Source organism: Triticum aestivum, chromosome 5A, assembly GCF_018294505.1.
Source record: "Triticum aestivum cultivar Chinese Spring chromosome 5A, IWGSC CS RefSeq v2.1, whole genome shotgun sequence".
In the NCBI taxonomy this organism is placed as follows: domain Eukaryota; kingdom Viridiplantae; phylum Streptophyta; class Magnoliopsida; order Poales; family Poaceae; genus Triticum; species Triticum aestivum.
Window position 1 is genome coordinate 660,568,893 of NC_057806.1, and position 72,089 is coordinate 660,640,981.

A 72,089-nucleotide genomic window follows, 5' to 3' on the forward strand; every position below is an offset into this window, starting at 1 on the left:
TTTAGGGACTCAAGATTCATTTATGGCTCTCATGAGCCTTATTTATGTGCAGAAACAAACATTCTCGGGAATGACCTGAAACTCCACGGAACTTACTTTTGGAAATAAGAAAAATACTGGCGAAAGAATCAAGGCCAGGGGCCCCACACCCTGTCCACAAGGGTGGGGGGGGGGGGCGCCTCCCCCCTGGGCGCGCCCCCTGCCTCGTGGGCCCCCTGGTGCTCCACCGACCTCAACTTCAACTCCATATATTCGTGTTCGGGGAGAAAACAAATCAGAGAGAAGGATTCATCGCGTTTTACGATACGGAGCCGCCGCCAAGCCCTAAACTCTCTTGGGAGGGCTGATCTGGGGTCCGTTCGGGGCTCCGGAGAGGGGAATCCGTCGCCATCGTCATCATCAACCATCCTCCATCACCAATTTCATAATGCTCACCGCTGTGCGTGAGTAATTCCATCGTAGGCTTGCTGGACGGTGATGGGTTGGATGAGATCTATCATGTAATCGAGTTAGTTTTGTTAGGGTTTGATCCCTAGTATCCACTATGTTTTGAGATTGATGTTGCTATGACTTTGCTATGCTTAATGCTTGTCACTAGGGCCCGAGTGCCATGATTTCAGATCTGAACCTATTATGTTTTCATGAATATATGTGAGTTCTTGATCCTATCTTGCAAGTCTATAGTCACCTACTATGTGTTATGATCCGGCAACCCCGAAGTGACAATAATTGAGACCACTCCCGATGATGACCGTAGTTTGAGCAGTTCATGTATTCACTATGTGCTAATGCTTTGTTCTGGTACTCTATTAAAAGGAGGCATTAATATCCCTTAGTTTTCATTAGGACCCCGCTACCACGGGAGGGTAGGACAAAAGATGTCATGCAAGTTCTTTTCCATGAGCACGTATGACTATATTCGGAATACATGCCTACATTAAATTGATGAATTGGAGCTAGTTCTGTGTCACCCTAGGTTATGACTGTTACATGATGAACCGCATCCGACATAATTATCCATCACCGACCCAATGCCTACGAGCTTTTCCTATATTGTTCTTTGCTTATTATTTTTCCGTTGCTATTGTTACAATCACTACAAAACCCAAAAATATTAGTTTTGCTACCGTTACCTTTGCTATCGTTACCACTACTATCATATTACTTTGCTACTAAATAGTTTGCTGCAGATATTAAGTTATCCAGGTGTGGTTGAATTGACAACTCAGCTGCTAATACTTGAGAATATTCTTTGGCTCCCCTTGTGTCGAATCAATAAATTTGGGTTGAATACTCTACCCTCGAAAGCTGTTGCGATCCCCTACACTTGTGGGTTATCAAGACTAATTTCTGGCGCTATTGCTGGGGAGCATAGCTCTATTCTTTGAGTCACTTGGGATTTATATCTGCTGGTCACTATGAGGAACTTGAAAGATGAGAAAACTAAAATTTATCCCTCAACTACGAGGGGAGGTAAGGAACTGCCATCTAGCTCTGCACTTGATTCTCCTTCTGTTTTGAGTAAATTTGCGACACCTAAACCTGCTACTGTTATTAATTCTGATATGTCGCATGTTATTGATGATGCCACTTCTGCTATGTGTGATACTTATGATGAAACTACTTCTATGCTTGATACTACTGTGCCACTTGGTGAATTTCTTGATGAACAACTTGCTAGGGCTAGAGAGAATGAAATTATTGATAATATTGAAGATAGTGATTATGAAGGCTCTACCCCTAATAAATATGAATTGCCAGTTGTTCCTGAGGGCTATGTTATGGATGAAGAAACTAAAAGAGACTTTCTTGCTTACAATGATAGAAGTGATCTTAAGAAATTAGTAGCTAAGCTTAAACAAAAATCTCTGAATTCTAGAATGAAATATGTGTTGGGGATCGTTGCAGAAATTAAAATTTTCTACGCATCACCAAGATCAATCTATGGAGTCATATAGCAACGAGAGATAGAGAGGAGTGCATCTACATACCCTTGTAGATCGTGAGCGGAAGCGTTCAAGAGAACGGGGTTGATGGAGTCGTACTCGTCGTGATCCAAATCACCGATGATCCTAGCGCCGAACGGATGGCACCTCCGTGTTCAACACACTTACGGAGCGGAGACGTCTCTCGCGCCTTGATCCAGCAAGGAGGAGGGAGAGGTTGAGGAAGAGGGCTCCAACAACAACACGACGGCGTGGTGGTGGTGGAGCAGCAGTACTCCGGCAGGGCTTCGCCAAGCTCTTAACGGAGGAGGAGAGGTGTTGGGGAGGGGAGGGGCTGCCCCTTGGATGCCGTGTGCAGTCCTCCCCTCTCCCCTCTATTTATAGGGGAAGGGGGAAGGAGGCTGGCCCCCTCTAGATGAGATCTAGAGGGGGGCGGCCAAGGGGAGGGGGCTTGCCCCCCAAGCAAGGGGGCGCCCCTCTAGGGTTCCCCCCAACCCTAGGCGCATGGGCCCAAGGGGGGGATGCGCCCAGCCCTCCAAGGGCTAGTTCCCTTTCCTCTACGGCCCATGAGGCCCTTCGAGAGAGGTGGCCCCTCCCGGTGGACCCTCGGAACCCCTTCGGTGGCCCCGATACAATACCGATATGCCCCCGAACCTTTCCGGTGACCGTATGACAACTTCCCATATATAAATCTTCACCTCCGGACTATTCCGGAACTCCTCGTGACGTCCATGATCTCATCCGGGACTCCAAAAAACATTCGGTAATCACATACAAGTCTTCCTAATAACCCTAACGTCATCGAACGTTAAGTGTGTAGACCCTACGGGTTCGGGAATCACGTAGACATGACCGAGACAGCTCTCCGGCCAATAACCAACAGCAGGATCTGGATACCCATGTTGGCTCCAACATGTTCCACGATGATCTCATCGAATGAACCGTGATGTCGAGGATTCAAGTAATCCCGTATACAATTCCCTTTGTCAATCGGTATGTTACTTGCCCGAGATTCGATCGTCGGTATCCCAATACCTCGTTCAATGTTGTTACCGGCAAGTCACTTTACTCGTACCGTAATGCATGATCCCGTGATCAACCACTTGGTCACATTGAGCTCATTATGATGGTGCATTACCGAGTGGGCCCATACCTCTCGTCATATGGAGTGACAAATCCCAGTCTCGATTCGTGCCAACCCAACAAACACTTTTGGAGATACCTATAGTGCACCTTTATAGCCACCCAGTTACGTTGTGATGTTTGGCACACCCAAAGCACTCCTACGGTATCCGGGAGTTGCACAATCTCATGGTCTAAGGAAATGATACTTGACATTAGAAAAGCTCTAGCAGACGAACTACACGATCTTGTGCTATGCTTAGGGTTGGGTCTTTTCCATCACATCATTCTCCTAATGATGTGATCCCGTTATCAATGACATCCAATGTCCATAGTCAGGAAACCATGACCATCTGTTGATCAACGAGCCAGTCAACTAGAGGCTCACTAGGGACATGTTGTGGTCTATGTATTCACATGTGTATTTCGGATAACACAATTATAGCATGAACAATAGACAATTACCATGAACAAGGAAATATAATAATAACCATTTTATTATTGCCTCTAGGGAATATTTCCAACAATATGATCCCGCTTATGCTACTTCGCCTATCTTTGTTACTGATAAGGATTATGAATTCTCTGTTGATCCGGATATAATTACTTTGGTTGAATCAGATCCTTTCTATGGCTATGAATCTGAAACTGTTGTGGCACATCTTACTAAATTGAATGATATAGCCACCCTATTCACTAATGATGAGAGAACTCGCTACTTTTATATCCTTAAAATATTTCCGTTCTCATTAAAGGGTGATTCTAAGATATGGTTGAAGGAAATATGCCCTAGAGGCAATAATAAAGTTATTATTTATTTCCTTATAACATGATAAATGTTTATTATTCATGCTATAATTGTATTAACCGGAAACATAATACATGTGTGAATACATAGACAAACAGAGTGTCACTAGTATGCCTCTACTTGACTAGCTCGGTAATCAAAGATGGTTATGTTTCCTAACCATGGACAAAGAGTTGTTATTTGATTAACGGGATCACATAATTAGGTGAATGATCTGATTGACATGACCCATTCCATTAGCTTAGCACCCGATCGTTTAGTATGTTGCTATTGCTTTCTTCATGACTTATACATGTTCCTATGACTATGAGATTATGCAACTCCCATTTGCTGGAGGAACACTTTGTGTGCTACCAAACGTCACAACATAATTGGGTGATTATAAAGGTGCTCTACAGGTGTGTCCAAAGGTACATGTTGGGTTGGCGTATTTCGAGATTAGGATTTGTCACTCCGATTGTCGGAGAGGTATCTCTAGGCCCTCTCGGTAATGCACATCACAAAAGCCTTGCAAGCATTGCAACTAATGAGTTAGTTGTGAGATGATGTATTACGGAACGAGTAAAGAGACTTGCCGGTAACGAGATTGAACTAGGTATTGAGATATCGACGATCGAATCTCGGGCAAGTAACATACCGATGACAAAGGGAACAACGTATGTTGTTATGTGGTCTGACCGATAAAGATCTTCGTAGAATATGTAGGAACCAATATGAGCATCCAGGTTCCGCTATTGGTTATTGACCGGAGACGTGTCTCGGTCATGTCTACATTGTTCTCGAACCGTAGGGTCCGCACGCTTAACGTTACGATGACAGTTTCATTATGAGTTTATGTATTTTGATGTACCGAAGGTTGTTTGGAGTCCTGGATGTGACCATGGACATGACGAGGAGTCTCGAAATGGTCGAGACATAAAGATCGATATATTGGAAGCCTATATTCGGATATCGGAATCGTTCCGGGTGAAATCGGGATTTTATCGGAGTACCGGGGGTTACCGGAACCCCCCCCCCCCCGGGGGGTTATTGGGCCTACATGGGCCCTAAGGGAGAAGAGGAAAGGAGGCAAGAGGTTCCCGCGTGCCCCTCCCCTCCCTAGTCCGAATAGGACCAGGAGAGGGGGCGGCGCCCCCCCCTTTCCTTTCCCTCTTCCTCCTCTTTCCCACCTCTCCTTCTCCAACTAGGAAAGAAGGGAGTCCTACTCCCGATGGGAGTAGGACTCCCCCTTGGCGCGCCCTCCTTGGCCGGCCGCCCCCTCCCCTTGGCTCCTTTATATACGGGGGCAGGGGGGCACCCTAGGACACACAAGTTGATCTTCGTGATCGTTCCTTAGCTGTGTGCGGTGCCCCCTCCACCATATTCCACCTCGGTCATATTGGAGCGGTGCTTAGGCGAAGCCCTGCGACGGTTGAACATCAAGATCGTCACCACACCGTCGTGCTGACGGAACTCCTCCCCGAAGCTTTGCTGGATCGGAGCTCGGGGAGCGTCATCGAGCTGAACGTGTGCCAAGAACTCGGAGGTGCCGGAATAACGGTGCTTGGATCGGTTGGACCGGGAAGACGTACGACTACTTCCTCTATGTTGCGTCAACGCTTCCGCTTTGGTCTACGAGGGTACGTAGACAACACTCTCCCCTCTCGTTGCTATGCATCACCATGATCTTGCGTGTGCGTAGGAATTTTTTTGAAATTACTACGTTCCCCAACAGTGGTTCTAAGCCGTAAAGCATCGCACATTGAACTATCGAGTAGTCATCAGCTTTTCTCTGCCAGACGTTCTTAACGTCGTCAGTTGCATCAGCAGCAGGCCTGGCACCCAGCGGTGCTTCCAGGACGTAACTCTTCTATGCAGCAATGAGGATAATCCTCAAGTTACGGACCCAGTCCGTGTAATTGCTACCATCATCTTTCAACTTTGCTTTCTCAAGGAACACATTAAAATTCAATGGAACAACAGCACGGGCCATCTATCTACAATCAACATAAACAAGCAAGATACTATTAGGGACTAAGTTCATGATAAATTTAAGTTCAATTAATCATATTACTTAAGAACTCCCACTTAGATAGACATCCCTCTAATCATCTAAGTGATCACGTGATCCAAATCAACTAAACCATAACCGATCATCACGTGAAATGGAGTAGTTTTCAATGGTGAACATTGCTACGTTGATCATATCTACTATATGATTCATGCTCGACCTTTCGGTCTCAGTGTTCCAAGGCCATATCTGCATATGCTAGGCTCGTCAAGTTTAACCTGAGTATTCTGCGTGTGCAAAAATGGCTTGCACCCGTTGTAGATGGACGTAGAGCTTATCACACCCGATCATCACGTGGTGTATGGGCACGACGAACTTTGGCAATGGTGCCTACTCAGGGAGAACACTTTTTATCTTGAAATTTAGTGAGAGATCATCTTATAATGCTACCGTCAATCAAAGCAAGATAAGATACATAAAAGATAAACATCACATGCAATCAATATAAGTGATATGATATGGCCATCATCATCTTGTGCTTGTGATATCCAACTCCGAAGCACCGTCATGATCACCATCGTCACCGGCGCGACACCTTGATCTCCATTGTAGCATCGTTGTCATCTCGCCAATCTTATGCTTCTACGACTATCGCTACCGCTTAGTGATAAAGTAAAGCATTACAGGGCGATTGCATTGCATAGAATAAAGTGACAACCATATGGCTCCTGCCAGTTGCCGATAACTTGGTTACAAAACATGATCATCTCATACAATAAAATTTAGCATCATGCCTTGACCATATCACATCACAACATGCCCTGCAAAAACAAGTTAGACGTCCTCTACTTTGTTTGTTGCAAGTTTTACGTGGCTGCTACGGGCTTAAGCAAGAACCAATATTACCTACGCATCAAAACCACAACGATAGTTTGTCAAGTTGGTGCTGTTTTAACCTTCGCAAGGACCGGGCGTAGCTACACTCGGTTCAACTAAAGTTGGAGAAACTGACACCCGCCAGCCACTTGTGTGCAAAGCACGGCGGTAGAACCAGTCTCGCGTAAGCGTACGCGTAATGTCGGTCCGGGCCGCTTCATCCAACAATACCGCGAACCAAAGTATGACATGCTGGTAAGCAGTATGACTTATATCGCCCACAACTCACTTGTGTTCTACTCGTGCATATAACATCAAACCATAAAACCTGGCTCGGATGCCACTGTTGGGGAACGTAGTAATTTCAAAAAATTTCCTACGCACACGCAAGATCATGGTGATGCATAGCAACAAGAGGGGAGAGTGTTTTCTACGTACCCTCGTAGACCGAAGAGGAAGCATTGACACAACATAGAGGAAGTAGTCGTACGTCTTCCCGGTCCAACCGATCCAAGCACCGTTACTCCGGCACCTCCGAGTTCTTGGCACACGTTCAGCTCGATGACGCTCCCCGGGCTTCGATCCAGCAAAGCTTCGGGGAGGAGTTCCGTCAGCATGACAGCATGGTGACGATCTTGATGTTCAACCGTCGTAGGGCTTCACCTAAGCACCGCTACAATATGGCTGAGGTGGAATATGGTGGAGGGGGGCACCGCACACGGCTAAGGAACGATCACGAAGATCAACTTGTGTGTCCTAGGGTGCCCCCCTGCCCCTGTTTATAAAGGAGCCAAGGGGAGGGGGCGGCCGGCCAAGGAGGGCGCGCCAAGGGGGAGCTCCCTTCTTTCCTAGTTGGAGAAGGAGAAGTGGGAAAGAGGAGGAAGAGGGAAAGGAAAGGGGGGGTGGCGCCCCCCTCTCCTTGTCCTATTCGGACTAGGGAGGGGAGGGGCGCGCGGCCACCTCTTGCCTCCTTTCCTCTTCTCCCTTAGGGCCCATGTAGGCCCAATAACCCCCCGGGGGGGGGGGGGGTTCCGGTAACCCCCCGGTACCCCAGTAAAATCCCGATTTCACCCAGAACGATTCTGATATCCAAATATAGGCTTTCAATATATTGATCTTTATGTCTCGACCATTTCGAGACTCCTCGTCATGTCCATGATCACATCCGGGACTCCGAACAACCTTCGGTACATCAAAATACATAAACTCATAATGAAACTGTCATCGTAACGTTAAGCGTGCAGACCCTACGGTTCGATAACAATGTAGACATGACCGAGACACGTCTTCGGTAAATAACCAATAGCGGAACCTGGATGCTCATATTGGTTCCTACATATTCTACGAAGATCTTTATCGGTTAGACCGCATAACAACATATGTTGTTCCCTTTGTCATCGGTATGTTACTTGCCCGAGATTTGATCGTCGATATCTCAATACCTAGTTCAATCTCGTTACCGGCAAGTCTCTTTGCTCGTTTCGTAATACATCATCTCGCAACTAACTCATTAGTTGCAATGCTTGCAAGGCTTAGGTGATGTGTATTACCGAGAGGGCCCAGAGATACCTCTCCGACAATCGGAGTGACAAATCCTAATCTCGAAATACGCCAACCCAACATGTACCTTTGGAGACACCTGTAGAGCTCCTTTATAATCACCCAGTTACGTTGTGACATTTGGTAGCACACAAAGTGTTCCTCCGGTAAACGGGAGTTGCATAATCTCATAGTCATACGAACATGTATAAGTCATGAAGAAAGCAATAGCAACATACTAAACGATCGAGTGCTAAGCTAATGGAATGGGTCAAGTCAATCACATCATTCTCCTAGTGATGTGATCCCGTTAATCAAATAACAACTCTTTGTCTATGGTTAGGAAACGTAACCATCTTTGATTAACGAGCTAGTTAATTAGAGGCATACTAGTGACACTCTGTTTATCTACGTATTCACACATGTATTATGTTTCCAGTTGATACAATTCTAGCATGAATAATAAACATTTATCATGAAATAAGGAAATAAATAATAACTTTATTATTGCCTCTAGGGCATATTTCCTTCAGGAGGTACCAAAGTAATCCAGGAGTGGATCACTGGACAGCAGTCAAGAACATCCTGAAATACCTGAAAAGGACTAAGGATATGTTTCTCGTTTATGGAGGTGACAAAGAGCTCATCGTAAATGGTTACGTTGATGCAAGCTTTGACACTGATCCGGATGATTCTAAATCGCAAACCGGATATGTGTTTACATTAAACGGTGGAGCTGTCAGTTGGTGCAGTTCTAAACAAAGCATCATGGCGGGATCTACGTGTGAAGCGGAATATATAGCTGCTTCGGAAGCAGCAAATGAAGGAGTCTGGATGAAGGAGTTTATATCCGATCTAGGTGTCATACCTAGTGCATCGGGTCCAATGAAAATCTTTGTGACAATACTGGTGCAGTTGCCTTGGCAAAGGAATCCAGATTTCACAAGAGAACCAAGCACATCAAGAGACGCTTCAATTCCATTCGGGATCTAGTCCAGGTGGGAGACATAGAGATTTGCAAGATACATACGGATCTGAATGTAGCAGACCCGTTGACTAAGCCTCTTCCACGAGCAAAACATGATCAGCACCAAGGCTCCATGGGTGTTAGAATCATTACTGTGTAATCTAGATTATTGACTCTAGTGCAAGTGGGAGACTGAAGGAAATATGCCCTAGAGGCAATAATAAAGTTATTATTTATTTCCTTATATCATGATAAATGTTTATTATTCATGCTAGAATTGTATTAACCGGAAACATAATACATGTGTGAATACATAGACAAACAGAGTGTCACTAGTATGCCTCTACTTGACTAGCTCGTTAATCAAAGCTGGTTATGTTTCCTAACCATGGACAAAGAGTTGTTATTTGATTAACGGGATCACATCATTAGGTGAATGATATGATTGACATGACCCATTCCATTAGCTTAGCACCCGATCGTTTAGTATGTTGCTATTGCTTTCTTCATGACTTATACATGTTCCTATGACTATGAGATTATGCAACTCCCATTTGCCGGAGGAACACTTTGTGTGCTACCAAACGTCACAACGTAACTGGGTGATTATAAAGGTGCTCTACAGGTGTCTCCCTAGGTACATGTTGGGTTGGCGTATTTCGAGATTAGGATTTGTCACTCCGATTGTCGGAGAGGTATCTCTGGGCCCTCTCGGTAATGCACATCACATAAGCATTGCAAGCATTGCAACTAATGAGTTAGTTGTGAGATGATGTATTACGAAACGAGTAAAGAGACTTGCCGGTAACGAGATTGAACTAGGTATTGAGATACCGATGATCGAATCTCGGGCAAGTAACATACCGATGACAAAGGGAACATCGTATGTTGTTATGCGGTCTGACCGATAAAGATCTTCGTAGAATATGTAGGAACCAATATGAGCATCCAGGTTCCGCTATTGGTTATTGACCGGAGACGTGTCTCGGTCATGTCTACATTGTTGTCGAACCGTAGGGTCCGCACGCTTAACATTACGATGACAGTTTCATTATGAGTTTATGTATTTTGATGTACCGAAGGTTGTTCGGAGTCCCGGATGTGATCATGGACATGACGAGGAGTCTCGAAATGGTCGAGACATAAAGATCGATATATTGGAAGCCTATATTTGGATATCGGAATTGTTCCGGGTGAAATCGGGATTTTACCGGAGTACCGGGGGGTTACCGGAACCCCCCCCCCGGGGGGGGGGGGTTATTGGGCCTACATGGGCACTAAGGGAGAAGAGGAAAGGAGGCAAGAGGTGGCCGCACGCCCCTCCCCTCCCTAGTCCGAATAGGACAAGGAGAGGGGGGCGGCGCCCCCCCCCTTCCTTTCCCTCTTCCTCCTCTTTCCCACTTCTCCTTCTCCAACTAGGAAAGAAGGGGAGTAGGACTCCCCCTTGGCGCGCTCTCCTTGGCCGGCCGCCCCCTCCCCTTAGCTCCTTTATATACGGGGGCAGGGAGGCACCCTAGGACACACAAGTTTATCTTCGTGATCGTTCCTTAGCCGTGTGCGGTGCCCCCCTCCACCATATTCCACCTTGGTCATATTGGAGCGGTGCTTAGGCGAAGCCCTGCGACGGTTGAACATCAAGATCGTCACCACGCCGTCGTGCTGATGGAACTCCTCCCCGAAGCTTTGCTGGATCAGAGCCCGGGGAGCGTCATCGAGCTAAACGTGTGCCAAGAACTCGGAGGTGCCGGAATAACGGTGCTTGGATCGGTTGGACCGGGAAGACATACGACTACTTCCTCTACGTTGCGTCAACGCTTCCTCTTCGGTCTACGAGGGTACGTAGACAACACTCTCCCCTCTCGTTGCTATGAATCACCATGATCTTGCGTGTGCATAGGAATTTTTTTGAAATTACTACGTTCCCCAACAATGGTTTAATTCTCTTGCTCCTGGTTGTGTGCGTAGTCCCCAGGATATGATTTATTACTTCTTTGCTAAATATTTCCCTGCTCATAAGAAACAAGCTGCCTTAAGGGAAATATATAATTTTGTGCAAATTGAAGAAGAGAGTCTCCCACAAGCTTGGGGGAGTCTTCTCCAATTACTTAACGCTTTGCCTGATCATCCTCTCAAGAAAAATGAAATACTTGATATCTTTTATAATGGACTAACCGATGCTTCCAAGGACCACTTGGATAGTTGTGCTGGTTGTGTTTTCAGGGAAAGAACACCAGATGAAGCTGAAATTCTATTGAATAATATGTTGACTAATGAAAATAATTGGACACTTCCTGAGCCAATTCCTGAGCCTATTCCTAAACCCACTCCGAAGAAGAGGGGTGTTCTATTTCTCAGTCCTGAAGATATGCAAGAGGCAAGGAAATCTATGAAAGAAAAAGGTATAAAAGCTGAAGATGTTAAGAATTTACCTCCTATTGAAGAAATACATGGTCTTAATCTACCGCCTGTGGAAGAAATACATTGTCTTAATCCATCACATATTGAAGAAACACACGGTCTTGATAACCCGACATAGGTAGTAAAGGTAAATTCTCTCTATAGATTTGATGAAGGTGATATTCCTCGTTATAAGTCTGCTAGCCAATGCTTAGATGAGTTTGATAATTTTATTGTTAAACAAGAAAACTTCAACGCTTATGTTGGTAGAGAATTAAAGCGCAATGCTAATATGCTTGAACACTTGGGTGGTTATATGTCTAGAGTTAAAGGTGAACTTAAGCTTATTAGTAAACATGCTTCTATGGTTACCACTCAAGTAGAACAAGTACTTAAAGCTCAAAATGATTTGCTCAATGAATTAAATAGTAAGAATAATGATTTTGCTATTAGAGTGGCTACTAGAACTAGTAGAATGACTCAGGAACCTTTGTATCCTGAAGGCCACCCTAAGAGAATTGAGCAGGATTCTCAGAGAAATAATGTTGATGCACCTAGTCCTTCTAAGAAGAAGAAAAAGAAAAATGATAGGACTTTGCATGCTTCTAGTGAACCTATTGTTGACACACCTGAGAATCCAAATGATATTTCTATCTTTGATGCTGAAACACAATCTGGTAATGAACATGAACCTAGTGATAATGTTAATGATGATGTTCATGTTGATGCTCAACCTAGTAATGATAATGATGTATAAATTGAACCTGCTGTTGATCTTGATAACCCACAATCAAAGAATCAACGTTATGATAAGAAAGACTTTGTTGCTAGGAAACACGGTAAAGAAAGAGAACCATGGGTTCAGAAACCCATGCCCTTTCCTCCCAAACCATCCAAAAAAAGGATGATGAGGATTTTGAGAGCTTTGCTGAAATGATTAGACCTATCTTTTTGCGTATGCGTTTGACTGATATGCTAAAAATGAATCCTTATGCTAAGTATATGAAAGAAATTGTTACAAATAAGAGAAATATACTGGAAGCTAAAATTTCCACCATGCTTGCTAATTATACATTTAAAGGTGGAATACCTAAGAAACTAGGAGATCCAGGAATACCAACTATACCATGCTCCATTAAAAGAAACTATGTTAAAACTGCTTTATGTGATCTTGGAGCCGGTGTTAGTGTTATGCCTCTCACTTTATATCGTAGACTTGAATTGAATAAGTTGACACCTACTGAAATATCTTTGCAAATGGCTGATAAATCAACTGCTATACTTGTCGGTATTTGTGAAGATGTGCCTGTTGTGGTTGCAAACGTGACTATTTTAACGGACTTTGTTATTCTTGATATACCCGAGGACGATAGTATGTCTATTATTCTTGAAGACCCTTCTTGAATACTGCAGGGGCTTTTATTGATTGCAACAAAGGCAATGTCACTTTCCATGTTAATGGTAATGAGCATATGGTACATTTTCCGAGGAAACAACCTCAAGTCCACAGTATCAATTCTATTGGAAAAATTCCAACTATCATTATTGGAGGTTTTGAATTTCCTCTTCCTACTGTCAAGAAGAAATATGATATTCTTATTGTTGGGGATGTACATATCCCCGTTGAGGTAACCTAGTGCTATTCGAAAATTCTCCGGTTTCATGCATGTCGGAATGAGTTTGTTAACAAGACCTGATCAACCTTGTTAGTGGATTCCTTTTGATGAGCATGAGATGGATGAAGTTAGAAAGCACAACTTTCTGTACTCTCCTTTTACTTTCTGTTATTTAGAAGAAATAAAGTAAAATTAGTATTTTCTGCCTGTTTTCTGAATTATCCGTGCAATATAAAAATACCCCGAAAATAAAAGTTCTCCGAATGCCCCGAAAATGAAATATGATTTTTTCTAGAATATTTGAGAATATCTGGCACTGAGAACACATCAGGGGGAGCAAGCACCTGGCCACGAGGGTCCAGGGCGCGCCCCCTGCCTCGTGGGCCCATGGTGGCTCCCCTCCACTTATTCCTGCACCCACACACGTCTTCTTCCTCCCAAAAATATCACCAACCAGCTCAAGCACGAGTTCTAGCTCATTTTACTGCAATTTTTGATCTCCTTGCTCAAAGCCTCATTCACAAAACTGCTTTGGGAGATTGTTCCTTGGTATGTGACTCCTCCAATGGTCCAATTAGTTTTTGTTCTAGTGCTTTATTCATTGCTTATTTTTGTTGCTTAGGTGACCCTGCTCTTGAGCTTGCGTGTCAAATTTATTTAGTCCCAAGTAGTTCTAATGCATGATATGGTCTCTAGGCACTTGTGGGAGTAGTTTCTATCAATTTTATTGAGTTTGGTTCACTTTTATTTGAAGTTACTAAAAATTTCAGAATTTTTCAGAAAATGATGAAAAGATTTTTGAGGGGCTCATCGAGCTGAAGCTCGAAGGAAAAGCAAAGTGAAGAAAAGGAGAGGCCCAAATATAATCTGCCTCGTACCGCGGAGGTCCGGCCGTGTGAATGGCCTTGTGATGATTTCTTGAGAGCAGCCGGGATTTATGATGATTTTTATGAATTAGCTGAGAATGCAGGCCTCACCGACTTCCTCCATGACCAACGCGAACAATATCTCTTACTCACCAATACTTTTGTGCAAAACTTCTACTATTATCCTAAGGAATCACCTCCTTCAGTAGAGTTTCATTTATATGATGTGGTTAAGAAGATGTCACTAGATGAATTTTGCAGGGTTTGCAAAATATCTTTCGAGGGTGGCTTAGAGGAACCACAGCGTAAAGATGTGGAAGGGTTTATTGATACTATTACTATAGGGGAAACTAGGAAGGTTACCGATGCAAGAATCACTAGCATACATTTTCCTGTTTTACGCTACTTTGCATTATTTGCTAGTCGTTGCTTAATTGGTCACGGAAACTGTGGAAACCTTAGTGTTCCTGATATTATCATTTTGTTCCATGGTTTATTCCGTGATGACTCTGTTAGTATGGGCGGTATTATTGTCAAACGGTTAAGTCTGAACCGTACGAAGGGCCCCATCTTTGGAGGTATCTATGCTTCACGCCTCACTGCATACTAGAACATACCCATTAGGAATTATGAGAAAGAAGAAAAATTGCTACCTAATGTTTATTTAGATTATAATAGTATGGTAGCGCATGATTTTATTGTTAAGAACAGGGAAGGGGCGCTTAAATACAAATTGTTCTTGGATAAACATCACCCTGAGACTATTACCTTGCCTGCTCCTTCTTTGTTTGATTTATCTGCAGGCCAGTATCTCGTTCCGCTGGCGACCATCCAAGCATACCGGAACCCTACATCAGCCACAGAGCCAGAGCTAGAGCCACAATTTGATCCTCCACGACAGTCTAATTACCAGTGGGATCCGGAGGTGATTGCCAACCAGTGGCAATCGGAGTCCTCATCTTCGCAGTACGACCCCAGCTATAACTTTGGATATCCGCCAGGCCATCCGTGGCAATAAACCAACTTAGGCCAAAAGCCTAAGCTTGGGGGAGTACCTATTTCTCACCGACATTACATTCATGTTCACACACTCATTCTAGTTGTCGGTGCTTATACTCTTTCATTGTACTATCCATGCTAGTTTGTTTGCTTTTTAGCTTTCTTCTTGTGTGTTTGAAAAACCTTAAAAGAAAACCCAAAAAAAAGATTTACCGTTCTTCTTTTGCTTGTTGGGAGCTTTCCCGTGTAAATAGTTTTATTTCTTTTCTTTTCTTTGGGGGTCGATAGGAGGAGACCATAATTAAAATGATGAAGTGGCTCTTATATGCATTATTTGTTGATTTAACCAAGAGCCCATATTGCCTTGTCTTCTCCTGTTTATTGAATGCTTGCAGATTCCAGCTTAGTCCAATGCACGTGCACTATTATCATTTTACACACCATTCGGTCGTGCGAGTGAAAGGCAATAATGATGATATATGATGGACTGATTGAGATAAGAGAAGCTGGTATGAACTCGAACTCTCTTGTTTTTGTAAATATGATTAGTTCATCGTTCCTGATTCAACCTATTATGAATAAACATGTTTGCAATGACAATTAGAGATTATAGTTACTTATGCCATGCTTAATTAGCTAGGAGTTTATAATGGTTTACCTTGCGTGCCAACATGCTATTAAAATGGTTGTGATGTGGTATGATGGGGTGGTATCCTCCTTTGAATGACTCGAGTGACATGACTTGGCACATGTTCACACATGAAGTTGAAACAAATCAACATAGCCTCCATGATATTTAGGTTTATGGTGGATTATATCCTACTCATGCTTGTACTCAATGTTTATTAATTTTAATGCATGTTCATGACTATTGTCGCTCTCTAGTTGGTCGGTCCCCGGTCTTTTGCTAGCCTTCACTTGTACTAAGCGGGAATACTGCTTGTGCATCCAATCCCTTAAACCCCAAAGTTATGCCATATGAGTCCACCATACCTTCCTATATGCGGTATTTACCTGCCGTTCCAAGTAAATTTGTATGTGCCAAACTCTAAACCTTCAAATGAAATTCTGCTTTGTATGCTCGAATAGCTCATGTATCAACTAGGGCTGTCTGTATCTTCCATGTTAGGTGGGTTATTCTCAAGAGGAGTGGACTCCGCTCCTCATTCACGAGAACATGGCTGGTCAGCGGGATGCCCAGTCACATGCTTTATGCAAACTAAATCAAAATAACTGCAAACAAAACTCCCCCAGGGTTGTTGCTAGTTGGAGGCACTCGTTGTTTCGAGCAAGCCATGGATTGATGCTTGTTGGTGGAGGGGGAGTATAAACTTTACCATTCTGTTTGGGAACTGCCTATAATGTGTGTACCATGGAAGATATCGCCATCTCTCGGTTGTTATGTTGACAATGGAAGTATACCGCTTAAAATATTATTTATCTCTATTTCAAAATCGAGCTCTATCACCTCTACAAATCCCTGCTTCCCTCTGTGAATGGCCTATCTATTTACTTTTATGTTGAGTCATCACCGTCTTATTAAAAAGCACCAGCTGGAGAGCACTGTTGTCATTTGCATCCATTACTATTAATTTATATTGGGTATGACTATGACTGGATCTCTTTTACCATGAATTACAATGTTTATTCAGTCCTTGATCTTTAAAGGTGCTCTGCATTTATGTTTTGCGGTCTCAGAAAGGGCTAGCGAGATACCATCTTGTTATATCATATTACGATGGTTTTGAGAAAGTGTTGTCATCCGAGATTTATTATTATTTCTCGCTAGTTAATTATGCCATTGATATGAGTAAACATGACACCTAAGTGTTATTGCGAATATGGTTAGTTCATAATCTTTGCTGAAAACTTGAATGCTGGCTTTACATATTTACAACAACAAGAGCAAACAGAGTTTGTAAAAGTTTTTCTTTATCACTTTCAGTTTATCAACTGAATTGCTTGAGGACAAGCACAAGTTTAAGCTTGGGGAGTTGATACGTCTCCGTCGTATCTACTTTTCCAAACACTTTTGCCCTTGTTTTGGACTCTAATTTGCATGATTTGAATGGAACTAACCCGAACTGACGCAGATTTCAGCAGAATTGCCATGGTGTTATTTATGTGCAGAAACAAACATTCTCGGGAATGACCTGAAACTCCATGGAACTTATTTTTGGAAAATAAGAAAAATACTGGCGAAAGAATTAGGGCCAGGGGGGCCACACCCTGTCCACAAGGGTGGGGGGCGCGCCTCCCCCTGGGACCGCCCCCTGCCTCGTGGGCCCCTTGGTGTTCCACCGACCTCAACTCCAACTCCATATATTCGTGTTCAGGGAGAAAAAAATCAGAGAGAAGGATTCATCGCGTTTTATGCTATGGAGCTGCCGCCAAGCCCTAAACTCTCTCGGGAGGGCTGATCTGGGGTCCGTTCGGGGCTTCGGAGAGGGGAATCCGTCACCATCGTCATCATCAACCATCCTCCATCACCAATTTCATGATGCTCAACGCCGTGCGTGAGTAATTCCATTGTAGGCTTGTTGGACGGTGATGGGTTGGATGAGATCTATCATGTAATCGAGTTAGTTTTTTTAGGGTTTGATCCCTAGTATCCACTATGTTTTCATATTGATGTTGCTATGACTTTGCTATGCTTAATGATTGTCACTAGGGCCCGAGTGCCATGATTTTAGATCTGAACCTATTATGTTTTCATGAATATATGTGAGTTCTTGATCCTATCTTGCAAGTCTATAGTCACCTACTATGTGTTATGATCCGGCAACCCCGAAGTGACAATAATCGGGACCACTCCCGGTGATGACCGTAGTTTGAGGAGTTCATGTATTCACTATGTGCTAATGCTTTGTTCCGGTACTCTATTAAAAGGAGGCCTTAATATCCCTTAGTTTCCATTAGGACCCCGCTGCCACAGAAGGGTAGGACAAAAGATGTCATGCAAGTTCTTTTCCATGAGCACGTATGACTATATTCGGAATACATGCCTACATTACATTGATAAATTGGAGCTAGTTCTGTGTCACCCTAGGTTATGACTGTTACATGATGAACCACATCTGACATAATTATCCATCACCGATCCAATGCCGACGAGCTTTTCCTATATTGTTCTTCGCTTATTTACGTTTCCGTTTCTATTGTTACAATCACTACAAAACCCAAAAATATTAGTTTTGCTACCGTTACCTTTGCTATCGTTACCACTACTATCATATTACTTTGCTACTAAATAGTTTGCTGCAGATATTAAGTTATCCAGGTGTGGTTGAATTGACAACTCAGCTGCTAGTACTTGAGAATATTCTTTGGCTCCCCTTGTGTCGAATCAATAAATTTGGGTTGAATACTCTACCCTCGAAAGTTGTTGCGATCCCCTATGGTGTTTGAGATGGTTTGTAGTCTGAATATCCAGAACGACTCAACACCTTCTCAACATAATAGTACTACAAAAGTGTAATCCCATCCTCATTATCTCTAAGTAGCTTGATGTTCAAGATAACATCAGCCACACCAAGGTCCTTCATCTCAAAGTTCTGAGATAAAAACGACTTAACCTCCTCAATCACTTTGAGGTTGGTTCCAAATATCAGTATGTCATCAACATCCAAGCATGATATAACCCCTTCGCCCCCACCATGGCGATAGTATACACATTTGTCAACTTCATTAACAATGAAGCCAACAAATGTCATAGTTGTATTAAACTTGACATGACATTGCTTAGGTGCTTGTTTCAGGCCATATAAAGATTTCAACAACCTACACACCTATCCTTCCTGACCATCTATCACAAAGCCATCTGGCTGTTGCATATAGATTTCCTCGTCTAACTCTTCGTTCAGGAAAGCCGTCTTAACATCCATCTGGTGGACGAGAAAAGCATGTGAGGCTGCCAATAAGAGTAATACTCGAATGGTGGTCAGTCTGGCCACAGGTGAATAAGTATCGAAAAAATCTTCCTCTTCTTTCTGGTCATAGCTCTTGGCCACAAGCCTAGCCTTGTACTTTTCAATCGTACCATCGGTCTTAAACTTCTTTCTGAACTCACACTTACATCCCAATGGTTTGCCACCATAGGGACGTTCAGTGATCTCCCATGTCCCGTTAGCCATGATGGAATCCATCTCGCTACGGACCGCATCCTTCTAGTTGTCAGCTTCTGGAGAGGCATACGCTTCTGAAATAGAAGTGGGGGTATCATCCACAAGGTACACGAAGAAATAATCACCAAAGGTCTTTGCAGTCCTTTGTCTCTTACCCCTACTAAGGGTTTCCTCATCATCCTCCTCAGGATTTTCACCATGTGTTTGTTCATAATATTCCATGGAATGGCAGGCTCAGGAGTCTCCTCAGATTCCTATCTAGAAGTGCTTTGCATATCTCTCATAGGAAAAATATCCTCGAAGAATGTAGCATCCTTGGACTCCATAATTGTACCAGCCTTCTGGTCAGGTACCTCGGATTTTACTACTAGAAGTCTATAGCCAATGCTATTCTTAGCATAGCCCAAATTAACGCAGTCCACGGTCTTTGGTCCAACCTTACGCTTTTTAGGGATCGGCACATTGACTTTCGCCAAACAGCCCCAAGTACGCAAGTATGAGAGTGTTGTCATTCTCTTTGCCCATTTATCATAGGGAGTGATCTCATTATCCTTTATTAGAACTTTATTCAGGACATCACATGATGTCAATATAGCCTCCCCCACCATGCCTTGGATAAACTCGATGTATTTAACACGGCGTTAACCAAATCAGTTAGAGTATAGTTTTTCCGCTCAGCAACCCCGTTTTACTGGGGTGAATAGGCGTCCTCTCATGAATAATGCCGTGTTCCACACAGAAGGAGTCAAACTCACTAGAGAAGTACTCTCCACCATGTTCTGACCAGGCTTGTTTAATTTTCTTTTGAAGTTGATTCTCAACTTCAGCCTTATAGATTTTAAAGTAGTGTAGAGAGCCTCATCTTTAGTATTTAACAGATACACATAGCAATATCTAGTGGAATCATCTATCAGTGTCATGAAGTATTTCTTTCCACCTTTAGTCAGCATACCATTCATTTCACAAAGATCAAAATGTATGAGTTCTAATGGTGCCAAGTGTCTCTCCTCCGCAGGCTTGCGAGGTTGCTTAGCTTGCACACATGAAAGACACTTAGAACCTTTGGCTAAAGTGAAACTCGGGATTAAATTCAACTTAGCTAGCTGCGTCATAACACCGAAATTAATGTGACAACGACGTGAATGCCAAACTTTAGATTCATTAACACTCGAATGAATATGGTTCACGACTTTATTATACAAATCTGTGAGGGAAAGGCGAAACATCCCTCCGCTCTCATAACCTTTTTCAACAAAGAGTTCATATTTTGGAACAACTAATTTATTAGACTCGAAGACCAACTTAAACCCTTCTCTCCATAGAAGGGAGCCACTAACGAGGTTCTTCTTGATGGCGGGGACATGCTGCACGTTCTTCAGCTGCAAGATCCTTCCTGAAGTAAACTTCAGATCGACAGTGCCAACACCATGAACAGAAACACCCGCGCCATTCCCCATCAATACAGACCCATGGCCTGTGACCTAGTCAGAAGAAAACAATGAAATGTTAGCATACACATGAACACATGCACTTGTGTTCCTGCCCAAGTACCACCTCGAGACGGCGGCGCTTCGTCCCGAAAGTCCTCTCTCTATTTTTTCTAGGTCAAAATGACTTATATACCAGAAGAGGGGCAGCGGAGGTGGGCCGAGGAGGGCACAACCCACCAGGGCGCGCCTGGGCTCCCTGGCGCACCCAGGTGGGTTGTGCTCACATGATGGGCCCCCTCTGGTAGTTATTTGCTCCAATATTCTTCATTTATTCCAAAATAATTCTCCGTAAATTGGAGATGTGCAGAATAAGTAACTCTAACATAGCTTTTTCAGGTCCAGAATTCCAGCTGCCGGTATTCTCCCTTTTTGTGTAAACCTTGCATATTATGAGAGAAGGCATTAGAATTACTCCAAAGAGCATTATTGTACATAAAAGCATTATAAGTAACAGTAGGAAATCATGATGCAAAATGGACATATTAACAACTCTTAAAGACTTCAGACCCATTAGTCTTTGCCTTGTGCTATATAAAGTGATCTCCAAGTGCTTAGCAAACAGACTCAGACCCATTGTGGCAGAGATTATTTCCAGTAACCAAAGTCCCTTTGTCCCTGGGAGATTGATCACGGACAACGCACTAGTGGTGTTTGAGTGCTTCCACTTCATTGAGCAAAATAAAAATCCAGAGAACTTTTGTGCGTATAAGATTGACCTCTCGAAGGCGTACGACCGTGTGGACTGGGGTTTCTTGGTGAATGCGATGAAAGGCCTAGGTTTCGCTCACCGGTGGATCGAATGGATCATGTCGTGTGTGACCACGGTGAGTTATTCTGTCAAATTTAATGGAACCTTGCTGAAGTCGTTCCTCCCCACCCGTGGTCTGCGCCAAGGAGATCGCCTTTCGCCCTTTTTGTTCCTTTTTGTGGCAGATGGATTGTCAGCATTGCTCCAAAGAGAGATCAATAACAATCAGATTGTGCCACTAAAAGTTTGCTGAAATGCCCCTGGAATATCACATTTTCTTTTCGCCGACGACACACTCCTTTTCTTCAAGGCGGAGGTGGACCAAGCTGCTCGGGTTCAGCAAGTTATCAACTCATATGTTCAAGGGACGGGCCAACTTGTTAACTTTGGCAAGTGCTCTCTCATGTTTGGAAAATCATGCCCTACCGATATTCAGGAAGGAATTAAAACGTTGCTGCAGATCACCCAGGTGGAGTTCGAGCCTAAATACCTAGGCTTGCCGACGCCGGAGGCCAGAATGACTCGGGGTAAATTCCAAAGCGTACAAGAGAAAATGGTTAAGAGAATTGTATAATGGGAAGAGGGCTCCCAAGGAGGGGAAGAAGCGAAAATTCGAATCTGAGCCCGAGCTCATCTGCACCTGCGCTCGCGAAAAAAATCAAAATAAATACTAGAAAAATTCAAAAAATTCCAACAAAAAATTGGGTGGTAGATAATTTGATGTCTGAGGTACGCTCCAATTTTCAAAACATTTGGACTTCTGTGCAGCTCTCAGCAAAAAAGACAAATCGGAGGTCTGTAAAAATGTGTACTGTTCATATACTGTTCTGGTCTGATTTATCTTTTTTGCTGAGAGCTGCACATAAATCCAAATGTTTTGAAAATTGGAGCGTACCTCACGCATCAAATTGTCTACCACCCTAATGTTTTTTGGATTTTTTTTGAATTTTTTTGAATTTTTTACGAATTTCTTTTTGACCGGGTGCAGATGCACCCGGGCACCGAAACGCCGCTCTTTCATATTAAGGCGGTTGCGCAAGCTCTTCCCATGTTTTTAATGGGCATCTTTAAGCTTCCCGGCGGCTTTTGTGAGGATTTGAAAAAAAAATGATATGCAACTTCTGATGGGGGCGGGGGGAGGTACAAGGACGATGCCGTACTCACTGGGTATCATGGGATATCATGCTCAGACTTAAATCACATGGTGGCATCGGGTTTAGGAACATGATGCTTTTTAATCAAGCGTTGCTCGCCAAGCTGGCCTGGAGGCTTATTGAGAACCGTAAAGCTTACGTGCGCAAGTGCTCAAGGCGAAATACTAGCCCAACGGGTTTCTGGTCGATATCGTCTTTACTGGCAATGCATCGTCGACATGGCAAGCTATTGAGTATGGGCTAGAGGTGCTCAAAAAGGGGATCATTTGGCGTATTGGTAATGGCTCGCAGGTCCGCATTTGGCGTGACCCTTGGCTCCCTCGCGACCAGCCTCGATGGCCAATCACCCCAAAGTGTCGTTATCGTCTAAAGTGGGTTTATAAACTGCTCGACCTGAATGGTACATGGAACTTTAGTTTGCTCTAGTAGCACTTCTATCAAGCGGATATTGATTGTATCCTTCAGATCAAGGCCTCGAGCAGGTTAGACTCTGACTTCCTTGCTTGACACCCAGACAAACGTGGTTGTTTTTCAGTATGCAACGCCTACTACCTTGGTCTGCAGGAACATATGGCTAAACGGGATACTGGCACCTCGAGCGGCCAGCCAGACAGACGACGGGCGGTCTGGAACCTGATATGGAAAAACGACGCACTGGCCAAAGTCCGTGTCTTTGCTTGGCAAGCTACTCATGAGGCCCTTGCGACACAAGCAATCAAGACGTACATGCGCCTAGAAGAGGACTCCATGTGCTTGTTATGTGGTCAGGAAAAGGAGGACGTGCACCACACCCTTGTCATATGTCCTCATGCAGCGGCGCTCTGGGAGGCTATGCGAGAGCACTGGGCGTTGCCGACCCCTGCTGACCTGCGTAACGCTGAGCCAGAGTGGTTGTTCCGCCTACTTGATAAATTGCCGGACGTGTAGAAGCTTGCTTCACTGATGATCGTGTGGAGGATTGGTATGCATGAAACGAGGTCACACACATTATAAACCCCCGATCCATATTGAGGCCTTGCGCCGTTTCCTCTCGAGTTATATTGCTTCTCTACTTGCAATATGGCAGCATCCCAAAGCGGACTTAACAAAGGGTAAGAAGGTAATCGATTACTTGGGAAGTACGTCAAAGTACACACATGAAACAATAGCAACACCGCAATGGAAGGCCCCTGACGTGAATTTTGCTAAGTTGAATATAGATGGTGCTTTTTTGAAAGAGAATGCTAAAGCCGGGGCTTGGATGATCCTGCGTGATCATAAAGGAGCAGTCATCTTCGCCGCGACTTGTGTGTTCTTTAATTGTGGTGATCCTCTGGAAGCGGAGATGGCGGCCATGGACGAAGGGCTTCGACTAGCGCTTCACTGGTCCAACTTGTCGTTGGTTATGGAGACGGATTGCACTGAGTTGTTGAAGACGGTGCAATCTAAAGATGTTGAGCACTCGAGGTATGCGAACCAGGTCAATGAGATCAGAAGGATTCTGGCTCATGAAAGGAACATTAGTCTAACTAAAATCAGCAGACATGCAAATGTAGCGAGTCACACCCTTGTATTGGGCGCTCGCAACGGCGCACAGCTTGTTGGCTTCGAAACTCCCTTGTGGAAATAGCTAGCATTGTCATGTCTGAATGTACTCACCATGGCTGATGAATGAAAAGTTCCTTTCCAGCAAAAAATAAGGTCAGAAACAAATTAATTTAAGTTGTCTCATCGACATGCGCTAGCAATCTCAACCCATGGGCTCGCCATTGTCGCACATGGAATACATTTACGACTGTTTATCCATTTTGTATCCAACTTGGCTCTAGTTTACTTTCTACACACAATAGTAAAGCTTCTTTTTTTTGCGGGATCACAAAGTAAAGCTTCGATCACACGAAAATCAAAGGGATAAGTATATTTTTCGTCCTCGAACTTTTCCGGGAGTTTAAAAATCGTCCCTCAACTCAAAACCGAATAGTTTTCGTTCCTCAACTATCAAAACCGGATAGTTTTCGTCCCTCATGCCGCTTCGGGCGGTTTTCGTCCCCATGGACAGTAAATCAATGAACAGTAATTTTTTTTAAAAATAGCAAAAATGTCAAAAACATCTGGAAATTTGTGGGATCAAAGTTCCTCGGGTGCACAAGGTGCGTATTTTTTTTCTATTTAAACATTCAAGGAGCTCGCGACAACGGAAGAGCCATAAATATGTACGCCGGTGAACAGTAAATTCGGAAAAAAATAGAAAACAAATTAAAAAAAATATGAAAAATGTTGACATATAAGATGCTCGGGTGCTCAATGTGTCTGCAAAATTTCATTGTGTTTGGACATTGTGGGAGCTCGTGGCAAAAAAAAATTGGCTGGGAAAGAAACTTTGAAAAACTGCACTATTTTGTTTTTTTTTGCTAGAGCTCCTCCTATGTCATTTGAGCACGAAAATATGCACGGACCTTGCACACCCATGCATCTTTGATGCCAAAAAATTTCATATTTTTTGCTATTGTTTAATTTACTGTTCACAGATGTACATATTTACAATTTTTCTTTCTCATGAGCACCTGGAATGTCCAAACAATATGAAAAAATTTACGCACCTTGCGCACCCGAGGAACTTTGATCCCACAATTTTTCAGTTTTTTTTAATTTTTCTGCTATTTTTTCGAATTTACTGTTCATGACGGACGAAAACTGCCCAAAACGGCATGAGGGACGAAAACTATCCGGTTTTGATAGTTGAGGGACGAAAACTATCCGGTTTTGAGTTGAGGAATGATTTTTAAACTCTCAGAAAAGTTCGAGGACGAAAAATATACTTATCCCAAAATCAAATGATGCATGTTCGCCAAACCTGTATGGTCCCTACAAACATGAAGTTTTTGTTACAACTAAACATGCTTCTAAGATTTAGTGCATTGTGCTTCGTATACAGTTGAATAAAGCTTCTTTCCCGCAGGAAAAAAATGCTTCTAACACACTGTAATAACTTATGCTTTCAACAATATGTTAGTGCATTCTGCTTCAACCATTCAAATTTAATTTCTGTGTATAGATTCAAGCAAATTCCATTCACCATGGAATCAAAATCTATAGTCGATATGGAAGCACGGTTTGACGCGTTGAAATGAAACTATTTGGAAATAATTTCCTTCTGAATTGAAGCAAATATCAGTTGCGATGGAAGCAAATTTGAATAGCATCGGAAATAAAATTTGCTTCCCGTGAAAGCAAAACTGCACGCATGAAGTTTTGCTACAGTTATTAGTGACCTTGATGAATGTTTAGGGCCAAAGCGTGTTTAGCACGCACAACACTATATATAATTATTGTGGTAATTGTTACTATCCAATTGTAGTCGTCCTGTTATTATTACTATCCAACTAGTATCATTGTCCTGTAATTATTAATATCCATAATTATAATTTGGCGATTAAAACTCACCTAAACAAATGCTCACTTCCTCCAGCTAGCACCCCTCTGCACACGAATTCGTTGCCTATCACCCGTCGATCCGCCGCCACAGCTATGCATAAGTTGTCGCCGATGTATGATTATTATTTTTAAGAAAATGCAAATCTATTCATTTTCAATCATGAGAGTACAATGGACACCAAAAATAATAAAAAATTTATATCCAGATTCATAGACCACCTAACGACGACTACAAGAAGTACAACGAGCCGAAGGCGCCGCTGTCATCGCCCCTCCCTTGCTGGAGTTGGGCACAACTTGTTGTAATAGATCGTTGAGAAGTCGTCGTGCTAAGGCCACAAAGAACCAATGCACCAGGACAGCAACCGCCATCGATGGAAAAAAGTTTAGATCGGAAAGATCCAACCTGAAGACACAAGAACAAAGACAAACAAATGACCGGATTCGAGTAGATCCACCAAAGACAACCACCGACCGAATCTCGCGAGATTCGCCGGAGACATACCTCCACACGCTCTCCAACAATGCTAACACACCACTAGAATGGGGCTAGGCGGGGAGAACCTTATTTCATCTTCAAGAAGCGGCCGTGGTCTCGTCTTTCTGAACAGGACACAAACACTAACAAAACTTGAAGAAGCACCTAAAAACGAAGCACTCCCTTGCCAAGAGCCGGGATCAATCGCGCACCAGAGAAGACGTGGCAGTTTGGCGATGTTGCCGACGGGAGGCATAAATCCTAGCTGTCTTTCCTTGGAGAAGAGTCGCAAGGACGAGAGACAACAAATTCCTTTGTAGCTTTCTAAATAGGTTTTTTTACAAAAAAAAACCCCTATTTATCACGTGAATTGCCAAGCGCCTCCGTATGTACCAACTAAAATACAGATTCAAACCATCTTAAATACTCCTCCCGTTTCAAAAAGATTGTATTAGATTTGTCTACTTAAAACATGTGTAGATATGGATACAAACGTGTCTAGATACATCCGTATATAGACAAATTTAAGACAATCTTTTTTAGGTAATAAATGTTTTTTTTGTATGGGCTGGAGGGAGTATAATCTGAGCCTTGGGACAGGTTCAAAGGATTAACTCTCCGCTCCGGGACAGGTCCATGATTGGTTTGATCATCGCGGATATCAAGATGGCATCTTGTGCCTTGTCTTCGGTCTCTTTTATGCATGTTCGTCGGCATTGTAATATTTTAGCTCATGTTTTAGCTAAGTCTAGTTTGAACTCTATGAGTCCTTGTGTTTTTCTTTCTGCTCCGGATTGCATCCGGAAGACTCTATGTAATTTGTTTGCTTGATTAATAAAGGCCGACTTTCTCTAAAAAAAAGAGTTGGCGTTGGATCAAATTAACCGATTGATTGATATGGAATCAGACTCGGATCAGCCGCAACGTACCTAGCTACTATATCTACTCCCTCCGTCCGAAAATACTTGTCATCAAAATGGACAAAAAAGGATGTATCTAGAACTAAAATACATCTAGATACATCCCCTTTTATTCATTTTGATGACAAATATTTTCGGACGGAGGGAGTATCTACCAACCTAGCCGCGGCCCCTCAACAAGAAAAACTTTCATCGATTAAATAAATTGTTGGATCTCATCACACCGAGCGATGGCGGCGGGTGCGACGACGATGGACGGCACCACCGACCTCTCCGGCGAGCCGGCGGTGAGGGGCAAGACGGGGGTTGGAGGGCGTGCCCCTTCATCCTGGCCAACGAGTGCTGCGAGCGCCTCGCCTACTACGGCATGAGCTCCAATCTGGTCAACTACATGATCGACCGCCTCCACCAGGGCAACGCCGCCGCCGCCACCAACGTCAACAACTGGTCCGGCACCTGCTACGTGATGCCCCTCCTCGGCGCCTTCATCGCCGACGCCTACCTCGGCCGCTTCCGCACCATCGCCGCCTTCATGTCCCTCTACATCGCCGGCCTCGCCCTCCTCACCCTCACCGCCACCGTGCCCGGCCTCAGGCCGCCCGACTGCGCCGGCTGCAAGCCCGCCGCCGCCCAGACCGCCGTTCTTCACCGCGCTCTACCTCATCGCCGTCGGCACCGGCGGCATCAAGCCCTGCGTCTCCTCCTTCGGCGCCGACCAGTTCGACGACGCCGACCCGCGCGAGATGCGCAGCAAGAGCTCCTTTTTCAACTGGTTCTACATGTCCATCAACGTCGGCGCCCTCGTCGCCTCCTCGATGCTCGTCTGGGTCCAGATGAACGTCGGATGGGGCTGGGGATTCGGCATCCCCGCCGCCGCCATGGCCGTCGCCGTCGTCAGCTTCCTCATGGGCAGCAGGCTCTACAGGTACCAGAAGCCCGGGGGCAGCCCGCTCACCAGGATGCTGCAGGTCGTGGTCGCCGCCTGCAGGAAGTCGCATGTCCCCCTCCCCGCCGACGCCTCCCTGCTGCACGAAGTCGCCTCGCCCGACGGCAAGGCCGCCATCGAGGGCAGCAGGAGGCTGGAGCACACGGATCAGCTGAGGTGCCTGGACAAGGCCGCCGTGCTTGTGACGACGCCCGGGCCCGGCGGCGCTCAAGAGGAAAACCCGTGGAGGCTGTGCACGGTGACGCAGGTGGAGGAGCTCAAGAGCATGGTGCGGCTGCTGCCGGTGTGGGCGAGCGGCATCGTCATGTCGGCGGTGTACAGCCAGATGAGCACCATGTTCGTGCTCCAGGGCAACACCCTGGACCCGCGCATGGGCGCCTCCTTCAAGATCCCCGCCGCCTCGCTCTCCATCTTCGACACCATCGCCGTCATCGTGTGGGCGCTCGCCTACGACCGGCTCATCGTCCCCGCCGCACGCCGGATCACGGGCCACCCGCGCGGGTTCACGCAGCTGCAGCGCATGGGCATCGGCCTGGTGATATCCATCTTCTCCATGGTGGCCGCCGGGGTGCTGGAGGTTGTCAGGCTCCACGTCGCCGCCACACACGGCATGCTGGACTCCAAGGAGTACCTGCCCATGTCCATCTTCTGGCAGGTGCCGCAGTACTTCATCGTGGGCGCGGCGGAGGTGTTCACGTTCGTGGGGCAGATCGAGTTCTTCTACGACCAGTCGCCGGACGCCATGAGGAGCATGGGGTCGGCGCTGTCGCTCACGTCCAACGCGCTGGGCAACTACCTGAGCACGCTGCTGGTGGTGATCGTGACGGCCATCTCCACCAGGAACGGCGGCCTCGGGTGGATCCCGGATGACAACCTCAACCGGGGGCACCTCGACTACTTCTACTGGGTGCTGGCCGTGCTCAGCGCCCTCTAACTTCCTCGTCTACCTCTGGATTGCAAAGTGGTACAAGTACAAGGCCACAGCACCTCCTGCAGCAGCTTCAGTCGTTGCCATCGGCGACGACACCAATTAGAATTTGTACACACTTGTTAATTCCTTCCCCGTATACTTCCTCCGTTCCTAAATATAAGTCTCTGGGGAGATTCTACTATGGACCACATACAAAGCAAAATGAGTGAATCTACACTCTAAATGCATCTATATATACCCGTATGTGCTTCATAGTGAAATCACTACAAATACTTATATTTTGGAACAGAGGGAGTATATTATATGCATGTTTTAGGGGTGAAACAAGTTAAGTTTGAGATGATTTTATCTTGAAATTGTAGCTTTTGCTTTTGAGTGCAAAATTCTAGCTAGTACCAGCAGTTAATTAGTGTTATCTAGGAGGTATCACACCTGGTGTTCTGTTTTTTCACATGACTCGTTTTTCAGACTGTTTCTAATTGGAAGGGGTGTGTGCATTACTTTACTATAATTAGATTCATCACTAAACCATTGTAAACAGCTAAACATCCTGACATATATAGGATGCATGCATATCTTGCTTAATTATACTAGTCGTGATCAGCATGTTTTCTGAATCTGGGGCATTATTAACAGTAGCTTCTCTGTTCAGGTAAAATTAACAGCTAGCAGCAATCATTTTCAAACATATATACAAGACAGTAGGTAAAAAAGCATTTATATGTGCCCACTGGACATTTTATTAACCTATAAATTAAGTAACAAACACATTAGCAATGCACCAAGGATGAACTCTAAAAAAGTTCATGTTGGGTATGACTATGATTGGATCTCTTTTACCATGAATCACAATGTCTAGTCAGTCCTTGATCTTTAAAGGTGCTCTGCATTTATGTTTTGCGGTCTCAGAAAGGGCTAGCGAGATACCATCTTGCTATATCATATTATGATTGTTTTGAGAAAGTCTTGTCATCCGAGATTTATTATTACTAGATGACCCGTTGCGCCAATGGCGCAAAGGGCGACAACAAGCCAAGTATTGTAAGAGTGGTGATAGGAAAATTCACACAGATCGAAATAATAAATACTTACTACTGGTAGATAGATACTTAGTGATAACACATAATGTTTTAAGAAGCTTACGATGGCCCAAAGGTTGAGGGAAATTCAAGTTTTCAAACCATGCACGTTAGAATATTTAGGCACAAAAGATATGAAATTTGTTACATTACGGTTCTAAGAAAAGCATGAAATGAGTAGCAAACTACATACATAGACCCATTGTGATGATGGCTCAAAAGGCGAATGAGTTTACGACAGCTCATTTACAGTACTGATGAACATTAGGTAGAATCATTGTTGCATGTGTCATTGGTATTGAAAATTACTTCATTGTCTAAGCAACTCTTCATGGTTGGCAAAAGTTATATCCATGGACAGCAGTAAAACCACCAGCCAATAGAGGAGCATAATTTTGAAAAACATGGCACATGCCAGAGGCAATGGATGGTGCAATCCAGCTTGGAAAAGGGCCAAAATAATAAACATAGACCCAATAAAATATTTCAAAATTGTCTTAGCAAATGCAATCATCGATTCACAACTTTTGAGTTGGTTTACAAAGAATAATTTGGATAGTAATAAACTGTACAATAAGACAGCAAATACACTTGTCAAAGCTTTATTGCCAAGTCTAATTTACATAATGCTCAACTAATAGATCACTTGTTCTGACACACACGCACATAAGACAGATACATTATCATCTAATCTACCATGACCTTGCTCAGGTTGGGGTTTCATTTGAAGAAGTGATGCATGCAGAACATAAACTGGATCGCCGACATCGACGCCTTTCGAGGTGGGAAGTGGCATCGTGAAGAAATTCCTAATTCCTAAAGAGAAACAACATAGAGCAAATGGCCTGCTGAAGAGTTCAAATAGTTTCCTAAAATATAATTTAGACAACAAAGTAGCAAGAGAAATGTACAATAGTGGAAACCTGATGATGGGCTGAAATACATGCACTTTAACAACTAACCGGTGCAACAAAAACATGCTCAACAGAGTGAGGGACACAGCTGGAAAAAATAATTATGTGTAACATTACTAACTGATCTCACTACCATAGAAGCATAAATAATAAACGACCATATGTTTCAGGATGATTTCGCTCATACAAATTGCATTTCTTATCCCTTTTCCATTTTACCTTAACTCGATTTCCATCCACAGTTACACGACCATGTATCATAAAAATAGATAGTTTTGAGTGTAATTTTCAGCTCTATAGAGAATCCAACTACAAATGCATAGCTTATATAGAGAGCATCACATGTGCAAACTTCAAATCAGCCATAAATGTATTAGAAACTATGCAAAGCAAATGGAAAAAGGTAGTAGAACTTGCTGACATTTAAACTCTAAATGGGTTCTTATAGTATGTATTTATACCATGCAAGTCATGCCAAATAAAATTAATTATGACACTTCAAATATTAAATCTATTAAAACAAATAGTGTTTGACATAAAGACAACTCAAATCAAAAGAAAGCAAGGTAAAACCTTTCAAAGCATCCAGATGGTGTGCACAAGTACATCAATACAAAATGTGATATAACATATTAAGCAATATTAGGTTCATTTATGTTATTCAAAGAAAAATGTCCTAGCCAGAGAGCAGTACCAGCAGAACAAACATTCCAGGTTTTTTTGGAACAAAGCGGTAAAGCGCACATGGCCAGAAGACACAAGAACAACCAGCCAAAAACACAGTACTGCTGTTCATACAGTCGCTATTGCTACAACAAAATGAACAAAATTTCTTACTCCCTCCGTTCACTTTTATAAGTCATTTCAGACAGCTGAAAATGAGCTACTTTGCACCCTGTCTGAAATGTCTTCAAGGCCTTATAAAAGTGAACAGAGGGAGTAATATTCTTTCTCTTGTTGAAAAACAGGATGTTTGCATAATAGAATAAGATGAAACGATGATAAATTAGCTGTAGCCCAACTGAGCATGGAGATTCATCAATTAGGGGATAGTGGGTTTGAGAGATATTGTGTGGTTTCCAGACCTGCAGGCAGCCGACAGCGTCTCCTGTTGTACTCCTCGATGAATCCGGACCTTGGGTAGGTTGTCGATGGACGGCCTCGGCATATGTCTTTGGTGCCCTCGATCTTCAAGAGTCAACTGCATTCACCTGTGTCCACAGAGACATGACACTATCAGAAAAATGCAACAACATGTAGGAACCAAAGGCATGTCAGGGAAAGTTCAGCATGACTTATGATGTATTGTCAGCTAGAATGCTAGTCATACTGTAGTTCCTATTTCTAGTATTATCTAGCAACAAGTATTTTCCTATCATAAGTTAACATCTGCAACGACTAAGTGATTGACTTCTCATCATCTAAACAAGTAAGTGACTTTCTACTAAGCAACAAAACTACAGCATGGTGTTGTACCAACCTGGGTTCTGGTACTGTGGTCGAAATGAATCAGCAAGGCTCTCCCAATCATGAGAAATCGCCCTTTGTCCAACATCATTACATTCATCAGGATCTTGTTTTCTTGAACAAGAAGGGCAGAAAGGCCCAAATGCACATACCAAAATCTGAGGAACTTTACCAAGTTAGGAAAGCAATAGGCATACATGGCAGATAATCTATGGAATACTGAGGCAAGCAATAGGATGAACCTGTCTTTGGTGAAGATAACTTAGCTATATCATTTATGCTGCCAACCTAAACAACATGCTCTGCTCAGTGAGAGATCCATTAATTAAAAAAAGGGAGGAGGAAGCAGAGCACATCACACAAGCTTGCATATATACAGAGAGAGGGATTGGGTGAAGCTCATCTTGGCGTGTTGGCATGAGACGTGTTTATTGTTGCTTCACAAGTGCACCGTCGGCCGCCTCTCCAGGCTGCTACTCCGTGCAAGCTCACCAGTGCCACAACAATAGAAGAGGGCTTTGACCACCTACCCTGAGTGTGCAAGCCTCCATCTTAAGCCATGTATATCTGGTTTCTTTTCACACACATACAGGTAATAGTTTTGAAATGACAGAAATACAGTGAATTGATCGAAACAAACATTAATATGGCTATTGCCTAAATAGCTCGGTGGCAGCATTTGACCAAAGATGAATAGGTGTTAGGAAAAAATTACCTCGCCGTCCATGAGATTGAAGCCGATGGTGTCTACGGCAACCTGGTTTGGTGAGAAGCCACCTGTGGAATCGAACTGTCCAATCCCTTGATTGCCATGACATTAGCACAAAGTATAATAAACTCGAATTAATAACAAGCACACAGACACATACTGATTTAGAAAAACTGTTGATGGAAGTTTAACTGGTTATTACTCCCTCCGTAAACTAATATGAGAGCATTTAGATCACTAAAATAGTGATCTAAACACTCTTATATTAGTTTACAGAGGGAGTACATAGCATATTCAAATAGAATACGCAACATAAAAAGTGGCTTAAGCAAGTACAACATATATTATTCATCATTGATTGCAATTTATTGTTGATAGCTTACCAAGATGGCTACTTGGTAACATATATTATGCATAGCAACATTGATCATGATAGAGGAAGGCAAGGTATGCCACAACGTCTAAGCACTATTAGCCCCTATGGCGGGTGCATGTCGACAGAGCTCGTCTAATAGTAGTTGTTATACTCACCATCCATATCATCAGCAGAATATCCATTTTGTGTTGAACTGGACTCAACATAATATGGATACGTGCCTTACTTTTGTAAGGAGAGACTGACTGCATCAGTAAGTTGCTGCAGTTTTGCTATAGCATCATAAACCTCTGTAAGAGTCTTTTTAAGGTTATAGGTGTTCATTGAAACAGCAGGCTCTAGCGCAGCTCCAGCAACTTGCTGAACTTGGTTAGACATCACACGAACTCCTTCCAAGTAGCCTGACAATTCCTTACTTAATTAAATATCAAACGACTGGCATATAGAAGCGTGCTATATTAAGGGACAACCAATATCGGAAGAATTCACAGAATTATCAAAAGAAACAACCAGGAATATGAAACAACTGGTAGACAGACGCTATATTCAAAAAACTAAGAGCTGTCACATGACCAAGTACATCACGCGTAAGACAACAAAAGAGGTGCAGCCTCACCATAGAACAATCACACAAAGGGCCGGAAGTACACATCTAGAATTTCTCTTTCAGTTAACACGTACAATGTATCAAAGATTTAACTTGACATACCTTATTTTGCTCTCATGTAAATGGAAGGAAGAAACACTCATGTATGTACGGAGATACAACTGAAGTGAAGCTACCAAGGGAATCTTACTTTTAAAGCGAACAGCCCATTTATCAGAATAGAAGTGCATCTATGCAGGATTGACAGGAAAATATAACCATTTTTATGTAAAATATGAGCTTTGATTGTCAGAAAAACAGTGTAATTGGTAATGAACAGTAGGACTGGGACACGGCACGATGTATCGCTTGTTAGTTTGCCATGTATGATTTCACGTTATTTGTCACTGACTGAAACTGATCTTCACTCTTTTACTTTTTTAGACCGATCCTCAGTGACAAAGATATGCATATCACTAAGCAAACTTGACTTCACTCAAGAAACTTACATTTGCATCGACTGAGAAAGTTAGAGAATAGAGAGTACTTCCATGACAAACCTAAGCAAAACACATAGTAGACATCATATAACTATTATCAAGATGAGAGCTTCAACGAAATGCCTTGCCATCCTAGCTGCTTCAGTATAGAGAACTTAAGAAAGAATTGAAGAACCTGGTAGACTACCAATTAAGATATCAACCTGCAGCCTAGCATTACGACCAAAGAGAATGGAGCTGATGATCCTATGAATGGAAACTTACCTGGAATATTTTATTTATCTACGATATTGATTTTGTGTGTTTCAAATAAGGCAAATTTAGAGGAATCAAGAATCTGACTTGTAGAGAATAGACTTGGATACATTCAGAATCATTCAGATGTGGAAAAAAAATGACATTAAAAGCTTCATTTCAAATGTAATACCTGTATACCTGGAGCTACCAAAAAAACCTATTTTTCAGCAAGCCACACCCCTCGCAGGCCACAGCCAAGGTAACCACTGGTTCTGCAAGCCTCCATGGCAATCATCTAATTGTCCGCAGCTGCAATTCCTCCCGGAGCACAAACTAATAAAATTTCTACTCCTGATCTCCATAACTCTAGCAAAAGGTACACTAACCATTGTTCAGGAAAATGAAGAGGGGAGGGATTCATGCTTCTGTGATGTGAATATGAAATGGAACAAATAAAACAGTGAATCACCTCTTTGTGAGCATGAAGTTTCTTGTTGAAAACCATTCACGGCTGATTTTTAAGATTGGAAGCCATGGCACTCCAAATCCTAGCATGTTTCCCCAAAGTAGTTACGCACTTAGTATACATGATAGCAAACGATTCTGAACAATTCCAAAGCAACTGATGCCCGCAGAAGAGCCTGGAATAAGGGTCAGACAAGAAAAATCAGTCAACCGTACAGTTGTATGATAGCAGCATAATTGAAGGCACCTATTTGTATTTATTAATATTAAAAGAAGCAAAAATTTCTCAATTGACTCAATAAAGAACAAGACACCTGAACACAGGACGCATACCAATAAAATCCAGCCACATATATTTGCGCACACTTAGACATTCTCACATGTAAAAAAAATTAGGCAAATTCTACAGCCTATATATCCCAAACATAAATACTTATATAGGATGAAACTGAAACTATTCATGTTTTCTTTGGGCTGAATCAAGCCTATTCATGGGCAAATTACATTATCTTTTCACCAAATATCACAATTTAAATGTCCCTTACATCCTAAAATGAAGCCAAACGATGGGAACTCAACACTATTGAAAATGATGGTAAGATAAAAAAAACATGAGTAGCACAACAGGCACCTGTTCCATAAGGCGAGCAAAGCAAACCCCCAAGAATCTCTCTTCCTCCTGCTTGTCTCCTTTCTCATCCTGCCTGTCTCCTCTCCTCCTACTCCAGCTAGCTGGCCAAGACAACAAATCCAAGCATCAAAGTTGGAAACTAAAAAGAAAGGAGACAGTAGGGAAGATGCCACCATGAGAACCAAATCGAACAAGAATATCTCCTGCTGCTGCTGATCTCCTTCCTCCTCATCCGTGACTCCTCCTACTTATCCTGCTGGCCAAAACAACAAATCCAAGCATTGAAATTAGAAACTAAAAAAAGAGAACCAAAATCAAACAGCCATACACTTTTTTAGCAGGCACCATGCATACTAAACCATGGTGGGAGAGATTGTAGGAGGAGGAGCAGCGAGGGACATCCGAGGGCTGGGGGAGGAGAAAAGGGAGAGGAGGAGGGCTCACCCCAAGGACTTGCAGGCGGCGCCAGAAGCCTGGAGTTCGTGGGGCCTGGGATGACTTCACAAGGCGGCGGATCCGATGGAGCTCAGGGCGGAGGCTGCCATCTACGTATACGCCTCCCTGGACCACCAAGGCCTCTCCTCTTTCCTCTCTCTTTCTCCCTCCTCTCCTTCCTTTTCTCTCTCCCTCTCATCTTCTCTCTCCCGCCGTCACCGCCTTCTCCTTTTGTCTGCAGGTCGTCGCCGTCGCCGTCGCCGGAGAGAAAAGTGAAGGGTAGGAGGCGGCCTAGTGGAGAGCAGGGAGGAGAAAGCGCAGGCGGCGCCACCACGATCCACCCCACGTCTCCCTCTTCTCTCACCCAAGAGGCACACACAAACAGACACAGCAGAGATGGGCCTGCTAGGAAAGGAGGATCCCCACATGTCATCAGCTATAGCACGAAATAGCAATGTCTATAGAAACGGCGGCTGGATCTTTGACAATGCGCCAACGAGGTAGATCGTGCGATGCCCCCAGATGAGCGGGTAGTCTAGCAAGATTTATATGTTCAATTGCTCGCTAGTTGATTATGCTATTAATATGAGTAAACATGAGATCTAAGTGTTATTATGAATATGGTTAGTCATAATCTTTGCTAAAAACTTGAATGCTGGCTTTACATATTTACAACAACAAGAGCAAACAGAGTTTGTAAAAGTTTTTCTTTATCACTTTCAGTTTATCAACTGAATTGCTTGAGAACAAACAAAAGTTTAAGCTTGGGGGAGTTGATACGTCTCTGTCGTATCTACTTTTCCAAACACTTTTGCCCTTGTTTTGGACTCTAATTTGCATGATTTTAATGGAACTAACCCGGACTGACGTTGTTTTCAGCAGAATTGCCATGATGTTATTTATGTGCAGATACAAACATTCTCGGAATGACCTGAAACTCCACAGAACTTATTTTTGGAAAATAAGAAAAATGCTGGCGAAAGAATTAAGGCCAGGGGGCCCACACCTGTCCACAAGGGTAGGGGGCGCTCCCCCCCGGGCACGCCCCCTGCCTCGTGGGCCCCCTGGTGCTCCACCGACCTCAACTCCAACTCCATATATTTGTGTTCGGGGAGAAAAAAATTAGAGAGAAGGATTCATCGCGTTTTACATACGGAACCGCCGCCAAGCCCTAAACTCTCTCGGGAGGGCTGATCTGGAGTCCGTTCGGGGCTCCGAAAAGGGAAATCCGTTGCCGTCGTCATCATCAACCATCCTCCATCACCAATTTCATGATGCTCACCGCCGTGCGTGAGTAATTCCATCATAGGTTTGCTGGACGGTGATGGGTTGGATGAGATCTATCATGTAATCGAGTTAGTTTTGTTAGGGTTTAATCCCTAGTATCCATTATGTTCTGAAATTGATGTTGCTATGACTTTGCTATGCTTAATGCTTGTCACTAGGCCCCGAATGTCATGATTTCAGATCTGAACCTATTATGTTTTCATGAATATATGTGAGTTCTTGATCCTATCTTGCAAGTCTATAGGCACCTACTATGTGTTAGGATCCGGCAACCCCGAAGTGACAATAATCGGGACCACTCCCGGTGATGACCGTAGTTTGAGGAGTTCATGTATTCACTATGTGCTAATGCTTTGTTCCGGTACTCTATTAAAAGAAAGCCTTAATATCACTTAGTTTTCATTAGGACCCCGCTGCCACGGGAGGGTAGGACAAAAGATGTCATGCAAGTTCTTTTTCATAAGCACGTATGACTATATTCGGAATACATGCCTACATTACATTGATGAATTGGAGTTAGTTCTCTGTCACCCTATGTTATGACTGTTACATGATGAACCACATCCAACGTAATTATCCATCACCGATCCAATGCCTACGAGCTTTTCACATATTGTTCTTCGCTTATTTACTTTTCCGCTGTTATTGTTACAATCACTACAAAACTCAAAAATATTAATTTTGCTACCGTTACCTTTGCTACTGTTACCACTACTATCATATTACTTTGCTACTAAACACGTTGCTGCAGATATTAAGTTATCCAGGTGTGGTTGAATTGACAACTCAGCTGCTAATACTTGATAAATATTCTTTGGCTCCCCTTGTGTTGAATCAATAAATTTGGGTTGAATACTCTACACTTGTGGGTTATCACACCTTTCCGCCACGCCGAGCCGGCCACCTCACGCCCATCGCGACGCCTCGTCGCCATGGCACAACGCTCGATCATCAACACCAACGCCCAGCTTTTAGCCCTGCAGAACCTCCCCGGTCCGAGTCGGGTCATAGAACTGGTGGCATTGGGGGATGCATTTATTTATATTGAACATTTATACTTTGACATACTTTATCCGGTTCCTAAGTGTATGTCTTATTCTACCAACAACTTTAATGTACTATCTTTAATATTATATTAGATATAAATAGTTGCATTAAATATGTAATTACCATGTTTTAAGATTACAAATACATTTTCACGGGCTAAATGAAATTGTATAAATTTTATATTCTAATTGAGTTGGAGGTGTTAACTTGTGTTACATTGGATTTTACTCTAAATGGAAGCAAACATTAATATTATAGTACAATTCAATTTAGTCCTTGCAATGTGATGTGGTGCATTCATGTGTTCCATTTGTCTAAGAAATATTTAGGTTGGTTCACTAATTATTAGTAGACTGAAATTAGTTACATCTCAATCAACAACTTGTAGCATCGATTCGATGTTGAGATCCATGCAAAAATTATTTTCTCTATGCTCTAACATTATTACTATTTGCGCCTATATGAATAATCTTTTGTAATGTCATGAACATTTTTTTAGACATGTATGAAAAATGATTGAGAATTGCTCATTCAAACGAGCAAGTCACTATCGTATTTAAGTATCTGCAGAACCTGGTAGAGTTATCAATCTAACAAATAGTTTTTAAAATTTTATGGCACACAATAGTATCAAGATTAAATGTAATGGTGTGTCTTGTTGGTGGAACATAGTAGAATATAACTCCCAACAAAGAAATCTAGCAGAATATAATGGAACATATCTAGATTTTAGTGATGGTGCAGTATAACAACTAGGATGGAATGAGATGGCTCCACCAGAGGGAATATTGAGCCAATATAATACAGGGAATCAACCCATAAAATCAAAGCTGCAAATTTTTCACATAGTGTATACAGCATAGCACTGGAAAAAAAACTAAAATATATTCGTGCGCATAGTTACACTGCTAGACTACCCCATGCCATTGGACTGGATACATCATTGTTGTACTGCATCATCTTAGATTTTACTTTTTTAGGCAAATCTTATATGTTACTTTTGGGAGCTCTTTTATACAGCCTTTAAGTTGTGTATATCGGGACTGTGCTTGAAGGCATTCAGAATGGGCTGGCAAGTGGCAATGACCCGTTAATTCGTATTGGTATTTTTTTTACCAAACTATTCTATATTTAATATTGCTTGTTCATTCTAAAATCAACTTAATAATTGATAATTATATATATAATATAAATATTTATAATGGATAATTTATATATAAATGTAAACTTTGCTACATGGAAACGTACATATATTTGAAGACAAATATTTATCTCATAATTATCTGTATATATAAAAGTAACTAATTATGCATTAGAAAAAGTTCATATATTCAAGAATAGTTTCAAACGCGTTAGACATTATGTTCGTGTAATTTTGGGAATATGTTATGTATTTCCACTAAAAGAATAATAAAAAAAGAATTGAAAGAGAAAAAAATAGAAAAAGGGAAGAAGGAAAAAGATACTCACTCCGATCCATAATAAGTGTCGCAATTTTGAACTATTAAAAGTGGGACACCTATTTTGGATTGGAGGTAGTATTAAAAAAATGAATCCAAATAAAAAAACACAAGTGAAAAAAATTATGCATCGTTCACATTTTGGGCTCTGGCCGTGGAAGATCTTAGCCGAAGTTTCCTTAACTTCCCGCTATGAGTATGTATGAATTCTGGTTACTTTTTTCAGAAGTATCTTGCTATATCAAACGTTGCATCTCCTTCCTGTTGCACATAATGCAAAATTCCTTTCTCTATCGACAAATGGTTAGGCATGGGAGTAGAGAACAAGTGTCTCACTCCAAGAATTTGAATACAATGACAACCACGGCGATCCACTACCATTCCAACACTAGCAAGAATATTAATATTAACAAGGGTGTTATGAACAATGTGGGGAAGGTTGATGAAGTTCAAGCCAAGGGAGTTGGTGATACGTCCATTTTGCATCATGTTTTTATATCGATATTTATTGCATTATGGGCTGTTATTACACGTTATGTCACAATACTTATGCATATTCTCTCTTATTTTACAAGGTTTACATGAAGAGGGAGAATGCCGGCAGCTGGAATTCTGGGCTGTAAAAGGAGCAAATATTAGAGACCTATTCTGCACAGCTCCAAAAGTCCTGAAACTTCACGGAAGTTATTTTTGGAATTAATAAAAAATACTGGCGAAAGAAACTACCGGAAGGGGGCCACACCCTGGCCACGAGGGTGGGAGGTGCGCCCCACCCCCTGGGCGTGCCCCCCTGCCTCGTGGGCCCCCTGGCAGGCCTCCGGTGCCTATCTTCTGCTATATGAAGTCTTTCGTCCGAGAAAAAATCATAAGCAAGCTTTCGGGAAGAAACTCCGCCGCCACGAGGCGGAACCAATCTAGGGCTCCGGCAGAGCTGTTCTGCCGGGGTAACTTCCCTCCGGGAGGGGGAAATCATCGCCATCGTCATCACCAACGATCCTCTCATCGGGAGGGGGCCAATCTCCATCAACATCTTCACCAGCACCATCTCCTCTCAAACCCTAGTTCATCTCTTGTATCCAATCTTTGTATCCAAACCTCAAATTGGTACCTGTAGGTTGCTAGTAGTGTTGATTACTCCTTGTAGTTGATGCTGGTTGGTTTATTTGGTGGAAGATCATATGTTCAGATCCATTATGCATATTAATACCCCTCTGATTATGAACATGAATATGCTTTGTGAGTAGTTACTTTTGTTCCTGAGGACATGGGAGAAGTCTTGCTATAAGTAGTCATGTGAATTTGATATTCGTTCGATATTTTGATGAGATGTATGTTGTCTCTCCTCTAGTGATGTCATGTGAACGTCGACTACATGACACTTCACCATTGTTAGGGCCTAGAGGAAGGCATTGGGAAGTAATAAGTAGATGATGGGTTGCTAGAGTGACAGAAGCTTAAACCCTAGTTTATGCGTTGCTTCGTAATGACTGATTTGGATCCATATGTTTCATGCTATGGTTAGTTTTACCTTAATACTTCTTTTGTAGTTGCGGATGCTTGCAATAGGAGTTAATCATAAGTGGGATACTTGCCCAAGTAAGGACAGCACCCAAGCACCGGTCCACCCACATATCAAATTATCAAAGTACCGAACGTGAATCATATGAGTGTGATGAAAACTAGCTTGACGATAATTCCCATGTGTCCTCGGGAGCGCTTTTCTCTATATAAGAGTTTGTCCAGGCTTGTCCTTTGCTACAAAAAGGATTGGGCCATCTTGCTGCACTTTATTTATGCTTGTTACTTGTTACCCGTTACAAATTGCCTTATCACAAAACTATCTGTTACCTATAATTTCAGTGCTTGCAGAGAATACCTTGCTGAAAACCGTTTGTCATTTCCTTCTGCTCTTCGTTGGGTTCGACACTCTTACTTATTGAAAGGACAACGATAGATCCCCTATACTTGTGGGTCATCGGTTGGCCAACATGGTGATCACTCCGCCACACGCGATGTCTCCTTGTGCGCAATTTGCTTGGTGTGCAAGGTGGAACAGAACAATTGCCCCCTACGTTGGGCGAGTAGGGGACGGGGTTCGCGGCCACCAAATAGCAGGACACTCGATACAACTTGCCCCAAACTTGTAGCCTTGGTAACTCATTTGACCAAATGAATCAGTTGAATGTGGTTGAGGTAGTGATAGACATAGAGGACATGCCCATCGTTGTTGGCAAAGCCAAAGTAGTTGCACCATGCTGTGAGAGTTATTTTGAAGTCTTGGTCCATGAGATGGAAGGTGACCCGTTCATCTTCTCAACCTTGGTTTAACCCAACGTTGTGCCATAGAGTACTAAGAAACTTCCTGATACACAAAGTGTTGCAATCTAGCATTAGCACATAATAAATTGAAATCGTTACTTATGCCCTGAAAGTAAACACATTGTGTTCCCAAGTGTCGGTGAAATTGAACCCCTAAAAGTAAACATGTAGCGTGCGTGCAACCTCTTTAGACGCACTCGTGGCTTCACCACGAGCGATACGGGCGCACCTCGTGCACATCATCCAACTCACCGTACATGTAGTACCATCGGTTGCTTCCGACCTTGGATACTTACACATCATGCCTAACTGATATATGCTTAAGAAGGTGGGTGCTGGCTTCAGGGTAGATAGGAGTCGGCAAGACATGTATATATGTGAAGGAAATATGCCCTAGAGGCAATAATAAAGTTATTATTTATTTCCTTATATCATGATAAATGTTTATTATTCATGCTAGAATTGTATTAACCGGAAACATAATACATGTGTGAATACATAGACAAACTTAGTGTCACTAGTATGCCTCTTCTTGACTAGCTTGTTAATCAAAGATGGTTATGTTTCCTAACCATGAACAAGGTGTTGTTATTTGATTAATGAGGTCACATCATTAGTTGAATGATCTGATTGACATGACCCATTTTCATTAGCTTAGCACCCGATCGTTTAGTATGTTGCTATTGCTTTCTTCATGACTTATACATGTTCCTATGGCTATGAGATTATGCAACTCCCGTTTATCGGAGGAACACTTTGTGTGCTACCAAACGTCACAACGTAACTGGGTGATTATAAAGGAGCTCTACAGGTGTCTCCAATGGTACATGTTGGGTTGGCGTATTTCGAGAATAGGATTTGTCACTCCGATTGTCGGAGAGGTATCTCTGGGCCCTCTCGGTAATGCACATCACATAAGCCTTGCAAGCATTGCAACTAATGAGTTAGTTGCGGGATGATGTATTATGGAACGAGTAAAGAGACTTGCTGGTAACGAGATTGAACTAGGTATTGGATACCGACGATCGAATCTCGGGCAAGCAACATACCGATGACAAAGGGAACAACGTATGTTGTTATGCGGTCTGACCGATAAAGATCTTCGTAGAATATGTAGGAGCCAATATGGGCATCCAGGTCCCCCTATTGGTTATTGACCGGAGACGCGTCTCGGTCATGTCTACATTGTTCTCGAACCCATAGGGTCCGCACGCTTAAGGTCACGATGACAGTTATACTATGAGTTTATGCATTTTGATGTACCGAAGGTTGTTCGGAGTCCTGGATGTGATCACGGACATAACGAGGAGTCTCGAAATGGTCGAGACATAAAGATTGATATATTGGAAGCCTATATTTGGACATCGGAAGTGTTCCGGGTGAAATCGGGATTTTACCGGAGTACTGGGAGGTTACCGGAACCCCCCGGGAGCCATATGGGCCTTAATGGGCTTTAGTGGAAAGGAGAAAGGGGCATCCCAAGGTGGCCGTGCGCCTCCCCCCTCCCCTAGTCCTATTAGGACTAGGAGAGGTGGCCGGCCCCCCTCTCTCTCTTTCCCCCTCGGGGAATCCTTGTCCAACTAGGATTGGGGGGGGGAGTCCTACTCGCGGTAGGAGTAGGATTCCTCCTGCGCCCTCCTCCTGGCCGGCGGCCCCCTCCCCCTTGGCTCCTTTATATACGGAGGCAAGGGGCACCTCTAGAACACACAAGTTGATCCACGTGATCTATTCCTTAGCCGTGTGCGGTGCCCCCAGCCACCATATTCCTGGATAATACTGTAGCGGAGTTTAGGCGAAGCCCTGCTGCTGTAGTACATCAAGATCGTCACCACGCCGTTGTGCTGACGGAACTCTTCCCCGACACTTTGCTGGATCGGAGTCCGGGGATCGTCATCGAGCTGAACGTGTGCTCGAACTCGGAGGTGCCGGAGTAACGGTGCTTGAATCGGTCGGATCGGGAAGACGTACGACTACTTCCTCTATGTTGCGTCAACGCTTCCGCAGTCGGTCTGCGTGGGTAGGTAGACAACACTCTCCCCTCTCGTTGCTATGCATCACATGATCTTGCATGTGCGTAGGAAAATTTTGAAATTACTACGTTCCCCAACAATATGAAGGCGACCAGTGCAAGCACTAAGAAGTTTGCAAGCACTTGGATGTATTGAAGATAACCACAGGCTAATAAAGGGAAGCGGGTCCCTAGTATTTAGGAAACATACAATATGAACTTAGGAAGCATTGTACTATTGGCAAATATGTTGTTTGAATGGATCGCGGAAACAAATTTATGTTAGGTTAGAAGCAAATTAATTTAAGTTGCCTTAGTGACGTTCTCTAGCAACCTCAACCCATGGGCTCGCCATTGTCGCACATGGAATATATTACGATTGTTTATCAATTTTGTTTGCTTTCTACACAGAAAAGTAAAGTTTTTTTTTGCGGGATCACAAAGTAAATCTTCAATCACATGAAAATCAAATGATGCATGTTCTCTAGACCTGTATGGTCCCTACGAACATGAAGTGTTGGTTACAACTAAACATGCTTATAAGATTTAGTGCATTGTGCTTCGTATACAGTTGAATAAAGCTTCTTTCCCGCAGAAAAAAAATGCTTCTAACACACTGTAATAACTTATGCTTTCAACAATATGTTAGTGCATTCTGCTCCAACCATTCAAATTTAATTTCTGTGTATACATTCAAGCAAATTCCATTCACCATGGAATCAAAATCTACAATCGATATGGAAGCACGGTTTGACGCGTTGAAACAAAACTATTTGGAAATAATTTCCTTCTGAATTGAAGCAAATCTCAGTTGCGATGGAAGCAAATTTGAATAGCATCTATTTATATTGTTGAAATATAAATAGTTGCATAACATAAAAATATACCAATACGAATTAACGGGTCATTGCCACTTGCCAGCCCATTCTGAATGTCTTCAAGCACAGCCCCCATATACACAACTTAAAGGCTGTATAAAAGAGCTCCCAAAAGTAACATATAAGATTTGCCTAAAAAAGTAAAATCTAAGATGATGTAGTACAACAATGATGTATCCAGTCCAATGGCATGGGGTAGTCTAGCAGTGTAACTATGCGCATGAATATATTTTAGTTTTTTTTCAATGCTATGCTATATACACTATGTGAAAAATTTGCAGATTTAATTTTATTGGTCGATTCCCTGTATTATATTGGCTCAATATTCCCTATGGTGGAGCCATCTCATTCCATCCTAGTTGTTATACTGCACCATCACTAACATATAGATATGTTCCATTATATTCTACTAGATTTCTTTGTTGGGAGTTATATTCTACTATGTTCCACCAACAAAACACACCATTACATTTAATCTTGATACTATTGTGTGCCATAAAATTTTAAAAACTATTTGTTAGATTGATAACTCTACCAGGTTCTGTAGATACTTAAATACGACAGTGACTTGCTCGTTTGAATGAGCAATTCTCAATCATTTTTCATACATGTCTAAAAAAATGTTCATGACATTACAAAAGATTATTCATATAGGCGCAAACAGTAATAATGTTAGAGCATAGAGAAAACAATTTTTGCATGGATCTCAACATCGAATCGATGCTACAAGTTGTTGATTGAGATTTAACTAATTTCAGTCTACTAATAATTAGTCAACCAACCTAAATATTTCTTAGACAAATGAAACACATGAATGCACCACATCACATTGCAAGGACTAAATTGAATTGTACTATAATATTAATTTTTGCTTCCATTTAGAGTAAAATCCAATGTAACACAAGTTTACACCTCCAACCCAATTAGAATATAAAATTTATACAATTTCATTTAGCCCGTGAAAATGTATTTGTAATCTTAAAACATGGTAAGATTACATATTTAATGCAACTATTTATATCTAAGATAATATTAAAGATAGTACATTAAAGGTTGTGGTAGAATAAGACATACACTTAGGAACCGGATAAAGTATGTCAAAGTATAAATGTTCAATATAAATAAATGCATCCCCCAGCGTCACCAGTTCTATGACTCGACTCAGACCGGGGAGGTTCTGCAGGGCTAAAAGCTGGGCGTTGGTGTTGATGATCGAGCGTTGTGCCATGGCGACGAGGCATCACGATGGGCGTGAGGTGGCCGGCTCGGCGTGGCGGAAAGGTGTGATAACCCACAAATGTAGGGGATCGCAACAACTTTTGAGGGTAGAGTATTCAACCCAAATTTATTGATTCGACACAAGGGGAGCCAAAGGATATTCTCAAGTATTAGCAGTTGTGTTGGGAATATAACTATTCGTGTAAGCCGCCCAGGAGGGGCCGGGTTACACAAAGGTGATTCATCATATGAAGCCCAAGATCAAACATGAAGATGACGGTTCAATAAAGGGTCTAAGGCCCACAGGCGACTTACGTCCCATAGAGATAAACCGCCGTGATGGCAAGACTTGTATTATAAGGCAGGATTAACTAGTCACCGAGCCGGACATTGTTTATGAGCCGGCCGAGACTCTGTAGGTCGCAGGGCGTCAACCCGTGTATATAAGGGGACGACCCGCTGGCGGCTTAGGGCAAGAAACAACTCATCGAGAGCCAAGCATAGCATATCTCGCCCCCTGGTCATCGAAACCCTAGCAATACCAACCCAACTAGACGTAGCCTTTCACCTTCATCGTAAGGGGCCGACTAGTATAAAAACCTTCTCATGTCCCTTGTCCCGATCAACCCCTTTAAGCTTCCTAGTTGTGATGGCCCTATGACTAAGTCCTTTCACGAGGACATCTGTCGTGACAATTCCACGACAGTTGGCGCCCACCGTGGGGCCAGTGCACAGTGGATTTGAGTTCTTGAAGGGCAGCTTTGAAGGGTTCAAGGGATACGCTGTGGGTCGGATGACCAAGAGTCGTCGCGGTAAGATCTACATCGACGATGAAGGCTGGGGCCCCGACGCCGGACCAATTGAGTATGGGTACCGGGCCCCCTTTGGCAGAATCCACGTTTTCATCGGCCGGGTTGGTGAGCCGGGCCCTGAGCCGGACAACTGCACCGACCTCGTCGAGACGGCTCAGTGTGCGAGACCCGCCTGAGCTCAACCCGTCGTGAAGCGTGCCTTCGTGGGTTGCGTCCACGGAGGGGAACTTTCAGGAGGATCCGTAGATGGTGGTGAGACGGCCATCCACTCCGATGATGATTCATCCACTGGTAAGACGGATTCGTTGTATCAACTGCAAGATGGCAGGCTAGGGGGTTGTTCCGATGGCAGCAGTATTCTGGACCCCTTTGAACCGCCAAGCTGGGCAGGAGTCTTCATGGCTGGTAGTCAACCCGGCCAAAACTCTATGGCTGCAGCAGTGACAATGTCCAGGTCAGGAGGCCCTGTGCGCCTGCCGGCTCAGGCGCTGATTGATCTCATGGATAAATTGATGGCTCTGCTAACCGCCACAGTTATTCCTGCAAATAAAGATGAGCATGATGCAGAGGTGGCACAGGTGCGTGAGGAGATAGCCTGGGCCAAGGAGGCCTTAGCAGCTGAAGACACCAGGTTGGCCACAGAACGGGCGGCTTTGGATGCATGGGCGCAGGAGCTCCAGTCAGAGGATTTCCAGCTTACAATGAGCCCGAACGCATCTAACGAGGTGATGAGGAGGAGACATCAGAAAGCTCAATCCCGTTTGCCCCCGATTTACGATCCTCGGAACCTTTTTGCTACACCCAGAGCCGACCCTAGTAACCCGCCAGAAGCAAATCAGTTCATGACAACCGGAGCAGGGGGCCGGATCAGCCTCGGGTGATGGCACCTCCTCATGGGAACATGGCCCCGCCCCGATACGTACCAACACCGCCGGGTCACTTTTCTAACCCCATGGAGAACTTGATTGCAGCGTCAGCACGTCTGGCGGCTCTCCCAGTGGACGGTGATGATCCAACAGCGGTGGAGACGCGAAGGATCAGGGAACTGGTCCAGACGGCTCTGGCTCAGCAGGAGGCTTATTCCTATAGTCGGGACATGATTCATTCAACTCCTCGCCCGAGCCGGAGCCCGAGTTACAGCAGGCACATGGAGTCAGAAGCCTTGTCAAGCAACGCCCAACGCCGTAATCAGCCCGACGGTTATAACCCGGTGCAGGACCGGATACGTCAGGAGGACGAGCGGGCGACTCAACTAGCAGCTCAGCTGACGGCTCATCAGGTCCTTCCAGATTATCCGGTGACTTCTGTTGAGGCAGGAGTAGCCACCAGAACCGGCGGTGTTCCTTGTTTGGTGCCAGCTCTACGTAATGTGCGTCTGCCCAAGGAGTTCAAAGGACCCAGGATGGTGCCAAATTATACGGTAATGCAGCAATGGTAAGTACTTCACCATGATGTTGGATGGGACGGCCCGGTCCTGGTTAAAAGGCCTGCCACCTAATTGCATCGGCTCATGGGCAAAATTAAAAGCCCGATTCATTCAGAACATCAAAGACACCTGCAAGCAATCCATGTCTATTATGGACTTAACCAATTGTAAACAAGAGGAGGGTGAATCTACCACTCATTGGGTGCGCCCGGTCAAAGAGATAATACATTCGTCTGATAAGATGGATGCCGGCTCTGCAGTCCTCATGTTGGAGAAGATTGCCAATTTGAACCACTGAGACAGAAGCTGGGGTGCCTCAAGCGTGATTGTAATGATATGGGTACGCTGATGGCGTCTTTAGTCAAATATGCTGATTCTGATAGTACCGAGGATCCTGCGTCTGATGAGGAAAAGACGGGGAAGGAAAAGAAGAACAGCAATGGAAAGGGTCAGCAGCATAACCCGGCAAATCAAGGAGGCAACAAGCATAAGGCCGATGGCAACCCGGAGTTTGTGGCCAACGCACAGGGTAACAATCAGAGGCGCAAGGGGAGGCCGCCTCCTCGATCTGGCGGGTCAGGTCCATCTCTTGAGCAGCTGCTCAATGAGCCCCGTCCGAGACAGCCGGCCACTCACTTATGGAAGAATTGCGCGATCATGAAGGCTTTCAAGAATTCCAACACGTTCGACGGCAATCATGGCCCGGGTGGCGGTTCAGGTGCCGGCGGCTTTCATGGCCCGGGTGGCGGTTCAAATTCCGGCTTCCAGGGGAATCAAGGTGGCTATAATCAGCAGCAATCTGGTCAAGGAAGTCAGCAACAATAGCAGTCGGGTTATCAGAGTAACCCAAAGCAGCTGAATAGTGGACAATATCATGTGTTCACCACTAGCTTATGCAAACGTGACCAAAAAATCCATAAGAGGGCGGTAAACGCTATTGAGCCGGCGGTTCCTCGTTATTTGAGATGGTCAGAGCAGCCTATTGTGTGGAGCAGGGAAGATCATCCTCCCCGGGTTGATAATCCGGGTCAATTAGCCTTGGTGGTGGCACCTTAAGTGGGTGGATATAAGTTCACTAAGGTTCTCATGGATGGAGTGTTGGGGATCGTAGCAGAAATTTAAAATTTTCTACGCATCACCAAGATCAATCTATGGAGTAATCTAGCAACGAGGGGAAGGGGAGTGCATCTGCATACCCTTGTAGATCGCTAAGCGGAAGCGTTGCAAGAACGCAGATGAAGGAGTCGTACTCGTAGCGATTCAGATCGCGGTTGATTTCGATCTAAGCGCCGAACCACGGCGCCTCCGCGTCAACACACGTGCAGCCCGGTGACGTCTCCTACGCCTTGATCCAGCAAGGGGAGAAGGAGAGGTTGGGGAAGACTCCGTCCAGCAGCAGCATGATGGTGTGGTGGTGGTGGAGGAGCGCGGAACTCCAGCAGGGCTTCACCAAGCACTACGAGAGACGAGGAGGGAGAGAGGTAGGGCTGCACCAAGAGGGAGATGATCTCGCATATGTTGCAGCCCCCAATACCTCAAGTATATATAGGGGAAGGGGAGGGGCTGCGCCCCCATCTAGGGTTCCCTCCCTAGGGGTGGCGGCAGCCCCAAAACCCATCTAGGGTTGCGGCCAAGGGGGGAGAGAGGGGGGCGCACCTAGGGTGGGCCTTAAGGCCCATATGGACCTAGGGTTTGCCCCCTCCCACTCTCCCTTGCGCCTTGGGCCTTGGTGGGAGGTGCCCCAGCCCACCTAGGGGCTGGTCCCTTCCCACTATTGGCCCATGTAGGCCTCCGGGGCTGGTGTCCCCACCTGGTGGACCCCTAGACCCCTCCGGTGGTCCCGGTACACTACCGGTGATGCCCGGAACACTTCCGGTGGCCAAAACCATACTTCCTATATATCAATCTTTACCTCCGGACCATTCCGGAACTCCTCGTGACGTCCGGGATCTCATCCGGGACTCCGAACAACATTCGGTAACCGCGTACATACTTTCCCTATAACCCTAGCGTCATCGAACCTTAAGTGTGTAGACCCTACGGGTTCGGGAGTCATGCAGACATGGCCGAGACAACTCTCCGGTCAATAACCAACAGCGGGATCTGGATACCCATGTTGGCTCCTACATGTTCCACGATGATCTCATTGGATGAACCACGATGTCAAGGATTCAATCAATCCCGTATATAATTCCCTTTGTCTATCGATACGATACTTGCCCGAGATTCGATCGTCGGTATCCCGATACCTTGTTCAATCTCGTTACTGGCAAGTCTCTTTACTCGTTCCGTAACACATCATCTCGTGATCAACTCCTTGGTCACATTGTGCACATTATGATGATGTCCTACCGAGTGGTCCCAGAGATACCTCTCCGTTACACGGAGTGACAAATCCCAGTCTCGATTCGTGCCAACCCAACAGACACTTTCGGAGATACCCGTAGTGTACCTTTATAGCCACCCAGTTACATTGTGACGTTTGGCACACCCAAAGCACTCCTACGGTATCCGGGAGTTGCACAATCTCATGGTCTAAGGAAATGATACTTGACATTAGAAAAGCTTTAGGATACGAACTACACGATCTTTGTGCTAGGCTTAGGATTGGGTCTTGTCCATCACATCATTCTCCTAATGATGTGATCCCGTTATCAACGACATCCAATGTCCATGGTCAGGAAACCGTAACCATCTATTAATCAACGAGCTAGTCAACTAGAGGCTTACTAGGGACATGGTGTTGTCTATGTGTCCACACATGTATCTGAGTTTCCTATCAATACAATTCTAGCATGGATAATAAACGATTATCATGAATAAGGAAATATAATAATAACCAATTTATTATTGCCTCTAGGGCATATTTCCAACAGTCTCCCACTTGCACTAGAGTCAATAATCTAGTTCACATCGCCATGTGATTAACACTCACAGGTCACATCGCCATGTGACCAACATCCAAAGAGTTTACTAGAGTCACTAATCTAGTTCACATCACTATGTGATTAATACTCAATGAGTTCTGGGTTTGATCATGTTATGCTTGTGAGAGAGGTTGTAGTCAATGGGTCTTGCCATATTCAGATCTCTATGTATTTCGCAAAACTTTATGTCATATCGTAGATGCTGCTACCACATTCCACTTGGAGCTATTCCAAATTGTTGCTCCATTATACGTATCTGGTATCTCTACTCAGAGCTATCCGGATAGGTGTTAAGCTTGCATCGACATAACTCTTTACGTCGAACTCTTTATCACCTCCATAACCGAGAAACATTTCCTTATTCCTCTAAGGATAATTTTGACCGCTATCTGGTGATCTACTCCTAGATCTCCTTTGTACCCTCTTGCCAGACATGTGGCAAGGCACACATCAGGTGCAGTACTTCAGCATGGCATACCGTATAGAGGCTATGACAAAAGCATAGGGGACGACCTTCGTCCTTCCTCTTTCTTCTGCCGTGGTCAAGCTTTGAGTCTTACTCAACTTCACACCTTACAACTCAGGTAAGAACCCCTTCTTTGACTGATCTATTTTGAACTCCTTCAAAAACATGTCAAGGTGTGTGTTCTTTGAAAGTACCATCAGGCGTCTTGATCTATCTCTATAGATCTTGATGCCCAATATGTAAGCAGCTTTATCCAGGTCTTCCTTTGAAAAACACTCTTCAAACAACCATTTATGCTTTCCAAAAATTCTACATTATTTCGGATCAACAATATGTCATCCACATATACTTATCAGAAATTTTGTAGTGCTCCCACTTACTTTCTTGTAAATACAAGTTTCTAGCAAACATTGTATAAACCTAAAAGCTTTGATCACTCCATGAAAGCATATATTCTGACTCCGAGATGCTTGCTCTACTCCATAGAAGGATTGCTGGAGCCAGCATACCTTTTAGCATCCTTAGGATCGACAAAACCTTTTATTGTATCACATACAACTTTTCTTACGAAAACTGGTAAGAAAACTTGTTTTGACATCCATTTGTAAGTTTCATAATCGAAAAATACAGCTAATGCTAACATGATTCCGACGGACTTAAGCATCGCTACGTGTGAGAAATTCTCATCGTAGTCAACTCCTTGAACTTGTGAAAAGATTCTTTCCCATAAGTCGAGCTTCATAGATGGTAACATTACCGCCCACGTCCGTCTTCTTCTTAAAGATCCATTTATCTCAATGGCTTGCCGATCATCGGGCAAGTCCACCAAAGTCCATACTTTGTTCTGATATATGGATCCTATCTCAGATTTCATGGCTTCTAACCATTTGTCGGAATACGGGCCCACCATCGCTTATCCATAGCTCGTAGGTTCATTGTTGTCTAACAACATGATATCTAAGACAGGATTACCGTACCACTCAGGAGTAGTACATATCCTTGTCGACCTACGAGGTTCAATAGCAACTTGATCTGAAGCTTTATGATCACTATCATTAACTTCCTATTCAACAGACGTAGGCTCCACAGAAAACATATTTCTGTGTTGCATCACTCTCTGGTTGAAATAAAGGTTCAACAACCTCATCAAGTTCTATCTTCCTCCCACTCAATTCTTTTGAGAGAAACTCCTTCTCGAGAAAGGACCCGTTCTTAGCGACAAACAATTTGCCCTCGGATCTGAGATAGAAGGTATACCCAGCTGTCACCTTTGGGTATCCTATGAAGATGTGTTTGTCCGCTTTGGGTTCGAGCTTCTCCGGCTGAAGCCTTAAGCATCGCAGCCCCAAACATTAAGAAATGACAACTTTGGTTTCTTGCCAAACCAATGTTCATACGACGTCGTCTCAACGGACTTAGATGGTGTCCTATCTAAAGTGAATGCATCTGTCTCTAATGCATAACCTCAAAATGAAAACGGTAGATTGGTAAGAGACATCATAGATCGCACCATATCTCATAAGGTTCGATTACGACGTCCGGACACACCATAACCCAGTGGTGTTCCAGGTGGCTTCAACTGTGAAACAATTCCACAATGTCTTAAGTGTTTGCCAAACTCATAACTCAGAAAATCCCCTTTTTATCAGATCGTGGGAACATGATCTTCTTGTTATGATGATTCTTAACTTCACTCTGAAATCGCTTGAACCTTTTGAACATTTTAGACTTGTGCTTCATTAAGTAAATATACCTATATCTACCCAAATCGTCAGTGAAGATGAGAAAATAGCGATATCCACTGCACGCTTCAATTCTCATTGGATCACACGCATCGGTATGTATGATTTCCAACAAGTCACTTGCCCATTTCATTGTACCTGAAAACGGGGTCTTAGTCATCCTGCCCATGAGGCATGTCTCGCATGTGTCAAGCGATTCAAAATCAAGTGACTCCAAACATCCATTGACATGGAGTTTCTTCATGCATCTTACGCCAATATGACCTAAGCGGCAGTGCCACAAGAAAGTGGTACTATCATTATTAACTCTACATCTTTTGGCGTGAACATGTGTATTACCATGACCGAGATTCAATGAACCATTCACATACGGTGCATGACCATGAAAGGTATTATTCATGTAAACGGAATAACCATTATTCTCTAATTTAAATGAATAACCGTTGTCGGTGTCAAAACCGGCGGATCTCGGGTAGGGGGTCCCGAACTGTGCGTCTAGGCCGGATGGTCCAGGTTTGGGCCCTCTTGATGGAGGTAAAACCCTACGTCCTGCTTGATTAATATTGATGATATGGGTAGTACAAGAGTAGATCTACCACGAGATCAGAGAGACAAACCCTAGAAGCTAGCCTATGGTATGATTGTTGTGTATGAATGTGTTGTCCTACGGACTAAAACCCTCCGGTTTATATAGACACCGGATAGGGTTAGGGTTACATAGAGTCGGTTACAATGGTAGGAGATTCACATATCCGTATCACCAAGCTTGCCTTCCACGCCAAGGAAAGTCCCTCCCGGACACGGGACGAAGTCTTCAATCTTGTATCTTCATAGTCCAGGAGTCTGGCTGAAGGTATAGTCCGGCCATCCGGACACCCCCTAATCCAGGACTCCCTCAGTAGCCCCTGAACCAGGCTTCAATGACGAGGAGTCCGACGCGCAGATTGTCTTCGGCATTGCAAGGCGGGTTCCTCCTCCAAGTACTTCATAGAAGATTTTGAACACAAAGATAGTGTCCGGCTCTGCAAAATAAGTTTCCACATATTGTCATAGAGAGAATAATATTTACACAAATCTAATCTGCTGACGTATTCCGTAGGGTGACATCGCACCACGGCCAAGCCTTTATTCGAATCGTTTTATTGTCCCACCACAGCGTGTTATGCGAGGCGGTTTCCTTGGCACGTGTTGTTAAAGCAGAGATCGTGTCCCCTTATTCCGGGATTCTCATCAATACGGGTGTGGGTAACCCAACCGCGCCATTGATTACGGCACTTGGGAGATAAGCGAGTTTTACCAGGCTGGTGGGGACGCATAGTCGCGTCCACCCATATAAGGGGATAAGGATCCACCTTTTTACCTACGCCTTCTTCCTCCTTTGCCTATCCATTTCGTGCACTCGAGCTCCAGCGCCCAAGTCCGCACTCCCCACCTCAACCTTCTCCAGCCATGTCCGAAGCGGGAGGCAAGTGGATGGTCTCCTCCTTTACGGAGGGACACATCAAAAGACTAAGGAAGGCCGGATACTTGTCTAACGACATTGCGCACCGGCTTCCCGAAGAGGGGCAGCTCATCCCCACCCCTAGGCCCCATGAGAGGGTGGTGTTCCTCCCCCATTTCCTCCGCGGACTGGGCTTCCCTCTCCACCCATTAGTTCGTGGGCTCATGTTCTACTATGGCCTGGATTTCCACAATCTGGCCCCGAACTTTGTCCTCAACATCTCGGCGTTTATCGTCGTGTGCGAGGCTTTCCTCCGCATCCGCCCCCATTTCGGCCTATGGCTCAAGACGTTCAATGTCAAGCCGAAGGTGGTGCGCGGCAACCAGGCGGAGTGCGGAGGCGCCATGGCGGGCAAGATGCCCAACGTCTTATGGCTCGAGGGCTCCTTCGTGGAGACCCTAAAGGGGTGGCAATCAGGGTGGTTTTACATCACCGAGCCGCGCGACCCTAAGTGGGTCGCAGCCCCCGAGTTCCGATCCGGTCCCCCTACGCGGCTCACCTCCTGGAAAGAGACGGGCATGTCGTGGGGTTAAAAGGAGAGCTGAACGGACTCCAAACATGCATCCAAACCCTGGTGGACAAGCAGCTCAAGCTTGTCAACATAGTCCAGGTTATGCTCATCCGCCGGATCCTCCCGTGTCAAGAACGGGCTTTCAACCTATGGGAGTTCGACCTGGCGCGGCACCGAACTCTGAGCAGGCTCTTCGATACGATGTACAAAGATGCCTGGAAGGTGCTTTTCAAGGGCGCCGAGGCCCCCGCATCCGCTACCGAGGATCGCGGATTCAGCACGCGGCGTAACGCTCGTGCGATAAGCTGTTTTTACCTTTTACAGAGTATTAGTTTTTCATAGTTTGACTCCATGCGGGATCTAAGCTCCCTTACCTTTGACAGGATTGGCAGGAGACGTCCGGACAGATCAACTGTCCGGCTCCTTTGCCCGAAGGCCCAGTGGACGCTCGTTTGGCAAAGCTGCTGGTTCTGGCACCCTATGTGGTGCCGGAGAAGAAGGCCAAGAAGAAGGCCACGGGGACTCGAAAGAGTGCCCGACGCTAGGAGGCGTCGGATCCATCATCCGACGACTCCAAGACGCACTCCTCTCATGAAGACGAGGAGGAGGAAGAAGAGACCTCTCCCCCTCCAGCGGGGGAAGGGAAGAAAAGGAAGGCCGCCCCAACTGGGGAGGCCGAAGGGTCCAAGAAGGGGAAAACCCTTCCTCCAGACTACTCCACCAACGCCGACGACGGCGAAGAGGAGTGGCTGCCCAGGGCCAAGCCCCTGGTGAAATCGTAAGTATCCGGATACCAGAGTAATTCATAGTATTCCTTTATTGCACAGCTTTCCCTTATGTCGAATATGATTATGCAGCCCACCCAAAGACTGGCTCGACGCATTGTCAAGAGGTTCACTGGACTCGTCGGATGTGAATTCGCTTCCGACGGCTTCCTCCCCCCGCCCTACGGACGACGTCGAACTGCTGTCCCAACAGGTTCCAAGCCAGGAGGAGGTGGTCCTGAAGGCGCCGCAAGGCGACCTCCCAGACTCCAAGGGTGAAGGGGATAAAATCTCCCAGGGCTCCAAGTCCGGCTCTAGGCCGGACACTGCTCTGGAACCTTCAAAGGTTCTAGAGTCCGGCGGGCGACCTCCTTCCAAGAGGAGCAGGCCCTTCGTGTCGGTGACCCCCGTCCAACCGGAGGCGCCAGACAATCTGTTGGAGGCGCTCAAAGGCGCCTCCATCGACGAGGAGCATCGCACCATTATGAGTGCGGTGGTCCAGAAGGTTCAGTCCGCCAAGAGCGGACTGGCTGAAGCTTGTACTAGCCTTTTAACAGGCTTTGAGGTAAGTAAAGAATGTGTAAATAATATTACCGCATAGACAGTAGCCCCTGATGCTCTGTTTGGCGTTCGGGAAGAAAAGCCGAATAGAGGATCAAATAAAATTCGCAGGAGTCTAACAAAAAGGAGTCAATATGCGTATGCAGGCTTCCCTGCTGGCGTCCGCCGCACTTACTGCGGAAGTGGACACGCTAAAGCAGAACCTCGAGCAGTCCGAGCAAGAGCTCGGGCGTGCCAAGAAGCAGCTCGAGGACAAGGAAGGTAAGAAATACCTTGTATATATATATATATATAAAGGTGCAATTGCAAAAAATAACAGGATTATCATGGCCATTGTAGGGGCCATGTCTGAGGTGGCGACCCTTAAGCAAGCGCTGCTCGAGGCCGAGAAGAGGGCGACCACGAAGCGCACCGAGCAGGAGAAGTATGAGGCCCAGGTTGGCGAGGTGCGGCAAGAGCTCCAGGCTCTCATGGAAAAACATGAGAGTTTGGAGCTTGACTCAAAGACGCGAGCGTCCGAGCTCGCGCTGGCTATTGAAAATGCCAAGTCTGCCAAGGCCAAATCCCAGAGGACCCTCCAGGAGTTGGATGCGGTGAAAAAGATAGCAGCGGGTAAGGCATTCTTTATGCAAAGCAAACACATAAACGTGAGTTACTTGTTACTTACCCGAGTCCGGAGCTCTCCAGGAGCATTCGCAGATCTTCCCCGTAGCGTGTCCGATGCCGCCGCATTCTATCGAGCCAAGGAGGGCAGCTCGACAGAGAAGGTGTTCTGGTCTCAGTATGCTGAGGCCGGACACCCCGTGCCCCTGAGCGACCAGCTGAAGCAACTGGTCGAGCTCCACAAGGCGGCCGAACAGGCCATGAAGGGCCTCATAGTTCGGCTGTGGCCTGGAGAGGCTCTGCCTAGGAGCTATTTCGGGCTGGTGCGGCGGCTGGTAGAGGCCTTTCCAAGGCTCGAAGTCATCAAGCGCTCCGTCTGCATTGAAGGTGCCCGTAGGGCCCTTGCCCGTGCTAAGGTGCACTGGGGCAAGCCGGATGCTGAGAAGCTTGTGAAGGACGGGCCACCGCCGGGGAAAGAGCATCGCAAGCCTGATAATTATTATAAGGATGTTCTGAAGGGTGCCCGCTTTATGGCGGATGAATGTTCCAGGGATGTAATTTTTGAGTAAACCTCACTCGTTTTGTCATGTGCGCTGAAAACTTGTTCATATGCGCTAAGCAATGCTGTTGGAATTTAAAATATTACCTTCTGTGCGGCTGTTTATCAATTCTGAGAGATGGCGAGTCGTCGGCTTCTGCCCCCGTGCCGCTAGTGCTGGGGTGTTCGGGGATAAACCTGAGCGCTCTTTTTCCCATGTTTGGGTCCTTCGAGGGTGGCGCTCTGCACAACGAACAAGGCAATTGGACTATAATGCTTGAACACTCTCACTTAGCCATAGAATTCTATAATTTTAAATTTCAGCGAAGCCCCTGGTATTCGGAAGACCGAGTTTGGGGCGCTATCACTGGTAGAAAAAGGGCATGTTGTCCCGGTTCGTAAGGGCCTTTTGTCCCGGTTCCTGAACCGGGACTAAAGGTCGGTACTAATGCCCTGTCCCTTTAGTCTCGGTTCAATCCAGAACCGGGACAGATGGGCCTCCACGTGGCTTGTGCGCGGAGCCCAGGTAGGAGACCCTTTGGTCCCGGTTGGTGGCACCAACCGGGACCAATAGGCATCCACGCGTCAGCATTTCTGTGGCTGGGGTTTTTGTTTTTTTGAAGGGGGGGGGGGGGGTTGGGGGTTTTGGGGGGTTAATTTAGGTGTTTCATATATTGTGTTAGCTAGCTATAATTAATAGAGAGAAGTGTCCTCTCTTATGTCCGTGCTTGGTCGACGCTACGTACTATACATACGTATAGAGAGGACTAGACACGCTAGCTAGCTTGTAAGCAAACGAAGGAAACAGAAGATCGTCATGAACATATATGCATACAGAGAGAAGTGATATCGACCACCTCTCCTTCTCCGAGAGATTGGTCGAACAACAAGTTCTCGTATATCTATCCGACACTACCGGCTACATATATACAATAATTATCTCTTACAAATATAATCATACGGACTCATGGTCCACATAGTATTCTCCGTCTTCAGCGATCACGTGGTCAAGAAAGAATGCCGCCAATTCCTCTTGAATTGCTCGCATGCGAGCTGGTGCTAGGAGTTCATCCCGCTTCCGAAACATCTAATTTGAAGAAGGGGGTCAATACATATATATATGAATGAATGAAACTCAACACAAATGATGGTAATAAAATAAAATTGTGAATGTTGTTATTTACGTACTTCATATTGTTCGTCAGTGTAGCCCCGCTCACAGGTCGTGTGGCGGATGGACTCGCAAACGTAGTATCCACAGAAATCATTCCCTTGTTCCTGCCACAACCACTTTACAAGAAATAGAGGTCAATCAAACTGATAAGCAAGAATGCCAAATGGTATTGATGAAACTAGCGCTTGAATCAATAGGAGATGCGCGGAACATGCTACTATAGTACTTACTTTCGGGTGTCTAAATTGCAGCTTCTTCGGGAGTCCTGGAGCTTTTTTGGAGATTTTTTCCAAACCCTGCCAGACAAAGAAAACAATTACTTGATATATCAGGAAATGAACAAAGTTGCTGATATGGTGGATAATGATCGATTTAACTTACTTCTCGAGCATTTGAGTCATGTCCGCATAGTCCTGGGGATCTTTTCGTCTTGAGTCTAAGACGGTTACTAGTCCCTGCTCAAGCTTAATCTCTAGGAGAATATAGTGGTAACTGCACACGCATGCATAACTCATCAATTACATTACTATAACCTTGACTAATATATAAGGGAAACCGAATACGCACAAGACAGTAACACTCATCTGAAGTTGTAAGGAAAGAGTATTATATCTTTGTTTTCATTTATTACCAATGATCGTAGCAAGTTGGCCTCGATATCTGTGGCATGAAATTTAACCTGAGTTGCATCTATGAGATATGTGTTAATGAACCCAATATCACTGACTTGTCTTTTCTTCAACTCGGCGATCTTCAATCTGCATAATATAGTGAGGATGATTATAAATACATGCAATGAAAGAGCTGAGCTATATAGAGAGACTTAATGACAGAAGTAGTACTACTTACAGACAATAGCAGGTGACCGTTGTTTTATTGAGGGCCAATTGATTGAAAAACTGAAAGAACTCCTCAAATGGAACAGGCAACAGTTCAATTCCAACGAGGTCATGCTCCTTTTTAACTTTCACATACAAAGTACTCCTCCCCCCAGAGTCTCTGCAGATTTTCAAGTACCAATCATGCCATCTTCACATCATCGTTGATAGAGATCTTTCATCTTTGACGAGAGGCTTCCCGTACTCGTATCTTTGTATCTGCACCTCCATGAAATCATAATGTACATTGTCGGGTAGGTAATCGCCAAGATTTCTATAACTGGGCACCATCCTCGGATCATTAGCGACGTTGTCGCTAGGCACCTTGAGCGGGGGGCACGATTGCTTTGCTTGTTCGCCGAGCTGGGCAATTTGTTTCCCAGCTCGTCGTTCTTTCAGCCTTTGATCACTGACAGTACTTCCCGACCGCTCCGCTTCGGCATATTCCTTTCCAATAATGCGCTCATAGTTTCCTTTCGGCGGAGACTTGGGTGGTTTTGTCAGGGTAGCCAGAGTGCACTTCGCTTTCACCAGATCTACCTTCTCCTCCGGAGGTGGATGTTTCTTTGCCTTCACCCCTTCAAAGTAGTTCCTCACTTCTTCTCGTGCGATCTCGGTGTTCTCCTCCGGGGTCCTCTCGTATGGTAACTTCTCTGGAGTCTTCAGAGAAGGACCGAATCTGTATTTCCTCCCGCCTCTGGCTATACTGCTAGACGTCGGTAGAGCAGACGGAGCGGTTGTCTTCTTTACTTTCTTACGAGGCGGAGGAGAAGGACTATGACGCGCCGGAGCAGCCGAAGCGGCGGCAGGTCTCTTCCGCCCTTGCTGACGAGGCGGAGAAGGAGGAGGATGGCTGCTCGGGCGCGTCGGCGCAGGCGGAGAAGGAGGCGGAGTGCCGCCACGCGCCGGAGAAGGAGCCGGTCGAGTGCCCTGATCGTCACTCGTCGGAGGAGGAGGCGGTGGAGGAGGCGAAGTGCCCTGACTCGCCGGAGGAGGAGGTGGTGGAGGAGGCGGAGTGCCCTGACTTGCCGGAGGAGGAGGCGGTGGAGGAGGCGGAGTGCCCTGACTTGCCGGAGGAGGAGGAGGAGGAGGCGGAGGCGTCCAGTTCGGAAGGTTGATGAGCTCCTTCCGCCATAGGCATGGAGTCTTCAGAGCAGACCCCAGCCTAGTCTCCCCTTCACCGGTAGGGTGGTCAAGCTGGAGGTCCTCAAATCCCTCCGTTATTTCATCCACCATCACCCTAGCATATCCTTCTGGAATCGGCCGGCAGTGAAAAGTTGCGCCGGGTTCAGTAGGATAAACAGAGCCAACAGCCGCCTTGACCTTCAAATTCATCCATTGCGTCATAAGGTGGCAATTTTGAGACTCCGTGATAGCATCCACGGGATAGCTGGCAGGAGCCGTCAAGGCATGCTCCGGCTGAAGCAGCTCGGTGGAAGCCACACTACTTCTCCGCTGAGATGGCGGGGTAGCTTCGGGGGAAGCTTCGGCAGTACGTTTGCTGCGATTTGCTTCTCGTTCCTCTCTCGCTTGTACCCTTGCTTGCAGCGCCTGCATTTGGGTCTGCTGCAATTTTTTCCTCCTCTCCTGGGATTTGTAACCGCCTGCGTCCGGAAACCCAACCTTCCATGGAATGGAGCCTGGCGTGCCTCGTGTCCGTCCAGGGTGCTCAGGATTCCCGAGGGGCATTGTGAGCTCGTCGTTCTCTCTGTCTAGAAAGAACATCCCTTGCTGTGCTGGTTCGATATACTGCTGAAGCTTCCTGACTGGTATGTCCATTTGATCGTTCGTCCAAATGCACTTCCCTGTTACAGGGTCCAAGGTTCCGCCAGCCCCGAAGAACCAAGTTCGGCAATGGTCTGGCCAGTTAATTGTCTCTGGTTCGATCCCTTTTTCAACCAGATCATTCTCAGTCTTGGCCCACTTAGGCCGGGCTACGAGGTAGCCACCTAACCCCGTGCGATGGTGATGCTTCTTCTTCGCAGCATTTTGCTTGTTTGTCGCCGACATCTTCTTACTCTTTTCAGATGCCTTGTGGGCCACAAATGCGGGCCAGTGATCTCTGATCTTCTCATATCTGCCCTTGAATTCTGGTGTCTCTTTATTTTCGACAAACTTATTCAGCTCTTTCTTCCACCTCCTGAAAAGTTCTGCCATCCTCTTAAGAGAAAAAGACTTGATTAATTGCTCTTGAACTGGCTTCTCTGGATCATCCTCTGGCGGTGGGGTGAAATTTGACTTCAGCTCAGTCCAAAGATCATTTTTCTGCATATCATTGACATAAGACACCTTAGGGTCTTCTGTAGCCGGCTTTAACCATTGCTGGATGCTGATCGGGATCTTGTCCCTAACCAAAACCCCGCACTGAGCAACAAATGCGCTCTTTGTCCGGAGGGGTTCAATCGGTTGGCTGTCGGGTGCGATTGCTATGATCTCAAACTTTTCATCCGAGCTCAACTTTTTCTTCGGGCCTCGTCTCTTTACCGAAGTTGTGCTCGATCCGGAGGGCTAGAAAAAAGAACAAAGACTTAATTAATATGTGTACATACCAAAACAATGAATGCATCAATTAGCTAGTCAGCAGAAGCTTAACTAATATATATACCTGGCCGGACTCGGTTCGGTCACCGGAGACGTCATCACGGTCTCCTTCTTGCACCGGCATTGGGTCACCGGAGCCGTCCTCATGGTCTCCTTCTTGCATAGGCACTAGGTCACCGGAGCCATCATAATCATAGCCAGTTGCTTCCAGACCATCGGTGTCATTGAGAAACAACGAGACGACGACATCATTTCCTCGTGCGCTTATGTCCCCCAACAACTCTTCTTGTACTTCGTCTCGGGCGGTGTCCATAGTTTCTACAAATATTGACAACATGGCAATTATTATTCAAACATGACAGATGGATATATTAGTGGCAAACGTAGAACTAATATTAATTAGTGGCCTCGACGCTGCTTCTCTAGGGTTTGGTGTGGCCTCGACAACGCTTCAAGGATAAAAAAAGAAGAGGAAGAAGAAAAAAAAGAGGAGAAGAAAGAATAGAGGAGTAAGAACTCCTCTATTCTTTCTTCTCCTCTTTTTTTTTCTTCTTCTTCCTCTTTTTTTTATTGGGAACGAGGGTCGTCGAGGGTCACCGAGCGGTAGAGGAAACCCTAAATAGCAAGTATCGTGGGTGTGAGATACATGTGGCCGTCGGTGTCGGACACTACATCCACGTCCCATCCTATTTTTTTCTTCTTCTTCTCTTCTTCTCTCTTTTTTTATTCTTCTTCTTCTTTATTTTATCGGAAATGAGGGTCGTCGAGGGTCAGGGTCGCCGAGCGGTAGAGGAAACCCTAAATAGCAAGTATCGTCGGTGTGAGATACATGTGGCCGTCGGTGTCGGACACTACATCCACGTCCGACGGCCACATGTATCTCACACCGACGATACTTGCTATTTAGGGTTTCCTCTACCGCTCGGTGACCCTGACCCTCGATGACCCTCGTTCCCGACGACCCTCGTTCCCGATAAAAAAAGAGGAAGAAGAAGAAAAAAAAGAGGAGAAGAAAGAATAGAGGAGAAGAACTCCTCTTTTTTTCTTCTTCCTCTTCTTTTTTATCCTCTTATTCCTCTCATGTTCGATGACCCTAGACCCCCTCTCGACCCCCTCATGTCGAAGTTATCGGGTAGGGGGTATATCGACAATGACATACCCGATACATACATACATACATATCACATGCATCCATACATATATGAACAAAATTAATATCTACTAATTAACAACCTAAATAAAAAAACTAATACATATAGGAAGAAGAAGAAAAAAGAAGAGAAGAAAGAATAGAGGAGAAGACTTCCTCTTCGTCCTCTCCTCTTCTTCTCCCTCTTCTTCCCCTTCTTCCTCGCCTCTCTCATGAATGTCCGACATTCTCGACCTCCCTCCTGTCGAAGTTAACGGGGAGGGGGTATATCGACAATGACATACATACATGGAAAAAAATGCTATCCATCTATACATACATAGCCAGATACATATATACATGGAAATAATGCTATGAAAAAAAGAAGAAGAAAAAAGAGGAGAAGAAGAAAGGAATAGAGGAGAAAATAGAAAATAGAATATATATGTTCTATTTTTCTCTTCTTCTCCTCTATTCCTTTCTTCTTCTCCTCTTCTTTTTCTTCTTTTTTCTTCTTCTTATTTATTTCTCCTCGTCTTCCTCTCCCCTCTTCTTCTCCTTTCTTGCCTAATTCATTGTTCATATGAATATACAAACATTTGCATATCTACAATAATTAATATGACCAAAATAATCTATGAACAGAAAAAAAAATCCTAATTTTTCTAAAAAACTATCTTTTGCATATATACATGAACATATATATACACAGAGAACATATATACATATATATAAAAAACAAGCATATATAAGAAAAAAAGCATATATATGAAAAACAATGGTAGCTAGGGAGGGCGCCGGCCGGACCAGGAGGGCCGCGGGTTCGGCGGCGAGGATGGCGATGGGGTAGTGGGCGCGCGCTCGGGGTAGGGGGCGCGGGTGACGGCGACGGCGGGCCGGGGCGGCGCGCGTCGGGGAAGGGGCCGGCGCGGGCGACGGCGAGGGCGGGACGGGGCAGCGCGCGTCGGGGCAGGGACGCGGGCGACAGCGACGGGGGCGGGCCGGGGCGGCGCGCGTCGAGGCAGGGGCGCGGGCGACGGTGACGACGGCGGCGGGCCGGGGCGGGCGGCGTTGGTGTCGTCGGGGGCGGCAACTGCAAGATGAGAGTGAAAATTTCCTAAGTGTGGGCTTATATAGCAGAGCCTTTAGTCCCGGTTCGTGGCAGCAACCGAGACTAAAGGCGGGCATTAGTCCCAGTTGGTGCCACCAACCGGGACCAAAGGCCTCTTTTCAGCAGCTCAAAGGGCGGGAAGCGGCATTTGGTCCCGGTTGGTAGCACCAACCAGGACTAAAGGGGGGCATTGGTCACGGTTTGTGCCACAAACCGTGACCAATGCCCCCTTTAGTCCCGGTTGCTGGCACCAACCGGGATCGAAGGCCATGTGCTGCTGCGGCATCGAAAGTTTAGTCCCACCTCGCTAGTTGAGATGGGTGCGTAGTGGTTTATAAGTGTTGGGGAACATAGCAGAAATTCAAAATTTTCTACGCATCACCAAGATCAATCTATGGAGTAATCTAGCAACGAGGGGAAGGAGAGTGGATCTACATACCCTTGTAGATCGCTACGCGGAAGCGTTCAAGTGAACGGGGTTGATGGAGTCGTACTCGTCGTGATGCAAATCACCGATGATCCTAGTGCCGAACGGATGGCACCTCCGTGTTCAACACACGTACAGCCCGGTGACGTCTCCTATGCCTTGATCCAGCAAGGGGAGAAGGAGAGGTTGGGGAAGACTCCATCCAGCAGCAGAACGACGGCGTGGTGGTGGTGGAGGAGCGCGGGACTCCAGCAGGGCTTCGCCAAGCACTACGAGAGACGAGGAGGGAGAGGGGTAGGGCTGCGCCAACAGGGAGAGCAAATCACATGTGTTGGGCAGCCCCAAACCTCAAGTATATATAGGGGGAGGGGAGGGGTTGCGCCCCCACCTAGGGTTCCCTCCCTAGGGGTGGCGGCCAGCCCTAGATCCCATCTAGGGGGCGGCCAAGGGGGAGAGAGGGAGGCGCACCACTAGGTGGGCCTTAGGCCCATCTGAGCCTAGGGTTTGCCCCCTTCCCCTCTTGGAGGCGCCTTGGGCGTTGGTGGGAGGCGCCCCAGCCCACCTAGGGGCTGGTCCCTTCCCACTATTGGCCCATGTAGCCCTCCGGGGCTGGTGGCCCACCTGGTGGACCCCCGGACCCCTCCGGTGGTCCCGGTACACTACCGGTGATGCCCGAAACACTTCCGGTGGCCAAAACCATACTTCCTATATATCAATCTTTACCTCCGGACCATTCCGGAACTCCTCGTGACGTCCGGGATCTCATCTGAGACTCCGAACAACATTCGGTAACCGCGTACATACTTTCCCTATAACCCTAGCATCATCGAACCTTAAGTGTGTAGACCCTACGAGTTCGGGAAACATGCAGACATGACCGAGACACCTCTCTGGTCAATAACCAACAGCAGGATCTGGATACCCATGTTGGCTCCCACATGCTCCACGATGATCTCATCGGATGAACCGCGATGTCGAGGACTTCATCAATCCCGTATACAATTCCCTTTGTCTAGCGGTACGATACTTGCCCGAGATTCGATCGTCGGTATCCCGATACCTTGTTCAATCTCGTTACCGGCAAGTCTCTTTACTCGTTCCGTAACACATCATCCCGTGATCAACTCCTTGATCACATTGTGCACATTATGATGATGTCCTACCGAGTGGGCCCAGAGATACCTCTCCGTTTACACGGAGTGACAAATCCCAGTCTCGATTCGTGCCAACCCAACAAACACTTTCGGAGATACCTGTAGTGTACCTTTATAGGCACCCAGTTACGTTGTGACATTTGGCACACCCAAAGCACTCCTACGGTATCCGGGAGTTGCACAATCTCATGGTCTAAGGAAAGGATACTTGACATTAGAAAAGCTTTAGCATACGAACTACATGATCTTGTGCTAGGCTTAGGATTGGGTCTTGTCCATCACATCATTCTCCTAATGATGTGATCCCGTTATCAACGACATCCAATGTCCATGGTCAGGAAACCGTAACCATCTATATATCAACAAGCTAGTCAACTAGAGGCTTACTAGGGACATGGTGTTGTCTATGTATCCACACATGTATCTGAGTTTCCTATCAATACAATTCTAGCATGGATAATAAACGATTATCATGAACAAGGAAATATAATAATAACCAATTTATTATTGCCTCTAGGGAATATTTCCAACAGTCTCCCACTTGCACTAGAGTCAATAATCCAGTTCACATCGATATGTGATTAACACTCAAGGTCATATCCCCATGTGACTAACACCCAAAGAGTTCTGGGTTTGATCATGTTATGCTTGTGAGAGAGGTTTCAGGCAACGGGTCTGCAGCATTCAGATCCGTATGTACTTTGCAAATTTCTATGTCATCTTGTAGATGCAACTACTATGCTACATTTGGTGCCATTTCAAATAATTGTTCTACTTGGAGCTATTCTAAATTGTTGCTCCATTATACATATCCGGTATCTCTACTCAGAGCTATCCGGATAGGTGTTAAGCTTGCATCGACGTAACTCTTTACGTCGAACTCTTTATCACCTCCATAACCGAGAAAGATATCCTTATTTCTCTAAGGATAATTTAGACCGCTATCTGGTGATCTACTCCTAGATCACCTTTGTACCCTCTTGCCAAATATGTGGCAAGGCACACATCAGGTGTGGTACTCAGCATGGCATACCGTATGGAGCCTATGAAAAAAGCATAGGGGATGACCTTCGTCCTTCCTCTTTCTTCTGCCGTGGTCGTGCTTTAAGTCTTAACTTCATACCTTACAACTCAGGCAAGAACTCCTTCTTTGACTGATCCATCTTGAACACCTTCAAGATCATGTCAAGGTATGTGCTCATTTGAAAGTACCATTAAGCGTTTTGATCTATCCTTATAGATCTTGATGCTCAATGTTCAAGTAGCTTAATCCAGGATTTCCATTGAAAAACACTTTCCAAATAACCCTATATGCTTTCCAGAAATTCTACGTCATTTCTGATCAACAATATGTCAACAACATATATTCATCAGAAATTCTATAGTGCTCCCACTCACTTCTTTGGAAATACAAGTTTCTCATAAACTTTGCATACACCCAAAATCTTTGATCATCTCATCAAAGCATACATTCCAACTCCGAGATGCTTACTCCAGTCCTTAGAAGGATTGCTGGAGCTTTGCATACTTGTTAGCATCTTTCAGGATTGACAAAACCTTCCGGTTGTATCACATACAACCTTTCCTCAAGAAAATCATCGAGGAAACAATGTTTTGACATCCTATCAGCAAGATTTCATAAATAATGCAGTAATCGCTAATATAATTCCAACAGACTCTTAGCATCGCTACGAGTGAGAAAGTCTCATCGTAGTCAACTCCTTGAACTTGTCGAAAAAAACATCTTAACGACAAGTCGAGCTTTCTTAATGGTGATACTTACCATCATTGTCCGTCTTCCTTTTAAAATCCATATGTACCTAACAGCCTTACGACCATCAAGTAGTTCTTCCAAAGTCTACACTTTGTTTTCATATATGGATCCTCTCTCGGATTATATGGCCTCGAGCCATTTTGTAATCCAGGCCCACCATCGCTTCTCCATAGCTCGTAGGTTCATTGTTGTCTAGCAACATGACTTCCAAGATAGGATTACGTACCACTCTGAAGTAGTACGCATCCTTGTCATCCCACGAGGTTTGGTAGTGACTTGATCTGAAGTTTCATGATCACTATCATAAACTTCCACTTCAATTGGTGTAGGTGCCACAAGAACAACTCCCTGTGCCCTGCCACACACTAGTTGAAGAGACGGTTCAATAACCTCATCAAGTCTCCACCATCCTCCCACTCAATTCTTTCGAGAGAAACTTTTCCTCGAGAAAGGACCCGATTCTAGAAACAATCCCTTATTGCTTTCGGATCTGAGACAGGAGGTATATCCAACTATTTTGGGTGTCCTATGAAGATGCATTTATCCGCTTTGGGTTCGAGCTTATTAGCCTGAAACTTTTTCACATAAGCGCCGTAGCCCCAAACTTTTAAGAAATGACAGCTTAGGTTTCTCTAAACCATAGTTCATACGGTGTCATCTCATCGGAATTACGTGGTGCCCTATTTAAAGTGAATGTGGTTGTCTCTAATGCCTAACCCATAAACTATCGTGGTAATTCGATAAGAGACATCATGGTATGCATCATATCCAATAGGGTGCAGTTATGATGTTCGGACACACCATCATACTATGGTGTTTCAGGCTGTATTAGTTGTGAAACAATTTCCACAATGTCTTAATTCTGTGCCAAACTCGTAATTCAGATATTCATCTCTATGATCATATCATAGATATTTTATCCTCTTATCACAATGATCTCTCACCTTCACCCTGAAATTACTTGAACCTTTCAATAATTCAGACTCGTGATTCATCAAGTAAATATACTCAACATCTACTCAAATCATCTGTGAAGTAAGAACATAACGATATCCACTACACGCCTCAGCACTCATTGGACTGCACACATCAAAATGTATTACTTCCAACAAGTTGCTTTCTAGTTCCATTTTACTGAAAACGAGGCTTTCAGTCATCTTGCCCATGTGGTATGATTTGCGTGTCTCAAGTGATTCAAAATCAAGTGAGTCCAAACGATCCATTTGCATGGAGTTTCTTCATGCATATACACCAATAGACATGGTTCGCATGTCTCAAACTTTTCAAAAACGAGTGAGCCCAAAGATCCATCAACATGGAGCTTCTTCATGCGTTTTATACCGATATGACTTATGTGGTAGTGCCACAAGTAGGTGGTACTATCATTACTATCTTATATCTTTTGGCATGAACATGTGTATCACTACGATCGAGATTCAATAAACCATTCATTTTAGGTGCAAGACCATTGAAGGTATTATTCAAATAAACAGAGTAACCATTATTCTCCTTAAATGAATAACTGTATTGCGATAGACATAATCCAATCATGTCTATGCTCAACGCAAACACCAATCTCGATGGTATAGGGAGCGCGCGATGCTTGATCACATCAATCTTGGGAAAAACTTCCAACACATATCGCCAGCTCACTTTGAGCTAGTCTCCGTTTACTCCGCAGCCTTTTATTTCGAGTTTACTAACACTTAGCAACCGAACCGGTATCTAATACCATGGTGCTACTAGGAGTACTAGTAAAGTACACATTAACATAATGTATATCCAATATACTTCTATCGATCTTGCTAGCCTTCTCATCTACCAAGTATCTAGGGTAATTCTGCTGCAGTGGTTGTTCCCCTTATTACAGAAGCACTTAGTCTTGGGTTTGGGTTCAACCTTGGGTTTCTTCACTAGAGCAGCAGATGATTTGCCGTTTCATGAAGTATCCCTTTTTGCCCTTGCCCTGCTTGAAACTAGTGGTTTCACCAACCATCAACAATTGATGCTCCTTCTTGATTTCTACTTTTGTGGTGTCAAACATCGCGAATATCTCAAGGATCATCATATATGTACCTGATATATTATAGTTCATCACGAAGCTCTAGCAGCTTGGTGGTAATGACTTCGGAGAAACATCACTATCTATCTGGAAGATCAACTCCCACTCGATTCAAATGATTGTTGTACTCAGACAATCTGAGCACAAGCTCAACAATTGAGCTTTTCTCCCTTAGTTTTCAGGCTAAGAAAATCGTCGGAGGTCTTATACCTCTTGACGTGGGCACGAGCCTGAAATCCCAATTTCAGCCCTCGAAACATCTCATATGTTTTGCGACGTTTCAAAACGTCTTCGGTACCTCAACTCTAAACCGTTTAACTGAACTATCACATAGTTATCAAAATGTGTATGTCAGATGTTCGCAACATCCACAGACGACATTCGAGGCTCAGCACACTGAGCGGTGCATTAAGGACATAAGCCTTCTATGAAGCAATGATGACAATCCTCAGTTTACGGACCTAGTCCGCATAATTGCTACTATCATCTTTCAACTAAATTTTCTCTAGGAACATATCTAAACAGTAGAACTGAAGCGCGAGCTACGACATAATTTGCGAAGACCTTTTGACTATGTTCAGGATAATTAAGTTCATCTTATGAACTCCCACTCAGAGAGACATTCCTCTAGTCATCTAAGTGATTACATGATCCGAGTCAACTAGGCCCTGTCCGATCATCATGTGAGACGGACTAGTCATCATCGGTGAACATCTTCATGTTGATCGTATCTTCTATACGACTCATGTTCGACCTTTCGGTCTTCCATGTTCCGAGGCCATGTCTGTACATGCTAGGCTCATCAAGTCAACCTAAGTGTTTCGCATGTGTCCCGAGGCCATGTCTGTACATGCTAGGCTCATCAACACCCGTTGTATTTGAACGTTAGAATCTATCACACTCGATCATCACGTGGTGCTTCGAAACAACGAACCTTCGCAACGGTGCACAGTTAGGGGGAACACCTTTCTTGAAATTTTAGTGAGGGATCATCTTATTTAAGCTACCGTCGTTCTAAGCAAATAAGATGTAAAACATGAT

General features: G+C 44.7%; 1 long non-coding RNA gene and 1 pseudogene across 2 annotated transcripts; one reads left to right on the forward strand and one right to left on the reverse strand.

The window, feature by feature from the left end:
* The first annotated feature begins 27,684 nt into the window (after nucleotides 1-27,684).
* On the forward strand, nucleotides 27,685-29,797 carry LOC123108263 (protein NRT1/ PTR FAMILY 8.2-like; annotated as a pseudogene).
* A 1,105-nt stretch (nucleotides 29,798-30,902) lies between these two features.
* On the reverse strand, nucleotides 30,903-37,398 carry LOC123108264 (uncharacterized). 2 transcript variants are annotated; one of them, XR_006451866.1, is made up of 7 exons: nucleotides 36,740-37,398; nucleotides 36,296-36,548; nucleotides 35,669-35,840; nucleotides 33,034-35,565; nucleotides 32,805-32,949; nucleotides 32,410-32,535; nucleotides 30,903-31,226 (listed from the first exon to the last, which is right to left on the reverse strand). It is a non-coding gene; the product is annotated as an uncharacterized lncRNA (long non-coding RNA). The 2 variants fall into 2 exon arrangements; XR_006451865.1 differs by having other exon boundaries at nucleotides 30,903-32,535.
* Nucleotides 37,399-72,089: the final 34,691 nt, after the last annotated feature.